This window comes from Aegilops tauschii, chromosome 4 (genome assembly GCF_002575655.3).
Source record: "Aegilops tauschii subsp. strangulata cultivar AL8/78 chromosome 4, Aet v6.0, whole genome shotgun sequence".
In the NCBI taxonomy this organism is placed as follows: domain Eukaryota; kingdom Viridiplantae; phylum Streptophyta; class Magnoliopsida; order Poales; family Poaceae; genus Aegilops; species Aegilops tauschii.
The window spans coordinates 367501848-367573936 of NC_053038.3; the positions used below are offsets into that span (position 1 = coordinate 367501848).

Sequence of the window (72089 nt, forward strand, 5' to 3'; positions counted from 1 at the left end):
GGGCACCATGATCATCTTCGTCACCGGCATGACACCATGATCTCCATCATTGTATCTTCATGAAGTTGTCACGCCAACGATTACTTCTACTTCTATGGCTAATGCGCTTAGCAATAAAGTAAAGTAATTTACATGGCGTTATTCAATGACACGCAGGTCATACAAAAAATAAAGACAACTCCTATGGCTCCTGCCGGTTGTCATACTCATCGACATGCAAGTCGTGATTCCTATTACAAGAATATGATCAATCTCATACATCACATATATCATTCATCACATCTTCTGCCATATCACATCACATAGCACATGCTGCAAAAACAAGTTAGACGTCCTCTAATTGTTGTTGCAAGTTTTTACGTGGCTTGTATAGGTTTCTAGCAAGAACGTTTCTTACCTACGTAAAACCACAACGTGATATGCCAATTTCTATTTACCCTTCATAAGGACCCTTTTCATCGAATCCGTTCCGACTAAAGTGGGAGAGACAGACACCCGCTAGCCACCTTATGCATCTAGTGCATGTCAGTCGGTGGAACCTGTCTCACGTAAGCGAACGTGTAAGGTCGGTCCGGGCCGCTTCATCCCACAATGCCGCCGAAACAAGATAAGACTAGTAGCGGCAAGAAGAATTGGCAACATCTACGCCCACAACTGCTTTGTGTTCTACTCGTGCATAGAAACTACGCATAGACCTAGCTCATGATGCCACTGTTGGGGAACGTAGCAGAAATTCAAAATTTTCTACGCATCACCAAGATCAATCTATGGAGTAATCTAGCAGCGAGGGGAAGGGGAGTGCATCTACATACCCTTGTAGATCGCGATGCGGAAGCGTTGCAAGAACACGGATGAGGGAGTCGTACTCGTAGCGATTCAGATCGCGGCTGATTCCGATCTGAGCACCGAAGAACGGTGCCTCCGCGTTCAACACACGTGCAGCCCGGTGACGTCTCCCACGCCTTGATCCAGCAAGGAGAGAGGGAGAGGTTGGGGAAGACTCCATCCAGCAGCAGCACGACGGCGTGGTGGTGATGGAGGAGCGTGGCAATCCCGCAGGACTTCGCCAAGCACCGCGGGAGAGGATGAGGAAGAGAGGTAGGGCTGCGCCAAGAGAGACAGGAAAACTCATGTGTTGGGCAGCCCTAGACCTCAACTATATATAGGGGGGGGAGGGGGCTGCGCCCCCTCTAGGGTTCCCACCCCAAGGGGTGGCGGCCAGCCCTAGATACCATCTAGGGGGCGGCCAAGGGGAGGAGAGGGGGGGCGCCACTAGGGTGGGCCTTAAGGCCCATTTGGACCTAGGGTTTGCCCCCTCCCACTCTCCCATGCGCCTTGGGCCTTGGTGGGGGGCGCACCAGCCCACCTGGGGCTGGTCCCCTCCCACACTTGGCCCACGCAGCCTTCTGGGGCTGGTGGCCCCACTTGGTGGACCCCCGGGACCCTCCCGGTGGTCCCGGTACATTACCGATAGCACCCGAAACTTTTCCGGTGACCAAAACAGGACTTCCCATATATAAATCTTTACCTCCGGACCATTCCGGAACTCCTCGTGACGTCCGGGATCTCATCCGGGACTCCGAACAACATTCGGTAACCACGTATATCTATTCCCTATAACCCTAGCGTCATCGAACCTTAAGTGTGTAGACCCTACGGGTTCGGGAACCATGCAGACATGACCAAGACGTTCTCCGGTCAATAACCAACAGCGGGATCTGGATACCCATGTTGGCTCCCACATGTTCCACGATGATCTCATCGGATGAACCACGATGTCGGGGATTCAATCAATCCCGTATGCAATTCCCTTTGTCTAGCGGTATGTTACTTGCCCGAGATTCGATCATCGGTATCCCTATACCTTGTTCAATCTCGTTACCGGCAAGTCTCTTTACTCGTTCCGTAACTCACATCATCACGTGATCAACTCCTTGGTCACATTGTGCACATTATGATGATGTCCTACCGAGTGGGCCCAGAGATACCTCTCCGTTTACACGGAGTGACAAATCCCAGTCTCGATTCGTGCCAACCCAACAAACACTTTCGGAGATACCTGTAGTGCACCTTTATAGCCACCCAGTTACGTTGTGATGTTTGGTACACCCAAAGCATTCCTACAGTATCCGGGAGTTGCACAATCTCATGGTCTAAGGAAATGATACTTGACATTAGAAAAGCTCTGAGCAAACGAACTACACGATCTTGTGCTAGGCTTAGGATTGGGTCTTGTCCATCACATCATTCTCCTAATGATGTGATCCCGTTATCAACGACATCCAATGTCCATGGTCAGGAAATCGTAACCATCTATTGATCAACGAGCTAGTCAACTAGAGGCTTACTAGGGACATGGTGTTGTCTATGTATCCACACATGTATCTGAGTTTCCTATCAATACAATTGTAGCATGGATAATAAACGATTATCATGAACAAGGAAATATAATAATAACCAATTTATTATTGCCTCTAGGGCATATTTCCAGCACCCCGGTGCTAAGGGTAACTGTACATCCGGTGTATCGTTGCCCTGGCTCTCAGAGCACTGGAAGACATGCCCCAAAGACGCCGATGAGGCGACTGTGGAGTGGTACGCGAGGGCCTACCTGTGGTATCTTCTCACGGAGGTCGTGTTTCCAGACAGCTCCGGAAACTCTGCCAACTGGTCGTATCTGTTCTTCCTAGCCGACTGGGATGAAGGGTACAGTTGGGGGACCGCATCTCTCGCCTACCTATACCGTTCGGTAAGAGAGTATCTAATTGCCTACCTACGAAAGTATGTCCATGACATTTTGTTATATCTGATCCTCATTTGATGTTTTGCAGCTTGACGACGCAACCCAGAGGACGGGAGACAAGTCCAATATGGGTGGCTTTGTCTGGGCCCTCTCCATTTGGATGTGGGAGCGGCTGCCGGTGGGGTGTCCGGAGAAGATGCCAAGATGTCCATGGGGTGCCTATAGAGAAGACGGCGACGAAACTCAACACCCCACCGTAGCTTACGAGTGGACGTTGTCAAACTCTACACGGGCCTAAACAAGACTTCGTACAAGACCTACACCAATGAGTTGGACGCTTTGACGCATACGCAGGTATATGAACTCGCTCACCACCTTTCTCTTTGATTCAACTTTTGACCGAGAGTGGGAACTTACCAATGTATATGTAATAGGTAAACTGGTGGACGTATCATGACCGAGAGTGGGACTTCAATCTGAACATGATCTGCAATGCGGACAGTGGTCTTTGGCGGTGCATCGTGCCCATGATTGTGTGTACGACGTCGAGTGGCACTTGCCACACCGCGTGGCCACGCAGTTTGGGATGTATCAGCATACCCCATCGGGCCCGCCGACCGATACAGGCGGCCACGCGCTCCATATGTGAGTGCGCTTGTTCTTCGTGCCCACGATTTCATTGCGTTCGACTTTATTATGATGTTTCTTGTGGCCTATGCCTTGCAGGATGAGCCGGCAGAAGAATCAGTCGATCACAGACTGGGGAGAGGAGCATAAAACTCATGTGACGGAGTGGAACCGACAGAGGTACCATAAAGATGGGGAGAGGAAAGTGACTGACTCGGATGCTTACCTGGGCCGACACATGAGATGGTACAATGATGGCCAGAAGCACCGTCTTAGTCTCAGGCCTCGGTGGACGGCGGAAGACATCGCGAAGCTGGAGAGGGATGACCCCGAGGAAGAGGCCTACCAGACCGGCATCAGAGACATGCATAGTGGATTTAGGGAGTTTGCACCCCTCATCAACAGAGTGGTAAGTTTGAACCGACGGTTGTATTTAAATTATTTTATTCGTCATCGTGACTGACTTATGCCGTTATAGTCCGGTGAGCTGAACAGATGCATCTTTGAAGCCTCAGATGCACTAGGTGATGCCCCCGGGAGCGTACAATCTGAGAACAAAATGAGGGGAACGATGAAGGTACAATTTTAGCCTCCTCGGAACATATGCATCTTGTTCACTTGCAATCATAAATCTGATACTTATTATGCCCTTGTTTCATTGTGAGTGCAGAAGTTCGTGAAGCGTTGTCGCAAGCTGGTAGGGCTGCTTGGGTGTGCTGGAGTTGGGTCGGCTGAAGCTTATCAGCCTGTAGCCACACAGGGACACATCGGCTCATCGAGCAATGTTCCCTCGTCGTCTAGGTTGGTTGAGGAGGAGGAGGAGGAGGAGGCCACACATGAAGAAGGGGAGGAGGAGGAGGATGAGAGCAATGGGGAGGAGGAGTACGATGAAGATTATGGACCTCCACCAACTCAATCATCTCAACCATCTCAGCTGCCGAAGAGGAATCCGCAGAAGAAGGATTTGTTGAGTCCGGACCCTTTCTAGAGACCGGTTACTCGACGGCCCAAGAAGAAGACTGAAGAGACTCGTTCAAAGAGTAACGAGGACCGTACCTCCAAGAGGGGAAGGAGCAAGTAATTCTGCTCTTGGATACATGGCTCTTGTAGTTGGGTTGTCTAGTGGTTGTGAAACTACGTGGAACTTTGTGTTTGCTATTTGTGGAACTTTGTCTTAGCTATTTGTGAAACTATGTGGAAATCCGTTTACTAATTAGTTGGACTTCGTTTGACATGTCTATTTACTTGGTGTTTTATTAATGTGTATGTGATGCCCAAGTTTAATTGTTTGAGATCTGTGATATTGTTGTGATACTGCTGTGATATTATTGTGATACTGTGATAATCCCCAAGTGCAGGGAATCATCGTAGCAATTCCCAAAGGTGGAAGTGATAAGTATGGAGTGTCGAACCTACAAGGAGCTAAAGGTAAGATCAATATTCTCTCAAGTCCTATCTGCCACTGATACGACTCTACGTACACCGAACGTTTGCTTCCAACTAGAAACGAGAAATAAAACTACATTGTGGGTATGAAGAGGGTAACTTTGTATGATATCGAAGAGCTAAATATAAAAGTAGGTGCTGTTATCATAAAGTTAGAATATATTACTAAATATTATAAATAGCGAGTGTGGAATAATGATGGGTCAGTGTGCGGAATTGTCCTAGGCAATTGTTAACAAGATCGGTAATCACTATTGCAATTTCATATGAGGGAGAGGCATAAGCTAACATACTTTCTCATCTTGGATCATATGCACTTATGATTGGAACTCTAGCAAGAATCCGCAACTACTAAAGATCATTAAGTAAAACCCAACCATAGCATTAAAGCATCAAGTCCCCTTTATCCCATACGTCGTGACCCACTTATCCGTGTTTATGCTTCTGTCACTCAAGCAACGCAGACAATAAGTAAACCATGGACATATTGCAACACCCTACAGCGGGAATCCCTCACGCTTGCGCGACACGGAGGGCACCATAGGACAACACCAAAATAAAACATACAACTCATACCAATCTAGATCATCAATCAACCCAAGAGACAAAGGATATCTCCTCAAAACATCATAGGATGGCAACACATCATTGGATCATAATATGTGGCATAAAGCACCATGTTCAAGTAGGGATTATAGCGGGGTGCGGGAGAGTGGACCGCATAAAAGAGATGAGGATGGTGATGATGATGCTGATGTTGATGAAGACGATCACCGCGGCGATGATTCCACTCTCGATGGCACTCCGGCGCCACCAAGAGAGAGGAGGAGAGGTTCTCCCCCTTGTGCTTCCTCCTCCATGGCCTCCCCCTGGATGGGGAGAGGTTCTCCCTCTGGTCCTTGGCCTTCATGGCGATGATGGCCCATCCGGGATCCTCCTCCATGGCCTCCGGTGATGATGGCCCCCTCCGGCAGGGTGCCGGAGAGGGCCTAGATTGATTTCTCGTGGCTACAGAGGCTTGCGGCAGCGGAACTTCCGATCTAGGTTAATTTCTAGACGTTTGGGTATTTATAGGAGAGGTTGGCGTCGAGAACAAGTCAGGGGGCCCCACGGGTAGTCCACGAGGCACAGGGGCGCGCCCAGGGGGTGGGCGCGCCCACACCCTCGTGGGGCCCACGGGACTCCCCTCCGGTAGATTTTTGTTCCGGTATTTTTTATATTTTCCAGAAAGATTCTCCGTTGATTTTCAGCTCATTCCGAGAACTTTTATTTTTTCACAAAAACAACACCACGGTAGTTCTGCTGAAAACAGCGTCAGTCCGGGTTAGTTCTAATCAAATCATACCAAAATCATATAAAACAATAGTAAACATGGCATGAATACTTCACAAATTATCGATACGTTGGAGACGTATCAGCATCCCCAAGCTTAATTCCTGCTCGTCCTCGAGTAGGTAAATGATAAAAGAAATAATTTATGAAGTGTGAATTCTAGCAAGTTATTAAGTTTGATCAATGATAGTTTCAAACACTTTTTATAGCATCATTATATATCATAACAGTAGCTCAACTCATAAAACTTTTCATGATCAAGTAACAAGCTATTCACATGTTAAAGTATAGATCATAAACTTTCTTGAAACTAACAAACTATATTCTCAGTCATCAAACAATTGCAATTCATCTTATTTTCAGGAAGGGTCTATGTCAGAGCTTTGATTTAGCAAACTCCACATACTCAACTATCATTTAATCTTTCACAATTGCTAACACTCACGTGATATTTATGGGTTCAAAGTTTTAATCGGACACAGAGAAAGATAGGGGCTTATAGAGTCGCCTCCCAACCTTTTACCTCAAGGGTAAAGTCAACAATAATAGTTCATGATAACTTACATCCAATTGGATATATATATATCAGGATCTTTCCAACACAATGCGCTTGCCAAAGGATAAAATGTAAAAAAAGGAAAGGTGAAGATCACCATGACTCTTGTATAAGGTATAAGACAAGAATAAAAGATAGGCCCTTCGCAGAGGGAAGCAGAGGTTGTCATGTACTTTTAAGGTTGGATGCACAAAATATTAATGCAAAAGAACGTCACTTTATATTGCCTCTTGTGATAGAGACCTTTATTATGCAGTCCGTTCCTTTTATTTCTTCCCTATCACAAGTTCGTATAAAGCTTATTTTCTTCGCACTAATAGATCATACATATTTAGAGAGCAATTTTTATTGCATGCACCGATGACAACTTACTTGAAGGATCTTACTCAATCCATAGGTTGGTAGGGTGGACTCTCATGGCAAAACTAGTTTTAAGGGATGTTTGGAAGCACAAGTAGTATTTCTACTTGGTGCAAAGAATTTGGCTAGCATGAGAGGGAAAGGCAAGCTCAACATGTTGGATGATCCAAGACAATATAACGTTTCAGATATAGGAAAACATAACCCATTAAGTTGTCTTCCTTGTCCAACATCAACTTTTTAGCATGTCATATTTTAATGAGTGCTCACAATTACAAAACATGTCCAAGATAGTATATTTATATGTTAAATCTCCTTTCCTTCAATATTCTTTCATGAATTGTTCAAGTGACCAATTCTACGTTTGCTAACTTTCAATAAGTTTACTACCTATACTTATTCTGTGTGAAGTCATTACTCCCCATGTTATAAGCATATGAAACATATATAAATTCAGATTTATGATATTCAATTCATTCAACCATTTACTCATAGGATATGCGTGAAGCACGTGAGTAAATGACAAACTACTCAAAAAAGATATAAGTTAAGAACACTGAGTAGGCAAATAATTAGCTAGCCATGGGAGGATTCTATTTCATTAAAGATTTCAGATCTAATGATTTTATTCAAATAGCAAGTAAAATTGAAAATATGCTCCAAGCAAAACACATATCATGTGATGAATAAAAATATAGCTTCGAGTAAGGTATACCGATAGTTTTGAAGACGGAAGATGGGATGCCAACCGGGGCATCCCCAAGCTTAGATGCTTGAGTATCCTTTGAAATATTTAATTGGGTTGCCTTGGGCATCCCCAAGCTTGAACTCTTGCTTCTCTTTATTCTTCTCATATTTATAGCTCCTCGATCTTCGAACACTTCATCCACACAAAACTTTAACAAAAACTTTATGAGATCCGTTAGTGTAATAAAGCAAACTACCACTTTAAGGTACTGTAATTAACTCATTCTTTATTTATATATGTGTTAAACCTACTGTATTACAACTTCTCAATGGTTCATACCCCCCCCCCCCCCGATACTAGCCATAGATTCATCGAAATAAGTAAACAACACGCGAAAAACAGAATCTGTCAAAAACAGGACAGTCTGTAGTAATCTGGAAGTTTAGTAAACTTCTGTAACTCCCAAAATTGTGAAATAAATTTGAAAATTTGAACAATTCGTACAGAAGTAATGTGCAAAAAGTTTCAGACTCATTTGACCTTCCAGTAAAAAAATGTAAAATCACGCGCTATAGCCAAAGTTTTTGTTTTTGTTCTGCACATAGTAAACAAGCAATCTAATCATCCTAAAACCAAAGCTTGGCACATTATTTTTATAATATAATGGATACACAAGGGGATAATTATTTACAGAGAAACTTCCATGAAAAATTCTACATTGTTTCCATGAGCATGAACACAAGTGCTCAAGGTCGACCCTCACTTCTTCAATGCATAACTTTCCAATCACTTCTCTTATTGAAAAACTTTTTAGGCATGAGAGGCAAGTAATTTTTTTTGCATTTTCATTCTTTAAAAAAATTGTATGCTTCACCCACAACTAAACGGAAACAAAAAGGAAAAGCAAAATCTACTTAGTGAAGAAAGCAAACAAGCACACACGAGAATATCAACCCCACGCTATTGCTCCCCGGCAACGGCGCCAGAAAAGAGCTTGATAATCCCCAAGTGCGGGAATCATCGTAGCAATTCCCAAAGGTGGAAGTGATAAGTATGGAGTGTCGAACCCACAAGGAGCTAAAGGTAAGATCAATATTCTCTCAAGTCCTATCTGCCACTGATACGACTCTACGTACACCAAATGTTTGCTTCCAACTAGAAACGAGAAATAAAACTACGTTGTGGGTATAAAGAGGATAACTTTGTATGATATCGGACAGCTAAAATATAAAAGTAGGTGCTGTTATCATAAAGTTAGAATATATTACTAAATATTATAAATAGCGAGTGTGGAATAATGATGGGTCGGTGTGCGGAATTCTCCTAGGCAATTGTTAACAAGATCGGTAATCACTATTGCAATTTCATATGAGGGAGAGGCATAAGCTAACATACTTTCTCATCTTGGATCATATGCACTTATGATTGGAACTCTAGCAAGCATCTGCAACTACTAAAGATCATTAAGGTAAAACTCAACCATAGCATTAAAGCATCAAGTCCCCTTTATCCCATACGTCGTGACCCACTTATCCATGTTTATGCTTCTGTCACTCAAGCAACGCAGACAATAAGTAAACCATGGACATATTGCAACACCCTACAGCGGGAATCCCTCGCGCTTGCGCGACACGGAGGGCACCATAGGACAGCACCAAAATAAAACATACAACTCATACCAATCTAGATCATCAATCAACCCAAAGACAAAGGATATCTACTCAAAACATCATAGGATGACAACACATCATTGGATCATAATATGTGGCTTAAAGCACCATGCTCAAGTAGGGATTACAGTGGAGTGTGGGAGAGTGGACCGCGTAAAAGAGATGAGGATGTTGATGAAGACGATCACCGCGGCGATGATTCCCCTCCCGATGGCACTCCGGCGCCACCAAGAGAGAGGAGGAGAGGTTCGCCCCCTTGTGCTTCCTCCTCCATGGCCTCCCCCCTGGATGGGGAGAGGTTCTCCCTCTGGTCCTTGGCCTTCATGGCGATGATGGCCCCTCCGAGATCCTCCTCCATGGCCTCTGGTGATGATGGCCCCCTCCGGCAGGGTGCCGGAGAGGGCCTAAATTGATTTCTCGTGGCTACAGAGGCTTGCGGCGACGGAACTGCTGATCTAGGTTAATTTCTGGAGGTTTGGGTATTTATAGGAGAGGTTGGCGTCGAGAACAAGTTAGGGGGCCCCACGGGTAGTCCACGAGGCACAGGGGCATGCCCAGGGGGGTGGGTGCGCCCCCACCCTCGTGGGGCCCACGGGACTCCCCTCCGGTAGATTTTTGTTCCAGTATTTTTTATATTTTCCAGAAAAATTCTCTGTTGATTTTCAACGCATTCCGAGAACTTCCATTTCTGCACAAAAACAACACCACGGTAGTTCTGCTGAAAACGGCGTCAGTCCGGGTTAGTTCTAATCAAATCATACCAAAATCATATAAAACAATAGTAAACATGGCATGAATACTTCATAAATTATCGATACGTTGGAGACGTATCATACTGCTGTGATATTGATTTTGAAAAGAAGCAAGCAATTAAGCTTGAAACCATAAAACATAGGACCCTACCGCCACGGACCCTGGCGGTAGGGTCACACAGCCTCCCGTCACCCCCCTGGCGGTAGGGTGAACCTACCGCCATGACACTTTGATATTTCATTACAGAAACTTTCCGAGGCAAAAACCCAGCCACGTAGGGTCAGACGGCCTACCGCCAGGGTCCCTGGCGGTAGGGTACTTATCCACGTCAGCTCGGGCAAACGGCCGCCGTCCCCCTCCGTCGCACCCTACCGCCAGGGCCCCTGGCAGTAGCCTGTCTAACCCTACCGCTAGAACCCCTAGCGGTAGCAAAAAGGTCAAATCCCAGAATTCTTTCCAACCGGGGTCTGATCCTGAATTTGTATGCGAAAAGGGTCAAAACACAAAATTTTGCCCCAAATGCATCGTGCGAAGAGAACCGTGCTACCGAGCAACGTGTTGTTTTTTAGGTGTGAGGACGGGGGCAACTCTAGCAGATCTTTGTGATCTAAAATATGTACCATGGGCTACCAATGCACTAGAAAACTGCTTTGTACAATGGTAGTGATAGATCCAATGGAGGTTTTGATTCATACATGAGCATGATGGGTAAGACCATGGGTGTCTTTTTTCTTCTTCGAAAAGGCCATAGGCCATATATGAAATAAAATCAGACCTTATAAGAACTTTCTTATGAGAATAAATTTTTTTACAGACAAGTCCTTGCAAAAATCAGTACCATCTTCTTTCTGCACCACTGGTGACGCGCCATAAGTAAAGCTCGTTGTCACCTCTGGGCCTCCATCTCACCAGGGCAAACCTTGTTGAAACCCATGAGCATGTAGTTGATGTAGATCAGAAGACATCGGTGACCGCAAACTGGATAGATCGTTGTCCCAAAGGAGCCGGCACCAAGGAGGGACATAAGATAATTCTAACTCCAGCAAGACAACTGAGGAGGACACAAACCTCACAAGTTCCACAATGAAGTTGTTCTCAAGTGTAACAAGTCAGAAGCTTGGCATGGCCTGTTCTTTGGTGATCGTTAATCACAACCATTTTAGATTTTGTGTGTGAAAGAATCGATATAGTCGATTAGAGAGGGGTGAATAGACGACTAACAGTTTTTAGTCTCTTTTCCAATTTTAAGGGATACAACAAGAATATAGGCTATCTAGATACGCAACTAGGTCGACAACCTATTTGGCAAGCTTACAAAAAACAACAAGCTAGATAAGACACACAATAATGATAGCTTGCAATAAGTAAGTGAAGAGAAAAATAAACCACAAATGGAGATGATGATGTTATTCCCGAAGTTTCCTCCTTTGAGGGAGGTACGTCTCCGTCGCAGAGGTGTGGCTAACAGTTTTTAGTCTCTTTTCCAATTTTAAGGGATACAACAAGAATATAGGTTATCTAGATATATGCAACTAGGTCAACAACCTATTTGGCAAACTTACGAATAACAACAAGCTAGATAAGACACACAATAAAGGGGCAGTTTGGTTCTAGGCCTAACCATGCCACACTTTTCCATACAATATTGCCACACTTGCCTAAGGTTAGTTCTTCAAAATGAGAGCCACAAGTTGGCAAGCCTAAGGGAATCTTGCCACACTTTTTGAGTGTATGTGATGTGGGACCCTAGTGTGGCTTGCCTAAGGTGTGGCTTGAACCAAACGCCCATCCAAATTGGTCAAACTTGCCTAACCTTAGGTGTGGCAACCTTAGGCAAACTTAGTCTCAAACAAAATAGTCCTAAAGATAGCTTGTAATAAGTAAGTGAAGAAGAAAATAAACCACAAATGGAGACGATGATGTTATTCCCGGAGTTTCCTCCTTTGAGGGAGGTACGTCTCCGTCGGAGAGGTGTGACAACACAATGCTCAGCAAGCGCCATAATGGCTCACCTTATTCTCTGCATGTCCTCGCACAATCTAAGGTGTCAGGATCCACTACACGGTGCCCTTGGAGGCGATGACCGTACCTTCACAAACAAGGTTCGAGCAATCTGCACAACTTAATTCGAGGCTCCCAACACTACCATGAAGCCTTACACCACAATGACTGAGCTTTGAGGTGACCTCTTCTGTCTAGGCTGCCCAAACACAAAAAAAAACAAAAACAAGATCTAGTAGGAAAAACAAGGGGATGTCAAATTTTCTACGGTGGAGCGATTGATCTAGGTCTTCTCTCCCAAGTCGTAGAAGATCAAGAAGTTTTGGTGGCTAGGGAGAGAGGTTTAGGAGTTTAAGCTTTGGGCGACAATGGAGGAGCGAGAGGAAAGAGCTAGGTCATCTTGGGGACGAAGGCCCCCTTTTTATATGCCCCCTCCAAATCCAACCATTGCCCTAGTTTTCACTAAGCGGTACTACCGGTGCGGACAACAGTACTACCACAGTCCCATACGGGTTGCACTGCAAGTTCCCAAGCGGTACTACCACACAAGACACCGGTGGTACTAGCTATTATGAAATAACGGTACTGTTGTAACAGTGTCGCCTTAGTACCGTGGGCCAAGACGGAGGGGAATGAGCCCCCTGCGATAGTAGGTCCAACACTTAATTTGGCAGTTCTACTCCAACAGGGGAGTACAGTACTACCGGTCTGAAGGCATGTAGCAGTAGTACTGCTCCTCTGAAGGAGCGATACTACCGGGTAGGAAAATTCAGGGACACCAAAAAGGATGGGGAACTACTTGAGTGTTGGGAAGGCTAAGGGGGTGAAGTTTGTTTTTGTGTTTGTGATTGATTCCACCCATACCTTCTGAAGCGGACCCCCTCTTAGTAGTGTGGTTTTCCTATGACTCAAACAAAATGAAAATGTCGAAAACCATCTTGGATCTTTTCCTTTTAGAGGGGTATCTAACCGTCTTGTGGCATTTTCGAATATACATGTATAACTCAAGCACACGATTATACCGCAAATTGCGTTGTCATCTAGACCAAAATCACTTACAGGGGAAATGCCCTTTCAGGGTGGTTTTCCTCACTTAGGATTTCTTGACTGAAATGATGTGAGGAGGATGCTCAAGACAACACTTGTTTGAAATTCAACTCGAGCAGCCAACCACAAATGGTTAGAGGTAGGGGCTATTTATAGTTGGTGCACGACCGTTGGAAGGGGCGCATGTTGGGAAATCACCATGAAGATGAAAATATGTTTGATCAGATCTTTACCAACGACCACAACAAAGAGAAGAGGTTGGTCAAGATTGTTGCACATTCCCACGGGTAGGTTATACCTCCCAGTCATGGGAATTTTTTCGATTGAGCATCGAAGCTACGATCCCCTGCGTGTACCCACGCGTACGGAGTCACCGATCCATCAGAGCTTAGTTGTCCAGAACCAAGAACTACCGGAGACTAGAGGTGGGGTGTAGCAGCCTTGTGACGGAGATAATTATTTCGAGAGAAAGAGAGTGAGAGGGGGCGCAACCTTCAAGCACAGAGTTGTGTTCGTTTCCATTGCGGTTGGACGCAGCCAACTCCCTGTGGGCCTTCTCATTGTGTTTCTCTTCATCGCCCATAGTCCATGTAGGGGTCACCTACGTGACAGGATCTCTCCGAGTGTTCACCGCACTCATTTGCTATACACCGCTTATAATGGACCATAACAATAAATCGCCCATGCCGTGCAGTTAGTGGGTCGAGTAGTATGGGAGTGGCAACGCAATAATTGTCTCCACGTTCCTTTCCTACCTTCCGCTTTTTTCGGGTTTTGCTTACATCTTTTATAGTGCATGTGGTTTTATGTGGCATTCCGGTTCCACTCTCTGGTTTTACATTTTTTTTTTCATTTTTCTTTCCTTTTATTTTCTCTATTTATATTTTCTTTATTGTTGGTTTAATTTCGGGCTTATTAATTTTAATTCGATATTTTCAATAAAATATATATCAAACATTTATAAAATTACATGAAAATTAATTTTGAATCTGTGAACCCTTTTAAAATTACATGAGCATCTTTATTAAATATCCTAACACTCTTAAAAATGGTGTACATTTACAAAAATTAGATGAATATTTTTAAAATTGCACGAACATATTTTAAATGGGAGAATACTTACACAAGCAATTTTTATGCCAGAACACTTTTTGAAGTTACATGGAGATTGTTTGAAAATGCGTGAATATTTCTTTGAAATTACATAAGCACTAGGCATGAATAATTTCTAAAGCTACACAAATATTTTTTAAACGAGTGAATTGTTTTTGAGATTATAATTTTTTTATAAAATGTGCTCACTTTCTCCAAGTACACCAACATTAACCGAAGTCATCTTGCTAAACTCGTTCATTCCTTTTGTGCAAAAAGGCGAATACTTTTAAAATTAAATGAACATTTTATAAAATTAGATCAATATGTTTCAAAATACACTAACACCCTGAGAAACATAAAAAGAAACCTTATCGTTAACCAAATTATATAAACAAATGAAATAAATATTAGTATTCCGGGACTTAGAGAAAAAGGAAACCGGAAAATGCCTCAGATATTACGGGACGGAGGAAGTACCTACGTAGTTTTTTTTAAGGGGAAAGTACCTGCGTAGCTGTGCATGTCGCCGAGAAAAACAAAAGTTCTGCACATCGCCAAGGCAATAGTTGGGCCGCGCCGTGCTGTTGGCGGCAACAGTGATCGGAGGCGAACAAGGATGAACGAAGATGGGGATGCTGCTGCAAAGATGATGGTCGGCACATCGGGAAGAGAGAAAACCAGGCGAACAAAGTGAGGTGGCACTTTCAGAAAACATGGAGCCTCCCCAAAGCAGCAGTACAAAGACACCACTACACACGGACAACCGCTCCTGAGTCCTGAAGCAAAAAAACCATTAGAATATCGAAAAGTTCGTACTGCTCTTTATTACCATCCGCCGATTCCCGTACGACAGCACAAATCGCACTGCACAACAGTATGCGTTGCAATTAGCACCCCTATTCCGAACAAGTCCCTTTCGCCCAGCAACCCGCAATTATGTCCCCAGCATAGCTCCAGGTCCAGCAACGCATTCCCAAACCTGGAGCCATCGTGTCTGTTAGAAAGGAGAGAAAGGGACATAACGGCGGTTCGCGAGTCGGTGCAACTGCGGGAACGGCCTCGGGGCGGCGGCGGGGACCGCGTATCGCGACACTACGGTCCGAAGGTGCGACGCAGCGGCGACGCATGAGTCGATGCAGCCGCGAGAAGAACCACGGGGCGGCGGCGCTGCGGCCCGACGGGACGACGCAGCGGCAGCCCGATGCTCGATCGGTGGAGAGGCGCGCTGAACTCGGGGACGATCTTCACGGGACCTGCGGAGGCGTGCGTAACCGACGGGCCAGGTCGGTCGCGCGGCGTAGATGAGGCGGATCGCAGCGGCGAGCGGGTGATCAAGCCGATCGCGCGCGAGGTCGGGGACACCGCTCGGTGGAGGCGTGGTGGCGGCGGAGTCCGAGATGAAGCCGGCGACGATGGACGGCATGGGACGTTGTGCGGACGAGCATGTCAGCACCGGCACCCGGGCTGCCAAAGCAACGCCGGCGCCCGGGCAGCGAGGCCCGAGCGACCAACGGAGCAGCGACGCCCAAGTTGAGGCAGCCGACGAGCCTGACGCAGCCAGCCGTCCCGACGCAGCTGAGGACGAGGCCGGCGAGGTAGACCGCCGGGCCGCCGTGCAGACGCGGCGGAGTCGGGTGATGTGGATCGATGGGCGGGCCGGCGCGCGAGCGACAGCTATGATTGGCCGTCGCATGGCGCGAGGCCGCCGGGTCGGGGCGATGCAGGTGTCCCGGTCGAAGCAGGGCGGTGACGGCCGGCGCAGGGCGACGGACGGACCGACGCGCGGACGGTGGCTAGCCCTGACGGGCCGTCTCGGCGTGCGTGGCCGCCGGGTCGGAGGAGAGGCCGGCTGGTCGCGCCAGGGTCGGAGTAGAGGCGCTCGGGGTCGACGGCGGCGGTGGGGGACGCAAACCGATCAAGAATAGATCGGAAAACCAAAAAAAGACACCGATCAAAGCGACCGGCGAGAGAGAGAAAACCCGGATCAAAGGATCAGGAAAAAGACTCTCTAGGGCAGTCGGCCAACACGGCCGGCGGACGAACCCTAGTTACGGGCGGCGCGGCCCCGGCGGCGATCATGGAGACCGACTGCCCCGGGGGCGGCTAGGGTTTGGATCGGTTACGCTGATACCATGTTAGAAGGGAGAGAGAGGGATTGTTGCGGAATATGATGGATGTATTATTGAGCCTCGAGGGCAGGTATATATTGAGTACAAGACTTGAAGGGCAAGACGCCTCTCCTGGAGATAAGGTAGGAGACGGATTACAAATCCTAGACTATCAAATACAAGTATCCCAAATATATTTTTAACAGTGCCAAACATTTCCCCGATTAGCATCAAGGCCAGACTTTACCTCCTCATCTGCCACCTAACGGAGAAGATGCCCACCTCAATCGAAGATGATCACTCACGAGTCACAAGGCCGAGAGAGAGCGAGGGAGCGAAAGCGATTTGCTCGCTACAAATGGCCTAGAATGGGTCCAGTCCCGCTTGACCTGACAACTGTTTCCCAGTGTTGGCCAGAGGCTCTCATGTTGCGATCCTCAGGCGGACCCCCAGTTTTTGTCATCGACAGGAGAAATGCAGCACATAGCGGCATGGATGCTCCAAGAAGCTGTCCAGCCAACCGACATTGGTTGATGCTGAGAGTTCAGCGAACCATAGAGCGCGTTTCGTCTAGATGCAGTGCAGGCAATAGGTCGGCTGCAGCTGTAACTGAATCTGGCAATAAAAATCCAATATGTTATAGAAGCATACTACTCCCTCCGTCCCATAATGTAAGACGTTTTTTTAGTGTCAAAAAACGTCTTACATTTTGAGACAGAGTAGTATGTTTTAATATAACCATATCCCTTCCGAGGATGTACTGTCAGAACCTTATGAAACAAATGGACACCACCTTGAACATGTTCCCCACTCCTTCGGAGAACCGTGTCAAAATCAAACATGGCATCATACTACCAACGGAACATCATACAAACAAGTCTTCCCGGAAGGAGGCGAACGAGAAATCACATCAAAATGGTATCAGTTTCATCTGGGAGTCACTCCAAAAAAAAGGAGACAGTATTATTAGTAATAGAACATAGACATGCATGCCCGGAATAATTTAACAAGAAGAAAACACCAAGATAAAAGAGGTATGGTGTAAAGGGTAAAGAAAACAACTGAAGAGGAAGAACATGTCGGTCACTAAATGACAACTCAGAGGCAGCAACTGAAAGAGGAGACGTAAACGTGTAGATACACTCATTTCAGCGACAAATAATTCCGGACGAAGGAAGTGACTTATAGTCACATGTCCTCGGTTACTAGCCAACTGGATAGAGATTAGGAGCAAACAGTAGATGACCATGAGAAGCTATGAAGCACAGCTATATCATGATGGAGCCAAAGTAGCAGATAGCAAAACTAGAAAGATATTTTACCAACTGGGGACTGCCATCCAAGTTTTAGCTTCTAATAATTGAACCCTTCTTTTCTATCATCGGTACGAAGCGTGAAGACATGCAATTGATATTTAGCTCTAGGCTGCAGGCAACACAAATGAGCATAGGATATTTCAGTATTCATAAGACATTTAGAAACAAATCCAAGAACAGATATGTCACTGTATGGCTACTTGAATGGGCAAGGAAATGCAAGCAAAATAAGTTAGTGAGCAAAGCAGAGACCATATGTGGTTTGTCAGACAGCCTTCTGCTCTAAGCAACCTAGAAATTACCAGTAAGTCCAAACAATAACAACTTGAGTACATGGTCGGTTTAGAAGTAATGCAATTTACAAACACATGATGATACAATATAAGGCAAATAAGAGAATGGTCACAAGCAAATCCAAACCATGGGCAAAAATGGATTACAGCTATGTAAAACAGAATGGACAAGGCCCTTTTTCTTGAATAGCATTAAAACATGGACTATTGAACATACAGACTTGATAGCTTTAGCAAATCATTCATGTGCAATGCCACAACTAACTAGAGAATTACTGTAGATATATTCCTACATGAGCAACGGAACTCACTATGGGTGAGTTTCAAAAGAGAAATAGATAGCAATTCCATTGGTTCTGCTGAAGATCATCCTGCCACTATTTTATACAGAATAAATGTACAGAAGAAATGAGAAGTAGAACATCAAAATTAGGCCAACCACTATGCGCTAACTTGTATGACTATCAAACAAGAGAAACGAACTACAATGATGAACATACAGACAACGAGTGTCATGCCTACTGCAAGATGACTAACATTGTTCGGAATCCAGCCCAACATGAACTTGGAAAACAATAACATGGTATTCCCAGCAACTTTATACATATACGAAGAAAGGAACAGAGAACTCCATTTGGATTTGCACTCCAAAAAACTCCACTTCAACATCTCTTATACATACCACAAACTGCTAATTGCTGTGATAGAAATATAAGGACAGAATATCATCTTACTAATACGGTAGACATTTCTTCATTGATCACTACACTCATATGACTCCTCACACTAGTTCAATTCACGGAAGAAATCAATCTAGATCGGTATCCCAATGTTACAGACATAATACTTGAATCGGTTGAGCTTCAAAACCCTGTAATGGACTTCTTTTGTTTGTCTATTTAGCAGTGCAAATGAAAACATTATAGAGTCCAGCATGTAGAAGCACATCCAAAAAAAAAAAAATCAAAACATCACTTAGCAGCCCTAGATTCAACCAACTACAAGTAAATCGACGGCGGTTGTTACAACTTATGACAGCTTATGACAGAACTAAGGATATCTTATGTTGAAACAAGAAAGAGGTTTAGCCAGAGGAATAATACAATAAAAATAGAAGTACCCAAGTATATTGAAATTTCATGTATGGGACCAACATAATGCAAAATCGAAATTTATCTTAACGAATCCAGTATATGCACAAACAATACAGAAGTGAGAACACCAATTGTTCTCTTTGCCTAGAATATTGCCAGTGACTGATTTCCCCCATAATTCACTGCTCTCCCATTCTTAAAGGCTTGGGCTTGTTCTTCCTGATTTGCTATCAAATTTCATTTCTGAGTAGTTTGCTCATGGCCAACTCTGAATTCTTAAAACGAGACAAAAGGTGGGGAATGCAAGCCCTTCATTTACATCAAACTAACCAATAACTCACCACCTGGGGTTTCCTCCTTATACTAACTCCTACTTATTCACCACTATCATCAATTGAAAGTGAGTTACCAGGAAGAACATTGCTCAGCCACTACGGGACTGCGAGGAACTCTCAGGCCGGCCGCCCCGGCCAAAGCACCCAAACAGGTTCCTAAATACACGGCGAATCCGACCTTCGCCGCCGTCCACCTGCCCTTCTCCTTCTGGCCATGTCACCCGCCTCGGCCCGACGCCGTTGCTGAAACCACCATCCAGCTCCGTGTAGACAACCGGCAGTTGCTCTCTGGGCCCGCCGGCGAACCTTCCAACGGCGAATCCGCCGCGGGGGAGTCGCCAGATGGTGAGCCCGGCATCCGCCTCCGCCTCAGGCACGGCTGCCGCCGGAAGCTCGCTGCGGCAGATGGGGCAGGAGTTGCGGAGGGAGAGCCAGGGGAGGATGCAGTCCTGGTGGTAGACGTGCTTGCACGGCATCTCCCGAGCCGCGGCGCCGGGCTCGAAGGCCTCCTGGCACACCGCGCAGTGGGCCCCGCCTCCCCCGGCGACCGTCACGGACGGCATCGACTCCACCGCGGCCTTGGACGCCGGCGGGCGCGGCGCGGCAGCCTCCAGCCTCGAGAACTGGTCGAGCAGGCGGTGGAACCCCGACCCCATGAGGAGGTGCGAGACGTCGCCGGGCAGCGGCCGCAGCCCGTCGCCGGAGCCGTCCTCGTAGTAGAGCTCGAAGCCGGAGAGCGAGCCGCCCCGCAGCACGATCACCGGGTTCATGGCCCCGCGCCGGCCGCTGCCGCCGCCGCCGCGCGGCGGCGGAGGCTGCGGGAACTGCTCGAGGAAGCCGCCGTCGCAGTCGGGGCAGACGACGGTGGCCGGGGAGACCCGCACGAAGCGGCTGCAGTGGTAGCACCAGTAGGAGACCGGGGACGACGCCATCGGGAGCAAGCGAGAGCCCCCGCAACAAATCCCCCGGACGAATCGAGCCGCGGGCCGGTCAGCAGCTCCGACGGCGGCCGCGGACGCGGATCGGACGTGCGGCCGAGCGAACCGGCCGGAGGAGCGGATCTGGGACGCCGAAATCCCCAAATCGATTTTCGAATTGGGGGTTTCGGGAGGAGACCTGGAGAGGGGAGGGGAATTGCGTGGTGGGTGAGTGGGTGGTTTCGTTTTTATGTGGAACGGGACGGGACGGCGCACTCGCTCGCGGTGGTGACGTCGCTGGTGACGGCGACGCCACGCGGGCTGCCGCGACACGCCAGTGCGTGGTGTCACGGCGTTAGTTAAGCGGCTGCGTTACGTTGACCGGTCAGCCTCGACCAAGGGAGATGCGGGATCGATGGTTCGGCGCTGCCCGCCGCCCGGATCGGCTCCGCCGCTGGAGAGGCAATTCTATTCTGTATTTTCTTTTCTTTTCTGCGGGATCCCTTCTGATTTTTCATTTTATTTTTTGCGGTTGGGGATCCCTTCTGATTATTCGAAGTGAAAAGCAGCAAGGTCCTCGAATATCCATTTATGGACGCGAACTTATCTGATCTTGGTGAACAGTAAAAATAATAGAAACACTAAAAAGACTTGAATGGAAGATGTTTGGGTGCGTGAGGTCCGTATCAATTTTCAGCGTGCTCGGACATCTGGATAGCTCTGAGCAAAAGAAGTAAAATAGATCCGATTAGTGCATGAACTAGTAAACTTTTTCACATACCCTATTTCTTAGAGCTACTCGGATGTGCAAACACGCTAAAAATTGACACAGTCATTACACACTCAAACATCTCTCGTGTAAAGAAAGAAACCTAGTTTTTTTAATTATCGGGAGCCATTTAGCCGCTCTTCAAGGCCTTTTTCTTTTCCTTCTATAAATACCGCTACACGATGACGTACTACTCCATCGTTTGTTTTTTTGGAATTGCTTGACAGGCTTGCCGCCCGGTGTATACTACTCTACCGTTGACGTGCCCACACGTTATTTTTGTCCGATCATCGAGCAATCCAGCCACATCTTCGTAGGTTTGGCAGCACAAAAGTACGTACGCACGCACTAGTGGCGCCATTCAAAGAATCACACCGAATTCAGTTTTAAGACGTGGAGAAATAAGACTTTGTCCTGTATGTAAAATTCAAGGAAGGAACGAGCACAGCACAGGCTCCCTTTATCGATTCCCCTTTCCGATGCGCTCTTCCAGTCTTTCGGTAAACTAGAATGCCCACCGTTGCTCGTCTCGTCGTATGGCCTGTGTTAGCTCTGTCGCCCGGGCCAGAGACGATTCACGGCCGGCCCCGGTGCTTTTTTTCGCGAGTGGTCACCATTACAGTAACAACTCTTCCGCTCACTTTTGTTTCACTTTCACAGGAGAAAAAAGATGACACGGCTCATCGGTTGCGGTAGATAGATGCTCCCGGCTCAGTGCTCAGGTCAAAGGCCTCCTGCTGCTGTGATAACCGCCTCAGTTTCTCAACCACTCACTGGAAAAATGGTGGCCATACTTAACCGCAGCTGCTTCTAGTGGCTGTAATCAGCATGGCACACCTAGTCCAGGTGTCAACAAAAGAGGGAGGTTTGACATGTGCTCAAGTCCATGTCAGGAAAGGGGGTGAGATCTGTACAAGTAGAACCAACAAAGAAACTTCAGATGATGTACGTCATGATCAACACAAGACACGCTACACTACTCCATGCCTGCCGTTGGAGGAGAGAGGGCTGACAAGAAGCTTCATCCCCATACCTTACGGTCATGCATAGGGCCATGATCGCTGTTGATGTACTACTACTTTATCACAAACAAAAGAAGAATTCCAATTTTCAACTCCCACTACCAGTATATGAGCCTATCCGAGGATGATGTGTAAGCTTAGAAGATTGCTCGCAATTCACCATCATATTACATCAAAATTACCTATCAAGATGCCTTGTCTAGGAGAACAAAAAAAATTGGTTCAATCCAGCATCCAACGTGCACGCATATGATATGCTCCATGATGCATCCATCATTGTACAGCTGCTTTCTTTTCCAAGGTCCCGCTGAGGCTACACATGTCCATGCACCATCCTCCACGAACATCCAGCGGACCAGCAGTATCCAGCTGCGGGGGCTTCATCGGGACCTTTTGCCCACATGGGCCCTCGGCATCGTACGGCGCATCTCAGAATGGACGGACCAAGTTTCTTCCCGATGGTCCGCGCTTCCAGAAGGGAAAGCAACTCCCAACGAACATGGATGGATGCGCTGGCTGTCGTTCTCAGGGTTCGCGCGTACGAGAGAAAGGGCGCTGCCAAACCTGCCCGAATCCAGCGTCGCCACACAAGCCACGGGACATCTGAAATAATCATCATTCAACCAACAGAAAGGCTGCTTTGATGCCTAATGCTTCGGCCTTTGATTTCAATGCAAGTATTTTGGGATTATGCAAACTTCTCAGCAAACTGTTGGTTGGGCTCCACAGCAATAAGGCAGGGTGCCTCATTTCAGGACGGAAGACCGCACGCATCAGGTTTATAGGGTCGGCGTCGGTTTTCAGGTCCCCATTTCGACTAACGAAAGTGTGTTATATATTCCTTTTTGAAATGAGGAAGAAAATGTGATCTATATCATCAAAAGCATATCATCTGATTCGTATCCAAATAAAAATGACGTGTGTAACGTGTTGACGAGTCAACTCACCGAGAGATATAATTTACCATGCATTTGCAGTACATACACTCTTACTCACGACTCACAGCCTCAATAACTGATAGGACACGGAGCTCATTTGAACCGAACTAACACGAGAAAGGAGCCGCCGCAACATCAGAATGACGCGAAACCAGCACAAAAATCACATGCCGGAGAATGATCTGCATTGATACCGAATGGAACACCGTGAGTGAATGCATAACTCAAAGTATAGCTGAATGGAATTTTGAACATCAGGAATTACTAAAGGACACAGTGGATTCTAGCCACAGATACAATACGGACGACTAAATACATGCTCCGAGTTCAAGAGGCAAACACGACGACCAGTTTGAAAGGTCAAGTAACATTATTTTTCTGTTTTTGTGGAGAACATATCCATTGCCATCACATTATGGTGCTACCAGCCTACCATGCTACTGCCCCTCCGAAAGCGATGTGAGTGGTCATTCAAAAATTTCGAGAAAAAACTTTAGATAAATCATTTATATAATCAAGTCTCCTGCATAAATTATAAAGAGAAAACTATAAATATTGGCAGAAACAAAAAGGAAAAACCATAGGTAATAGTAGCTTTATGTTTATCCTTTCACCCTTTTTACTTTTTTTTGCAGGGGACCCCTTTTTACTTTTGTATATACATCTTAAAAAAAATCTATTTTGGCTCACCGATTTCTATATCAGATTTCTATAAAATATTATATGACATGTTAGATTGATTTTATATCCATGTTATTTGAATTCTCAAAGAACAATTGTATCATTTTCCAAGAGGTGGCAGGACCTGACATGTTCTGATGATTCTACCTTCCAGTTACCAATTTGTCCGAAAGAAAAGACAGAAGCCCACATGTGTTTTTGATGCAAATTTAGCTGCTCTATTAACATCTGCCAGCTGGTATGACCACGATCCTTCCATTTCGAAGGATGCTAAGAATGTAAGCAGACTCTGGTGAATTTGTCTTTTTTGTCCGGAAATCTATATCAGATTCATCTAATGGTAGGAGCTAGGACCCTACCGGGTCTAGGACGTAGGTTATAGGGGAAGGAGGGGGCTGGGCGTGGAGCTGTTCGCGATCGCCGGCGGCGACGCAAGAGGCGGCTAGGGTTAAGTCTCCCGGCTCCCTATAGAGGAAGGAGCGGTCGCGGCGAGGGGTGCCACGGAAGCCTGAGCAGGCCGAACCTGCGCGGAAACATCCGGCCAAGGTAGCGGCCCAGCGGCCCGGGACGGTGATGCCTGCTGGATGGCCACCGCGCGGCGCTCGAACGCGCGGGCATAGTACATGGCCGTCTGGAGATCCTGGGGTCCCCGAAGCTCCACGTCCACGCGGATGTGATCCGGAAGTCCACCGACGAAGAGGTCGGCCCGCTGCTGCGCCGTCACGCCCGACGCGTGGCATGCCAGGGCCTGGAAACGGTCGGCGAAGTCTTGAACCGTGGAGGTGAAGGGAAGGCGGCCTAGCTCTGCCAAGCGGCTGCCGCGGATCGATGGCCCAAAACGAAGGAGGCAGAGCTCGCGGAAGCGCTCCCAAGGGGGCATGCTGCCCTCGTCCTGCTCGAGGGCGTAGTACCAGGTCTGTGCCGCGCCGCGGCGGTGGTAAGAGGCGAGCCAGGTACGCTCCGAGGCGAGGGTGCGCTGCCCGCGAAAGAACTGCTCGCACTGGTTGAGCCAGTTGAGGGGGTCCTCCGTGCCGTCATAGGTGGCGAAGTCCAGTTTGGCAAACCGCGGCGGTGTCTGAGTCGGAGCGCCGTGGCCGACTGGCTCGGAGGTGCGAAGCAGCGAGGATTGGGGCGCCTGGTCAGTATGGCCGCGGCCCGTGGAGTGCCCCGCCGAGCCGGAGGGATCGCCGAACTGCAGAGTGGGTGCCGGTGGGTCTCCAGCTGACGTGTAGACGGGTGGCGGCGATGATCCGGTCAGCCAGGCCGGTATTGGGGACGGCGACGGCGGGAAGCGCACTTGCTGGATCGGTACGCCTCCCTGCAAGGGTGACCCAGGCCCCGTGCTGGGCGGTGGCGGGGCCGGCAGCTGGGGCTGCGGCGGCATGGACCCGGGTGGCGTGGGGGGCGCAGCGAGGGTCGGGGCCGGCCACTGTGGCCATTGAGGCGCGGCAGCGGGCGGCGGTGGGGCCGGTAGCTGGGGCTGCGGCTGCCCGGACCCGGGAGGCGTCGGGGGCGCGGCGATTGCCGGAGCCGGCCACTGCGCCCAGTGGGGGGCGACGGCGGGCGGCGGTTGACCGGGCCAGTGGTGGTGTAGAGGCCCGATCGGCTCTGTGGTGGCCGCGTACCAGGGCAGGGCGACTGGCCCGGTCGCGACGGCGGGCGGCGGCTGATGCGGCCAGTGGTGATGTAGAGGCCCGATCGGCGCCGTGGTTGCCGAGTACCAGGGCAGGGCGGCTGGCCCGGTCGCGGCGGCCGGCGGCTGCCCGTAGGGCCCGGCCAGGTAGAGGCGTATGCCCTGGACGGTGGTGACGAGGTCGTTGAGGACCCCGGTCATCTCCGCCGGCGAGTAGATGGCGACGGGCGGCGCGGTGGAGGGCGGCGGCGTCTGGCCGATGGAGGCGACGGCGGTGGAGTCCAGCGGCGCGGTGGGGAGAGCCAGCGGCGCGGTGGTGACGGGCAGCGGCGGGTTGGGTGGTGGTGCAGACATGATCGGAACCGAGCTACCTGATACCAAATTGGTAGGAGCTAGGACCCTACCGGGTCTAGGACGTAGGTTATAGGGGAAGGAGGGGGCTGGGCGTGGAGCTGTTCGCGATCGTCGGCGGCAGGGCGGCGGCGACGCAAGAGGCGGCTAGGGTTAAGTCTCCCGGCTCCCTAAGGGAAGCCGAGCAAATAATGATTGCTTCTTACTTGATTAGATTGATACATCTCATCTCCTTATATAGAGAGGTTTACTTGACTCCTAAGAAAACGATCCTAATAACGATAAGATAATTGGGCTAAGCCCCTAATAACGATAAGATCACTTGGGCCACAACCCACTGGGCTAAGCCCCTAATATCCCGGTCATAACATCTAACAAATTATATGACATGATAGATCCATTCCATGTCAATGTTGTCGGAATTTCCAATGAATTTTTTCGAGGGGTGACAGGACCTGATATGTTCTCATGTTTCTACCTTCCTGTTATGCACAAAATAGTCACAAAGAAAAAGACAGAGGCCCACATGCGCTCGATGCAAATTTAGCTGCTCTGTTAACATCTGCCAGCTGGCATCACCTCCATCCTTCCATTTCTGAATGATCAAGAACGTAAGAAGATTGGGTGGTGAATTTGTCTTTTATGTTTGGAAATCTATGTCAGATTCAAATAACAAATATATGACATGATAGATTGATTCTATGTCAATGTTGTTGGAATTTTCAACAAAGAATTGTATAATTTTCCATAGGGTGGCAGGACCTGAAATGTTCTCTCTACCTTCCTGTTATATACCAAAATGTCACAAAGAAAAGATAGAGGCCCACATGTATTCTGTGCATTTTTTTTTCGAGAAACATGTTTTATGCAAAATTAGCTGATGTGTTAACATCAGCCAACTGGTATAGCCATCTGTGAATGATTATGAGAATGTAAGCGGATTAGGTGGTGAAAATGATGTTGTATAGAGCAGTAATCATATATTGTTGACGCTGTCCACATTCCCCTTGTCAACAAAATAATCATCTTAAGAGAAATGCATATGTGACTTTCGACGAGTGTGCATGTAAGCATTAGTCGACGTGGCATGGAAGCACCGTAACAGGAGAAAACACCAGATTAATTCTCTGAGGGTGGAACCCAAGTGTAGCAATAAAAAAGTAATTAACATGCTTATCGGCACTTGAGCAGTATTGTATAGCCATGATGCTCACTTCTAATGCACAATCCAGGGTTTAGCTTTCTTGAATTCAGAAAGATAAGCAGACTAGGCCAATTGAACAAAAAATTAGCTGTATGGCAAAATAAAAGTGTGTTGCATATAAAAATGTGTTATATGGGGTGAGCTTTGGCTAGAGCATCCATCTAATGTCATGTAAATGCCGACGGTGAAGTCTTAGGACAAGAAGCGCTAGTGCATAGCGGACGGTTAAAGCAATTAGATCGCTGCACAACATTGTTTGAGATGGTTTGCGCATACACAATGCAGGCCTCCATAAGTGCGAGTGCATAGCGGACGGTTAAAGCGTGCTTATAATGTCAAGAGAGATCGGGGTAGACCAAACTTGACATGGGAGTAGTCTGTAAAGAGATCTGAAGGACTGGAATATCACCAAAGAACTAGCCATGCACAGGGGTGCGTGGAAGTTAGTTATCCACGTGCCAGAACCATGACTTGGTTTCAAGATCTTATGGGTTTCAACTCTAGCCTACCCCAACCTGGTTGTTGTTGTTGTTGTTGTTGTTTGTTTCTTGTAAAACTAATGGACTCAGTATACCATTTTTTTCCAGTTATTTTTATCCTGTTTTGTGACCTTGATGGCCGAATTGAGGCTTTATATCTGTAAAGTCTTCAGTCTAGAAACATGTAGTTTGTCAGATATTTTCAAAAGAAAAACTTTCATATGTTTGTGTGAGATGTTTCTTCCTTTGATCCAGTATGACAATGCATCTAATGGCAAAACACGTAATAAAGCTTGTTGTGACACCATAAATATTGTTTTTTTAAATAGTTGGTTGAACTATGGCTATCTACCGTTTATTCGTGTGGGGATACACACTTTTCAGCATAGGCTACTGTAGCTTATCATATTTTTACTCCCACCTAGCACGCGAACGGAAAGCACAACACATGGTAAAATCGTTAAAAATACATTAAAAGAAAATCTGTATTTTTTTTTGACATTGTATGTGTTCATGTCTTCTGTATGGGTGCAAAATTTTATGAAGAAATGATCCGTTTTGTGCTCTGGGAGATAAAAAAGCACAAAACTGGTGCTCTAAAAATGTAAATATTGGATACTACGCACTTTAATTAGACTTTGGATATTGTGCACTATACACATTGAGTTAATAATGCTGTATGGATCTCGAGATACCAAAATCTGCATCCTACGGTTTAGAGATATGGACCAGCTGAACCATGGGTTAGCAAATCCTCTCTCCATTTTTCTGCTCTCTGGCTGAAGTACAAATTTCTGATAGTAGCATATACGGTGGTTGAATACTATTTTTTAAGGTGTGCATGAATACTTCCATATGCGAGTGTCTTGGTTCTTTTGTATCCATAGTACAAAATTCGATGTGTTGGTTCTTTTGTATTTGTCTTCTGTCTAGAGTTTTCTTGTAAAAATGATGTATGGACCAGCTGAACCATGGGTCAGCAAATCCTCTCTCCATTTTTCTGCTCTCTGGCTGAAGTACAAATTTCTGATAGTAGCATATACGGTGGTTGAATACTATTTTTTAAGGTGTGCATGAATACTTCCATATGCGAGTGTCTTGGTTCTTTTGTATCCATAGTACAAAATTCGATGTGTTGGTTCTTTTGTATTTGTCTTCTGTCTAGAGTTTTCTTGTAAAAATGATGAACTCATAGAACATTGGTACTATTAGTTTATCCTGTTTTGCTATCTTGATGGCCGGTTTGGGGCTTTATATCTGTAAAGCTGGGCGCGTCTTCCGTCTAAAAACATGTTTTTGTGAGATATTTTCAAAAGAAAAACTTCCAAATGTGAGTGTGAGATGTTTCTTTGGTCCAGTATGACAATGCATCTGATGGTAAAACATGTAATAGAGTTTTGCTGTCACACCGTAAGCATTGTACCCGCGCTAAAGTACAAAATTCTGCTTGTAGCATATACGGTGGCTGAATATGTTTTTTTGGGAGGTCTGGTCGAATAATTTTGCTAGTCATATTCTAGTGCTTGGTAGAAAATGAGACAAACTCACCAATACTAAATTTGTAATATTGGATCTAATATTACTGCCATTCCAAAGAAGCAAAGGCAGAAAAGCTAAGAATTGCTCACCGAGGTTACAGAAGAAGCAGCCATGAGTTCTCACAGCGAGGTCACTGAAGAAGCAGTCATCGTCGATTTCTTTTCTTTCCCCTGGCCTTGGCCCTCTTCTGCCTCGCCTCCTCTTTCTGTCTCTCAGCCTCCTCCCTCTCAAACTTCTCGCTCTCCCTCTTCTGCAAGAAGTCCTGCACCGCCAGATAGATCACCTGCATTTCCAGCAAAAGCAAGAACCAGAAAAGACCTTCGAAATCAGCTCCGAAATCCAAAAATAATACTGTCCATCAACGCAATTCGCTACTATTCAAGGAGGAGCGAATTGATTCGACAGACAACAAAGAACAAAGGCGTCACGCACCCCGATTGTGAGGAGGGAGAGCCCGACGAACGAGACCGTGAGCAGCACCGACACCACGGTGGCGGTGACGCTGTCGTCGTCGGCAGCCACCCTCATCATGGCCTCGGTCTGCTCCACCTCTTCGATGGCGGCGGCAGGCGGGCGCAGCCTCCTGGCGAGGCGCAAGCGCCCGGTGCCTCCCCCGGCATTCCTACCACGGCGCGGAGCAGCGACGCACCTCGAGAAGAGCGCTGGCCTGGGTATCGTGGGTGGCGCGAGAGGGAGGAGGGGGAGAGAGCACGCTGCCGCCATTATCCCGTCCCTCGCGCCAGCGGAAGGAAAGGGGATGCAAATGAACGGTCGGAACGAACGGGGAAATGGATGGGCCAATCCGGCGCGCAATGGGCCCGTACCGGGCAGCGTGGATGGGCCGAGGCCTGCCGCGTCGCCGTGCGCGCGGGCCCGCGCCGGGCGGCCGAGAGAATTCCAGAGAAATCGATCCCCATCGAGACGAAGGAAACCGATGAGGACGCCACCGCTGTGTCCGCGCGGCCGGACCTGTCTGCATTCGCCAGTTTGTTTGTGACACGCACTCGAAGAAGAGAAAGCCAACGAACGAGCGCTCACCGCACCGCACTCGACTAACCGCGACACCGCGACCCGGTGGTGGTTCCGCCTCGCTTCGCCGGCGGCGTCGTGGGATTGGGATTCGGGAGCGGGAGAGGTCCGGGATGGCCGGGGATCGGATGAGCTGGGCGAGGCTGCTCAAATGGAGCCTCTCCTACATGGACGGCGCGCGGCCTTCTCGCGACATCAGGTGGGGCGAAGGGAAATGGAGGCTTGTTATCTCTTCTGCTGTTTTCATTTGGGTTGCGGCTGAGGCAAGCTTGTGGTGTGCTGTGTTGTGCAGTGAGGAGGAGCGGAGGTGGCTGGCGGAGGCGGTGGAGCGGCACATGGCGGAGGACGTGGTGGGCCGCCTGAGGGAGATCGCGCTGCTGATGAGAACCCCGCTCTCCGTCCTGGAGGCGCAGGGCATCACGCCCGAGGACATCGAAGGTACGGATCAGTTGCCCACAGTTACCGGTTGGCATGCAAATGGCGATCATGGTGGTCGATTGGTAGTATTACCGTGGATTTGAGAGTTTTGATGATTGAGTAAGGATGTAGATGTCTGGAATCTTGGTAGCAATTTGCCCGCCCTTGAAAAGATTGGAATATGGATGGTTCTGAATAATTTAGGTGAAACATAATGCGGCAGTTAGGAATGTTCCCAGCCTTCTGAATATTCGTAATTCACCCAAGCTTTTCAGGTCAACGGGAATAAAACCCTTTGTCTCGTCCTTCCAGATGTTATGCATTGTTTTGAGGATTGTCATTTATTATAGGCCTGAGTATTTTGTTTGCTCAACTCACAGTTGGTACTGATTAATTACTTGTGATCATTGCAGATTTGCTCGCGGAGCTGCAAGTACATGTCGAGTCTATCGACATAGCAAATGGTATGTCTGATCATTGTTATATGAGCACTGCTATGCAGACGACGAATTCACACACGACCCACACATGACATGTAACCTACACCATTGGATTGCCTCCTTTTTTAATCTGTGTGGCTTCGAAATGATGTTGTGTGCAAATCGTGCATGAAAGATTGCGTGCACAACAATTTCATTGTTATATTTTTGTATTCCTTGCTACTCCTGGATTACCATGGTCCAACTATGGTGTATGGGTTGTGTTAGCATGGTAGGCATAATCCATATCATTTTGACGTCCTTTCGGGATACTTAAGCAGTCCGCAGATATCTCAGTCAAGCAATGTCCTTGCACAACATTTTACTATTCGAAACCATTGAAGCCCCAAATGTCGACTGAATTTCTGGTTTCTGCAACTCTTCATTAGAACTCCACTCCTATGGGTTAGTAATCGATGAAAGCACTAAAGTTCTGCAGATGTATTGTTATTATTATTATTGCATTTCTGTGACGTGGACTCGGATTTATTACCTTGAGTTAAACCTACAGTTCCATCTGTAGGAAACAAAGGTAGCACTTGGAAGACATACTTTACTGGTGTCAAACTGAAAACATTCACGCTACTGGATGATTCAAAGGCATATGTAGTTTCTCTTGAGGTGGCTAACAAATGGATGGAGACAACTGTAGTGGTTTTTGCCAATAAAACACTGCTCTTCAGGTGAATTCTCAGCTTCCCCTTCCACTATGCTAGTATTACAACTTCCAAGGGGAGCTGATCTGTTAGGGTCCAAAAGATTGTTGCGTGCCCAGAATTGTTTGACGAATGAATAGATCGATAACAAACTTGAAATGCAGAAACAAGGGTCATGCAATCACCAAAGCACTGTGAATATATTGTCTGTGTGAGCTTTTCAGTTATGATCACAGGTCGTTGTGTATTGATTTCCCCATTTGTTCCTCTGGTATGCTAGATCTGCATTCTGTTGGTGGCTTGGTTCCAGTTATTAGGTACCTCAGAAATACTAATGCACGCATTCGAGCCAAAGCAGCTGATGTGGTAACAACGGTTGTTCAAAACAATCCGACTAGCCAGCAGCTGGTCATGGAAGCTAGTGGTTTTGAGCCACTTGTATCCAATTTTACATCAGATCCTGATCTCACTGCACGCATAAAGGCTCTTGGTGCACTATCCTGTAAGTACTTTCCTCTTTCTGTTTAGATGCTGTAACTAGTATGTGTTTGTTAGGTTTCCGGTTTGACAATTCCCTTTCATCATGTTCAGCCTTGATTCGGAACAACAAACCAGGAGTTGCTGCATTTCGTCTAGCCAATGGATACGCAGGACTGAGAGACGCTTTAAATTCAGAGAGCGCAAGGTTTCAGAGGTAACATAATTGACTTAGCTTGAGTATATTCGCCAAATGTCTCGCTAGCATGCTTGTGGCTGACGTGTCTTCTCTGACAGGAAAGCACTAAGCCTGACTCATTATCTACTCAGTGAAAGCCATTCCGATTGCTCGGTATTTGCACAGCTTGGGTTTCCTCGTCTTATGATGCGTTTGGTATCCAGTGATGACTCTGGTGTTCGAGAAGCGGCATTAGGAGGCCTGCTTGAGCTTGCAAAGGACACAACACTGGGAAATAGGAGCTTACTAGCAGACCAGGACAGGCTACGACGGCTTCTCTGGGGGCGTATACAGAGCATAAGGATGATGGCTCCTGAAGATCTTGATGCTGCACGAGAGGAAAGGCAACTCGTTGACTCATTGTGGATTGCATGTTACCATGAGCCATCCACACTCAACCGGGAAGGACTTGTCGTTCTGCCTGGAGAGGAATCTTTTGAACAACCTCCTGATGTGGCTGGTAGATTCTTCGAGCCACTGCGCCGAGCTCCATTGCAGAGGGCAGCTCCTAGTCCTGATGAGAGATCAGATCCAGGAAATGGAACTCTGGGAGGAATTATGCTGCTTCTAGGTCCAGCACCAGGTAACTCGGAGTAATTTATCATCCTGAACTGGGCACCTACGCGTGAAGAGGAGAGACTAGGAGTTTGATGTCCTTTATGTATAGCTAGAAATATCAGGGCTAGTTCTATCAAGTGTGTAATTCGAGTCAATAATCCGAGTCTGAAGTGGTATGTTGTTGTTGAGTGTTGTGTATAATTTGCAGTCTGCAATAATATCACCCTATGCTCGAGTATGTGTATGTAATTGTAATGTGTTGTCTAAATATTGACAGTCGTATGTTCTATATGAACCATAATTACCAATAAATCTTGCAGAAGTCATTATGTAGGTTTTGTGGAAAGGAGGTGACGGGGCAAATGAACTAACCAGAGCTCGACAGTGCACATGCTGCTGCTATTCTTCCCACGCCACGATCACACAATTGTGCTACTGCTCGACAGTGCACATGATGTTAGCCTGCTTATCGTCACCATAGCTAGGACGTCTCTAGCCAGCTGCAACCGTCAAGCCTCTTCAGCCGCCGTCTCTTCACCAACCTTTTGATCTTGAAAACGTCGTTCTGCTTGCCGGCATCTGCCAGCGCTCCCGAGAGCAGCACGTAGCTCGCGGCGTTTTCTGGCTCGACGGTGCGCACGCGGGACGCCGCCAGCTCCGCGAGCTTGACGTTCCCGTGGCTCCGGCAGGCACCGAGCAGCGCCCCCCACACGAAGCAGTCGGGCTCCATGGGCATCGCCCTGATGAAATCGTGAGCCTCGACGAGCCTCCCGGCTCGGCCCAGCAAATGCACCATGCAGGCGTAGTGCTCCAGCCTCGGCACGATGCCGTGCTCCTCCCGCATGCGCTGGTACAATGCCTTCCCGGTCTCGACCATGCCACCGTAGCCGCAAGCTGTCAGAACGGCGGTGAACGTCAGGTGGTCCGGCGTCGCTTCTTCGCCCAGCATCCGGTCGAAGAGGCTGACTGCTTCCCGGCAATGGCCGGAATTCGCCAGCCCGAAGATCATGGAATTCCATGTCACCGTGCTCCTTGCTGACATTTTGTCGAACAAGCGGCATGCTTCCTGCACAAGCCCGGACTTCGCGTACATGTCGACGAGTGCGCTGCTCACCGTGAGCTCCTGTTCGACACCGGTCACGACAGCGTAGCCGTGGACCTCCTTGCCATGCTTTGTGTCACCGACTCCGGCGAATGCTGGCAAGATGCTACTAATCGTGGCCGAGCTTGGCAGGACACGGGCGTCACCGGCTACCATTTCCCGGAACAGCGTGCGCGCTCTGTCGTACTGGAAGTTCAGCACCGAGCCAGAGACGAGCGATGTCCATGTCACCACATCTGGCCCGAACCCGTCCTCTTGCATGGCGCCGACCAGATCGCTGGCCATTCTGCCATCGCCGGCCATGGCAAAGCCCGACACGGCAGCATTCCAGGTGACCAAATCGGGGCTCAGGCCGACGCCCCGCATCTTGACAGCCAGCGCCAGCGCGTGCTCTGGAAGCCCGTGACGCGCGTAGCCCGCGAGCAGCGCATTCCAGACGACGAGGTCCCACGCCGGCATTTCGTCGAACACCTTGCGGGCGCCTGCGATCAGGCCGCACTTGGCGTACATGTCGAGCAGCGCGGTCGCGACGACTTTGTCCGAGGCGAGGGCGGGGCGCGTGAGCACGAGCGCGTGGATGAGGCGGCCGGAGGTAGCGTCGGCGAGGTGCGCGCAGGCGCGGAGAGCGGTGGGCACGGAAGCAGGGTAGGGGTCCACCGTGCCGCCGATGCTGGCCTGGAGGCTCAGGCCGGTGAAAAAGAGGTGGAGCGCGTGGCCGTGGCGACCTTGCCGGGAAGAGCTCGTGAGCTGCTTCATCCATGAGCTAGTTTCGGCTCCGCGCATTTGCTGCCGACTCGAAGTACACACGCGTACTTCCAGACCGTAGTATACCTTTGGGAGATGGTAACGTTAATTAGGTGCTCTTGGGTGCTCCCACCCCCTATATGAAAATTAATCATAAGAAATACCAAAAAAATCTGAATTTTGAGAATACCAAACCTGGGTCCCCGATCTACTCCCATGTGAAATTTTGTGAATAAATACAAAAAAACATATCCGTGGCAAAGAAAATACTGTCCGAACAAAAATCCATCCAAACAGTGTTTTTTATACATAGGAAATTTTTGTCTTTTTTGCCACGAATACGTTTTCTGGTATTTGTTCACGAAATTTCACACGGGGATAGATCGGGAACCCAGGTTTGATATCCCAAAATTCCAGATTTTTTTTTAAAATTCTCGGTATTTTTTTTGAACGAAATGTTCGTATGGGGGTGCGGAGCACATGAGAGCTTCAAATCCTCGTCCATCTCAACCAGCAGCTTTATTTTCGCTAAAAGGCGATCTCACCGCCGCCATGAGTCAACCCCGCCGCCGTCCTCCGGCGGCTCCCTTCCTCGTCGTGTGTGTGTGGGGGGGGGGGGGGGGCACCAGATCCACGCTAGTGGATCGTCTTTTACTATCGTAGTTTAGGTTTTTCGTTAATCGGCTTGGCTTCGGTGGCGGCACTGAATAAAGTTTCTTCGGAAGGATGGTGTGGTGGCGACTGGGATCCTCGTGGTGGACCTCTGTCATCGGGCTCTGCCGTTGCGACGACAATTGCTCCAACGTCGGCGCGAAGCTTGGGAGTTAGTTCAGGAGCCGATGCAGATTGTGGTCTGCATCGGCGACATTTGAAAGATGGTGGACCATGTGATGGGTTCATGGTTCGTGGATGACAGGTATGGTTTTCTCCTCCGAAGTCTTAGTCGTGTGAGGGTGTCAGATCTGGAGTTTGATGGCGTGTCCGGGGTGTTGCCCCGGTCTGAATCGTTCAACGGTAATGGTTTTGCCTTTGGTGAGCCACCTTGAATGTCCGCAAATATGCATATCAGCGATGGAGCCATATCGAGCTTGGTGCCAAGGTGATTCGTCATTTTTCCTTTGGTTGTTGTTGTGGTGGTGCCAGAGGCAGATGACGGCGTTGGTGTCAAGCTCAGGGGATTCTTTGGTCTTGGTTGTAATTTTACTTCTTGGCTGGTATTCTTTTGTGCAAATGCTAGTGTTCTGTTGTCTTTTCGGTTTTACTAGGTCGGTGTATACATGACTTATACTATGATCCATGATATAGTGAGACACGTATTACCATGAAAAAAACAACTTTATTGTAGGGCATAACCGTTTTATTGGGGTTTTGGACCTTGGTAAATACCTCCAACAACTACCCTTGTCGATTGGCAATATGCCAATGACTGACATCATGCTGTCTTCCTCCTCCGGATCTCCCCTCCAATGATCTCCTCCCTAATTCCCCTCTTCCTGATCTCTTCCCCAGTTCTCCTTCTCCCACTCTCTCCCTTCCGATCCCTCCCCCATATCTTTGCTTCTGTACTCTCCTAGAGTGGCCTTCCTTCCCTATATTTTCTGAAGGGCCTTCCTTCCCTATTTGGGTTGTTGGTTGCCGATTCCTCTTATCCCAACGGCAGCGGCTGATCTCCACATTCGCCCACCTCACATATGCTCTTCTCTCATGTTTGCCTCCCCGCCTACTCTGCCCCCTATTCCCATCCCGTTCCTCGTCTCTGGATCCTCTCCCTTCCCGATCGGGTCATTCCATCCTCCCCTACCCTCTCCACACCATATCAATCACTCCCGACAGTCTCTTCTAGCACTGGTTGGCGGCTTGCCCCTCTTTATGAAGGAAATATGCCCTAGAGGCAATAATAAAGTTGTTATTTTATATTTCCTTATATCATGATAAATGTTTATGCTGGGGAACGTAGTATTTCAAAAAAATCCTACGATCACGCAAGATCTATCTAGGAGAAGCATAGCAACGAGCGGGGAGAGTGTGTCCACGTGCCCTTGTAGACCGAAAGCGGAAGCGTTTAGTAACGCGGTTGATGTAGTCGAACGTCTTCGCGATCCAACCGATCCAAGTACCGAACGTACGGCACCTCCGTGTTCAGCACACGTTCAGCGTGATGACGTCCCTCGAGCTCTTGATCCAGTTGAGGACAAGGGAGAGTTCCGCCAGCACGACGGCGTGGCGACGGTGATGATGAAGTTACCGGCGCAGGGCTTCGCCTAAGCACTACGACGATATGACCGAGGTGTTAACTATGGAGGGGGGCACTGCACACGGCTAGGAACAACTGATGTGTGTTATAGGGGTGCCCTCCCCACGTATATAAAGGAGGGAGAGGGAGGGAGGCAGCCTAGGGCGCACCCAAGTAGGAGGAATGCTACTTGGGCCCTTAGTCCAATTCGCCCCCCTACCATATTTGGACAAGGGGGAAAGGAAGGAGGGGGGAGGGGAAGGAAGTAGGAGTCCTACTTCATACTATCCTTTTCCTCCTCTCCTTTCCCTTTCTCCCCACGTGGCTGGCCCTATAGGGGGCGCACCAGCCCCTTGTGGGCTGGTGTGTTCCCTTACTTGGCCCATTAAGCCCATATCTTTGCCGGGGGTTGCCCGGAACCCCTTCCGGTGACCCGGTATCACCCGAAACACTTCTGGTGCCAAATACCATCGTCCTATATATGAATCTTTACCTCTCGACCATTTCGAGACTCCTCGTCATGTCCGTGATCTCATCCGGGACTCCGAACAAACTTCGGTCATCAAATCACATAACTCATAATACAAATCGTCATCGAACGTTAAGCATGCGGACCCTACGAGTTCGAGAACTATGTAGACATGACCGAGACACATCTCCGGTCAATAACCAATAGCGGAACCTGGATGCTCATATTGGCTCCTACATATTCTACGAAGATCTTTATCGGTCAAACCGCATAACAACATACGTTGTTCCCTTTGTCATCGGTATGTTACTTGCCCGAGATTCGATCGTCGGTATCATCATACCTAGTTCAATCTTGTTACCGGCAAGTCTCTTTACTCGCTCCGTAATGCATCATCCCGTGATTAACTCATTAGTCACATTGCTTGCAATATGCATTACCAAGAGGGCCCAGAGATACCTCTCCGATACACGAAGTGACAAATCCTAATCTCGATCTATGCCAACCCAACAAACACCTTCGAAGACATCTGTAGAGCATCTTTATAATCACCCAGTTACGTTGTGACGTTTGATAGCACACAAGGTGTTCCTCCGGTATTCGGGAGTTGCATAATCTCATAGTCAAAGGAACATGTATAAGTCATGATGAAAGCAATAGCAATAAAACTAAACGATCATTATGCTAAGCTAACGGATGGGTCTTGTCCATCACATCATTCTCTAATGATGTGATCCCGTTCATCAAAATGACAACACATGTCTATGGTCAGGAAACATAACCATCTTTGATTAACGAGCTAGTCAAGTAGAGGCATACTACGGACACTCTGTTTTGTCTATGTATTCACACATGTACTAATCTTCCGGTTAATACGATTCTAGCATGAATAATAAACATTTATCATGATATAAGGAAATATAAATAACAACTTTTTTATTGCCTCTAGGGCATATTTCCTTCAGTCTCCCACTTGCACTAGAGTCAATAATCTAGTTCACATCGCCATGTGATTTAACACCAATAGTTCACATCACCATGTGATTAGTTCACATCGCCATGTGACTAATACCCAAAGGGTTTTACTAAAGTCAATAATCTAGTTCACATCGCTATGTGATTAACACCCAAAGAGTACTAAGGTGTGATCATGTTTTGCTTGTGAGAGAAGCTTAGTCAATGGGTCTGTCACATTCAAAGTCGTATGTATTTTGCAAATTTTCTATGTCTACAATGCTCTGCATGGAGCTACTCTAGCTAATTGCTCCCACTTTCAATATGTATCCAGATTGAGACTCAGAATCATCCGGATCTTTGTAAAAGCTTGCATCAGCGTAACTCTTTACGACGAACTCTTTATCACCTCCATAACCGAGAAATATCTCTTTAGTCTTCTAAGGATAATTTTGACCGTTGTCAAATGATCCACTCCTGGATCAATATCGTACCCCCTTGCCAAACTCATGGCAAGGTACACAATAGGGTTGGTACACAGCATATCATACTTTATAGAACCTATGGCTGAGGCATAGGGAATGACTTTCATTCTCTTTCTATTTTCTACCGTGGTCGTGTTTTGAGTCTTACTCAACTGTACACCTTGCAATACAGGCAAGAACTCCTTCTTTGACTGTTCCATTTTGAACTACTTCAAAAATCTTGTCAAGGTATGTACTCATTGAAAAATCTTATCAAGCGTCTTGATCTATCTCTATAGATTTTGATGCCCAATATGTAAGCAGCTTCACCGAGGTCTTTCTTTGAAAAACTCCTTTCAAACACTCCTTTATGCTTTCCAGAAAATTCTACATCATTTTCGATCAAAAATATGTCATTCACATATACTTATCAGAAAGGTTGTAGTGCTCCCACTCACTTTCTTGTAAATACAGGCTTCACCGCAAGTATGTATAAAACTATATGCTTTGATCAACTTATCAAAGCATATATTCCAACTCCGAGATGCTTGCACCAGTCCATAGATGGATCGCTAGAGCTTGCACATTTTGTTAGCACCGAGGATTGACAAAACCTTCTGGTTGTATCATATACAACTCTTATTTAATAAATCCTTTAAGGAATGCAGTTTTGATGTCCATTTGTCAGATTTCATAAAATGTGGAAATTGCTAACATAATTCGTACAGACTTTAAGCATCAATACAAGTGAGAAAATCTCATTGTAGTCAACATCTTGAATTTTTCAAAAACCCTTTTCGACAAGCCGAGCTTTGTATATAGTAACACTACTATCAGCGTCCGTCTTCCTCTTGAAGATCCATTTATTCTCAATGGCTTGCCGATCACCGGGCAAGTCCACCAAAGTCCACACTTTGTTCTCATACATGGATTCTATCTCAGATTTCATGGCCTCAAGCTATCTGTTGGAATCTGGGCTCATCATCGCTTCCTCATAGTTTGTAGGTTCATCATGGTCTAGCAACATGACTTCCAGAATAGGATTACCGTACCACTCTGGTGCGGATCGTACTCTGGTTGACCTACGAGGTTCGGTAGTGACTTGATCTGAACTTTCATGATCATCATCATTAACTTCCTCACTAATTGGTGTAGGCATCACTGGAACTGATTTCAGTGATGAGCTACTTTCCAATTCGAGAGAAGGTTGATGACCCACAAGTATGGGGGATCTATCGTAGTCCTTTCGATAAGTAAGAGTGTCGAACCCAACGAGGAGCAGAGGGAAATGATAAGCGGTTTTCAGCAAGGTATTCTCTGCAAGCACTGAAATTATAGGTAACAGATAGTTTTGTGATAGGGTAATTTGTAACGAGCAACAAGTAACAAAAGTAAATAAAGTGCAGCAAGACGGCCCAATCCTTTTTGTAGCAAAGGACAAGCCTGGACAAACTCTTATATAGAGAAAAGCGCTCCCGAGGACACATGGGAATTATCCTCAAGCTAGTTTTCATCACATTCATATGATTCGTGTTCGGTACTTTGATAATTTGATATGTGGGTGGACCGGTGCTTGGGTGCTGTCCTTACTTGGACAAGCATCCCACTTATGATTAACTCCTATTGCAAGCATCCGCAACTACAAAAGAAGTATTAAGGTAAACCTAACCATAGCATGAAACATATGGATCCAAATCAGCCCCTTACGAAGCAACGCATAAACTAGGGTTTAAGCTTCTATCACTCTAGCAACCCATCATCTACTTATTACTTCCCAATGCCTTCCTCTAGGCCCAAACAATGGTGAAGTGTCATGTAGTCGACATTCACATAACACCACTAGAGGAGAAACAACATACATCTCATCAAAATATCGAACGAATACCAAATTCACATGACTACTAATAGCAAGACTTCTCCCATGTCCTCAGGAACAAACGTAACTACTCACAAAGCATATTCATGTTCATAATCAGAGGGGTATTAATATGCATAATGGATCTGAACATATGATCTTCCACCAAATAAACCAACTAGCATCAACTACAAGGAGTAATCAACACTACTAGCAACCTACAGGTACCAATCTCAGACTTAGAGACAAGAATTGGATACAAGAGATGAACTAGGGTTTGAGAGGAGATGGTGCTGGTGAAGATGTTGATGGAGATTGGCCCCCTCCCTATGAGAGGAGCGTTGGTGATGACGATGGCGATGATTTCCCCCTCTCGGAGGGAAGTGTCCCTGGCAGAACAGCTCCGCCAGAGCCCTAGATTGGTTCCGCCTCGTGGCGGCGGAGTCTCGTCCCGAAAGCTTGCTTATGATTTTTCCTCGGACGAAAGACTTCATATAGCAGAAGATGGGCACCGGAGGGCCACCAGGGGGCCCATGAGGCAGAGGGCGCGCCCCCACCCTCGTGGCCAGGGTGTGGGCCCCCTCTGGTATTTCTTCCGCTCAATATTTTTTATTAATTCCCAAAATGACTTTCGTGGAGTTTCAGGACTTTTGGAGTTGCGCAGAATAGGTCTCTAATATTTGCTCCTTTTCCAGCCCAGAATTCCAGCTGCCGGCATTCTACCTCTTTATGCAAATCTTGTAAAATAAGAGAGAATAGGCATAAGTATTGTGACATAATGTGTAATAACAGCCCATAATGCAATAAATATCGATATAAAAGCATGATGCAAAATGGACGTATCAACTCCCCCAAGCTTAGACCTCCCTTGTCCTCAAGCGGAAGCCGATAACGCTAAATATGTCCACATGTTTAGAGGTAGAGGTGTCGATAAAATAAAATACGGACATGAGGGGATCATGATCATTCTTATAACAGCAACATATATGGATATTGTCATATGATTTATTATGCTCAAGTAATAATCTATTCACAATGTCAAGTATGAATCAGAAACTTGATTGAGAACTAACAAACTATAATCTCAGTCATTGAAGCAATTGCAATTTATCATAACATCGAAAAGAGTCAATATAAGAGCTTTTCAGCAAGTCCACATACTCAACTATCATTTAGTCTTTCACAATTGCTAACACTCGCGCAATACTTGTGGTTACAGAGTTTTAATCGGACACAGAGCAAGATAGGGGCTTATAGTTTCGCCTCCCAACCTTTTACCTCAAGGGTAATGTCAACAATAATAGTTCATGCTAACTTACATCCAATTAGATATATATATATATCAGGATCTTTCCAACACAATGTGCTTGCCAAAGGATAAAATGTAAAAAGGAAAGGTGAAGATCACCATGACTCTTGCATAAGGTAGAAGATAAAAGTAAAAGATAGGCCCTTCGCAGAGGGAAGCAGAGGTTGTCATGCGCTTTCAGGGTTGGATGCACAAAATCTTAATGCGAAAGAACGTCACTTTATATTGCCACTTGTGATATGGACCTTTATTATGCAGTCCGTCGCTTTTATTTCTTCCACATCACAAGATCGTATAAAGCTTATTTCCTCCACACTAATTAATCATTCATATTTAGAGAGCAATTTTTATTGCTTGCACCGATGACAACTTACTTGAAGGATCTTACTCAATCCATAGGTAGATATGGTGGACTCTCATGGCAAAACTGGGTTTGAGGATATTTGGAAGCACAAGTAGTATCTCTACTTGGTGCAAGGAATTTGGCTAGCATGAGGGAGAAAGGCAAGCTCAACATGTTGGATGATCCATGACAATATACTTTATCTCAGATATAAGAAAACATAACCCATTACGTTGTCTTCCCTGTCCAACATCAACTCTTTAGCATGTCATATTTTAATGAGTGCTCACAATCATAAAAGATGTCCAAGATAGTACATTTATATGTGAAACCTCTCTTTCTTTATTACTTCCTATTAATTGCAACGATGACCAAAACTATGTTTGTCAACTCTCAACAACTTTTAATCATCATACTCTTTCTATGTGAAGTCATTACTCTCCATAAGATCAATATGATCCCTTTATTTCTTTTTATTCTTTCTTTCTTTTATCCCGTAAGATCATAGCAAGATAATCAAGCCCTTGACTCAACACTAATCTTTATTATATAGCTCACGGACTCGATTACATAGAGGGATCATAAAGCAAAACTCAAAACTAGATCATACCATAATTTTATTCTACTAGATCAAGATATTACTAAAAGGATCGAACTAAGAAAAAGTTAAAGATAGGAGTGTGGTGGTGATACGATACCGGGGCACCTCCCCCAAGCTTGGCAGTTGCCAAGGGGAGTGCCCATACCCATATGATTATATCTCCTTTGCTGGTGAAGAAGATGGTGGAGTTGTTGGGTAGTCGCACATCGAGCGTAAGAGATCCTCCAACTTGCGGATAATGCCCTTGAGTGCGGCGATATGCTCCTTCAACAAAATATTTTCACGTGTGAGATACTTGTTTTGTATACGAGCTAACTCAATCATCTTGAAAGCTTCGATCTCAGTTGGGGTAAGAAGATTGTGATCAAGTTGAAGGATGTCTTCTGTTGCCGGAACTTGGTCCTCCGTGGCCTTCTTGATCCCTTCATCCTTGTTGATCTCCATGGGTTCTTCCCTCTTCAGCTCTATCTTCATTAGCCAAGCATCGTTGTCACCATTGTTGGAGGAGGGGGACGACATGATGCCTGGCCTTGACAACCCTGACAGAAAACAGCTCGAAACAAGAACAGAGGATAATTGCATGATACGGTGGTCAAAACCTTCGGGAGATTATATAATGAATTTTTACCGACCAAAATACGTATCGTGCAAGAAAACGGAGTCCGGAGAGCGCACGAGGTGCCCACGAGGCAGGGGCGCGCCCAGGGGGTAGGGCGCGCCTCCCACCCTCGTGGAAGCCTCGTGTCCTTCCCGGACTACTTCTTATTTTCCTATTTTTCTAAATATTCCAAAACGGAGAAAAATTGCCATTAGAACTGTTTTGGAGTCGGTTTACTTACCGTACCACATACCTATTCCCTTTCGGAGCCTGAAACATTCTGGAAAGTGTCTCTTATGTATTCCTCCGGGGTTACGGTTTCAGTAATATTAGTTTCAACATTTATAGGATTACCTGAGATATAATGTTTGATTCTTTGACCATTCACCACCTTCGGATTTGTGCCTTCAAAGTTGTTGATTTTTATGGCACCGGAACGATAGACCTCCTCGATAACGTAAGGACCTTCCCATTTAGAGAGAAGTTTTCCTGCAAAAAATCTTAAGCGAGAGTTGTATAGCAATACATAATCACCTACATTAAACTCACGCTTTTGTATCCTTTTGTCATGCCATCATTTAACTTTTTCTTTAAACAGTTTGGCATTCTCATAGGCTTGGGTTCTCCATTCATCAAGTGAGCTTATGTCAAATAACCTCTTATCACCGGCAAGTTTGAAATCATAGTTGAGCTCTTTAATGGCCCAATATGCCTTATGTTCTAGTTCGAGAGGTAAGTGACATGCTTTTCCATAAACCATTTTATACGGAGACATACCCATAGGATTTTTCTATGCAGTTCTATAGGACCATAATGCATCATCAAGTTTCTTGGACCAATTCTTTCTAGATCTATTTACAGTCTTTTGCAAAATTAATTTGAGCTCTCTGTTACTCAATTCTACTTGACCACTAGACTGTGGGTGATAAGGAGATGCAATCCTATGATTAACATCATACTTAGCAAGCATTTTACGGAAGGCACCATGAATAAAATGTGAACCACCACCAGTCATTAAATATCTAGGGACTCCAAACCTCGTAAAAATAACTTCTTTAAGCATCTTAATAGAGGTGTTATGATCAGCACTACTAGTTGGAATAGCTTCTACCCACTTAGTAACGTAATCAACAACAACTAAAATATGTGTATATCCATTAGAGGCAGGAAACGGTCCCATATAATCAAAGCCCCAAATATCAAATGGTTCAATAACAAGTGAATAATTCATAGGCATTTCTTGACGTCTACTAATGTTACCAATTCTTTGACATTCATCACAAGATAGGACAAACTTACGAGCATCCTTGAAGAGAGTAGGCCAATAAAAACCGGATTGCAAGACCTTATGTGCAGTTCTATCTCCAGCGTGGTGCCCTCCATAAGCTTCGGAGTGACACTTGCGTAGGATATGTTCCTGTTCATGCTCAGGTACACAACGTCTAATAACACCATCTACTCCTTCTTTATAAAGATGTGGGTCATCCCAAAAGTAATGTCTCAAATCATAGAAAAACTTTTTCTTTTGCTGGTATGTGAAACTAGGTGGTATAAATTTAGCAACAATGTAATTAGCATAATCAGCATACCATGGAGCAGTACCAGAAGCATTTATGACATTCAGTTGTCCATCAGGAAAGCTATCATCAATAGGTAGTGGGTCATCAAGAACATTTTCTAACCTAGACAAGTTGTCTGCAACGGGGTTCTCATCTCCCTTTCTATCAATAATATGCAAATCAAATTCTTGTAACAAGAGAGCCCATCTAATAAGTCTAGGTTTAGCATCTTTCTTTTCCATAAGATATTTAATAGCAGCATGATCAGTGTGAATAGTTACTTTAGAATCAACAATATAAGGTCTGAACTTATCACAAGCAAATACAACTGCTAAGAATTCTTTTTCAGTAGTAGCATAATTTCTCTGAGCACTGTCTAGAGTTTTACTAGCATATTGAATAACATTGAATTTCTTATCAACTCTTTGTCCTAGAACAACACCTACAACATAATCACTGGCATCTCACATAATTTCGAAGGGTAAATTCCAGTCAGGTGGCTGAACAATAGGTGTAGAGATCAATGCTTTCTTAAGTATTTCAAATGCTTCTACACAATCATCATCAAAGACAAATGGTATATCCTTTTGTAATAGATTAGTCAGAGGCCGAGAAATTTTTGAGAAGTCCTTAATGAACCTCCTATAAAAACTGGCATGACCAAGGAAACTTCTTATACCTTTGATGTCCTTGGGACATGGCATCTTTTCGATAGCATCAACTTTAGCTTTATCAACTTCAATGCCTCTTTCAGAAATTTTATGCCCCAAGACAATGCCTTCATTAACCATAAAGTGGCACTTTTCCCAATTCAAGACAAGGTTAGTGTCTTCACATCTCTACAAAACTCGATCAAGGTTGCTCAACCAATCATCAAAAGGGGATCCATAAACGGAGAAATCGTCCATGAAAACCTCACAAATCTTTTCACAAAAATAAGAGAATATAGCCATCATGTATCTTTGAAAGGTAGCAGGTGCATTACATAAACCAAAAGGCATACGTCTATAAGCAAAAGTACTGAAAGGGCAAGTAAAAGTGGTCTTTGCTTGATCATCAGCTGACGCAGGTATTTGAGAGAAACCAGAATAACCATCTAGAAAGCAAAAATGTGTATGTTTGGATAATCTTTCTATCATTTGATCAATAAATGGCAAGGGGTAATGATCTTTTTTAGTAGCTTTATTTAATTTGCGGAAATCAATTACCATCCTATAACCTGTAATAATTCTTTACGGAATCAATTCATCTTTATCATTAGGAACGATAGTAATACCTCCCTTCTTAGGGACACAATGGACAGGACTTACCCACTGACTATCAGCAACGGGATAAATTATACCTGCCTCAAGGAGCTTTAGTATTTCCTTTCTTACCACTTCTTTCATCTTAGGATTCAGCCGTCGTTGATGATCAATAACTCGTTTGGCTTCTTTCTCCAAATTTATTTTGTGTTGACATAGAGTGGGACTAATGCCCTTAAGATCATCAAGAGTATATCCAATAGCAGCACGGTGCTTCTTCAGAGTTTTCAATAATTTCTCTTCTTCATGCTCTGAAAGGTTAGCACTAATAATAACAAGATATCTTCTTTTCATCCAGATAAGCATATTTAAGAGTATCAGGCAAAGGTTTAAGCTCAAACACGGGATCACCCTTGGGTGGAGGAGGATCCCCTAGGATTTCAACAGGCACGTTGTGTTTCAGAATAGGTCCCTGTTTAAAGAATACTTCATCTATTTCCCTTCTTTCATGCATAAACATATCATTTTCATGGTCTAGCAAATATTGTTCTAAAGGATCACTAGGAGGCATGGCAATAGAAGCAAGACCAATAATTTCATCCTTACTAGGAAATTCCTCTTCACGGTGTTGTCTACGAAATTTAGAAAAATTAAACTCATGAGACATATCACCCAAACCAATAGTAACAACATCCTTTTTGCAGTCTATCTTAGCATTAACAGTGTTCAAGAAGGGTCTACCAAATATAATGGGACAAAAGCTATCTTGTGGGGAACCAAGGACAAGAAAATCAGTAGGATATTTAGCTTTCCCACACAAGACCTCAACATCTCTAACAATCCCAATTGGTGAAATAGTATCTCTATTAGCAAGCTTAATGGTGACATCAATATCTTCTAACTCAGCGGGTGCAATATCAAGCATAATTTCTTTGTATAAGGAAATAGGTATTGCACTAGAACTAGCACCCATATCACATAAGCCATGATAACAATGATCTCCTATTTTAACAGAAATAACATGCATGCCTACCACAGGTCTATGTTTATCTTTAGCACCAGGTTTAGCAATTCTAGCAGTTTCATCACAGAAGTAAATAACATGCCCAGCGATATTATCAGCCAAGATATCTTTAACAATAGAAATATTAGGTTCAACTTTAACTTGCTCAGGAGGTGTATAAGTTCTAATATTAGTTTTACGAACCACAGTTGAAGCTTTAGCATGATCCTTTATTCTAACAGGGAAATGTGGTTTCTCAACATAAGCAGTAGGAACAATAGGATCATTGTAAGTGATAGTCTTTTCTTCAACTTTAATAGGTGCAACTACTTTTACTTCTATGGGAGGATTATATTTAAACCAGTTCTCCATAGGAAGATCAACATGAGCAGCAAAAGATTCACAAAAAGAAGCTACTATCTCAGAGTCAAGTCCATATTTAGTGCTAAATTTACGGAAGACATCGGTATCCATAAAAGATTTAACACAATCAAACTTAGGTGTTATACCTGACTCCTTACCTTCGTCGAGATCCCAATCTTCAGAGTTGCGTTTAATATTCTTTCCAATAAATCCCATTTGAATTCAATAGTCTTCATCATAAAGGAACCAGTACAAGAAGTATCGAGCATGGAGCGATTATTGTCAGAAAGTCGAGCATAAAATTTTTGAATAATCATTTCTCTTGAGAGCTCATGATTGGGGCATGAATATAACATTGACTTAAGCCTCCCCCAAGCTTGAGCGATGCTTTCTCCTTCGCGAGGCCAAAAATTATATATATAATTACGATCACGATGAACAAGATGCATAGGATAAAACTTCTGATGAAATTCCAATTTCAATCGCTTATAGTCCCATGATCCCATACCATCACATAGCCTATACCATGTCAATGCATCTCCCTTCAAAGATAAAGGGAAGACCTTCTTCTTGATAACATCATCAGGCATACCTGCAAGCTTAAATAATCCACAAACTTCATCCACATAGATTAGGTGTAAATCGGGATGCAATGTTCCATCTCCTGCAAAAGGATTAGCTAGCAGTTTCTCTATCATACCCGAAGGAATTTCAAAGTAGATATTTTCATTTTTAGTAAGTTCAGTAGGTTGAGGAGCAACTCTTTGCTCTACTAGTCGAGGTGAAGATACCCCGACAAGCCCCTCAAAGGATTACTTTCCATAGTAACAAGTGACAATAAATTTCAGACCACTATATAAATTTTTTCTTACCAAATTCCACCTACCAAAGGCGCTTCACTCCCCGGCAACGGCGCCAGAAAAGAGTCTTGATGACCCACAAGTATAGGGGATCTATCGTAGTCCTTTCGATAAGTAAGAGTGTTGAACCCAACGAGGAGCAGAAGGAAATGATAAGCGGTTTTCAGCAAGGTATTCTCTGCAAGCACTGAAATTATAGGTAACAGATAGTTTTGTGATAGGGTAATTTGTGACGAGCAACAAGTAACAAAAGTAAATAAAGTGCAGCAAGATGGCCCAATCCTTTTTGTAGCAAAGGACAAGCCTGGAAAAACTCTTATATAGAGAAAAGCGCTCCCGAGGACACATGGGAATTATCGTCAAGCTAGTTTTCATCACGTTCATATGATTCGCGTTCGGTACTTTGATAATTTGATATGTGGGTGGACCGGTGCTTGGGTGCTGTCCTTACTTGGAAAAGCATCCCACTTACGATTAACTCCTATTGCAAGCATCCGCAACTACAAAAGAAGTATTAAGGTAAACCTAACCATAGCATGAAACATATGGATCCAAATCAGCCCCTTACGAAGCAACGCATAAACTAGGGTTTAAGCTTCTGTCACTCTAGCAACCCATCATCTACTTATTACTTCCCAATGCCTTCCTCTAGGCCCAAACAATGGTGAAGTGTCATGTAGTCAACGTTCACATAACACCACTAGAGGAGAGACAACATACATCTCATCAAAATATCGAACGAATACCAAATTCACATGACTACTACTAGCAAGACATCTCCCATGTCCTCAGGAACAAACGTAACTACTCACAAAGCATATTCATGTTCATAATCAGAGGGGTATTAATATGCATAATGGATCTGAACATATGATCTTCCACCAAATAAACCAACTAGCATCAACTACAAGGAGTAATCAACACTACTAGCAACCTACAGGTACCAATCTCAGACTTAGAGACAAGAATTGGATACAAGAGATGAACTAGGGTTTGAGAGGAGATGGTGCTGGTGAATATGTTGATGGAGATTGGCCCCCTCCCGATGAGAGGAGCGTTGGTGATGACGATGGCGATGATTTCCCCCTCCCGAAGGGAAGTGTCCCGTGCAGAACAGCTCCGCCAGAGCCCTAGATTGGTTCCGCCAAGGTTTCGCCTCGTGGCGGCGGAGTCTCGTCCCGAAAGCTTGCTTATGATTTTTCCTCGGACGAAAGACTTTATATAGCAGAAGATGGGCACCAGAGGGCCACCAGGGGGCCCACAAGGCAGGGGCGCGCCCCCCACCCTTGTGGCCAGGGTGTGGGCCCCCTCTGGTATTTCTTCCGCTCAATATTTTTTATTAATTCCCAAAATGACTTTCGTGGAGTTTCAGGACTTTTGGAGTTGCGCAGAATAGGTCTCTAATATTTGCTCCTTTTCCAGCCAAGAATTCGAGCTGCCGGCATTCTCCCTATTTATGTAAACCTTGTAAAATAAGAGAGAATAGGCATAAGTATTGTGACATAATGTGTAATAACAGCCCATAATGCAATAAATATCGATATAAAAGCATGATGCAAAATGGACGTATCAAAGGTAAAATTACCTCATCAAGTTCTACTTTCCTCCCACTCACTTCTTTCGAGAGAAACTCCTTCTCTAGAAGGATCCACTCTTAGAAACAAAGATCTTGCCTTCAGATCTGTGATAGAAGGTGTACCCAACAGTTTCTTTTGGGTATCCTATGAAGACGCACTTCTCCAATTTGGGTTTGAGCTTATCAGGCTGAAACTTTTTCACATAAGCATCGCAACCCCAAACTTTAAGAAACGACAGCTTAGGTTTCTTGCTAAACCACAGTTCATATGGTGTCGTCTGAACGGATTTTTAGACGGTGCCCTATTTAACGTGAATGCAGCTGTCTCTAATGCATAACCCCAAAATGATAGTGGTAAATCGGTAAGAGACATCATAGATCTCACCATATCTAATAAAGTACGGTTACGACGTTCGGACACACCATTACGCTGTGGTGTTCAGGTGGCGTGAGTTGCGAAACTATTCCACATTGTTTCAAATGAAGGCCAAACTCATAACTTGAATATTCGCCTATGCAATCAGATCATAGAAACTTTATTTTCCTGTTACGATGATTCTCAACTTCACTCTGAAATTCTTTGAACTTTTCAAATGTTTGAGACTTGTGTTTCATTAAGTAGATATACCCATATCTGCTCAAATCATCTGTGAAGGTCATAAAATAACGATACCCGCCGCGAGCCTCAAAACTCATCGGACTGCATACATCGGTATGTATTATTTCCAATAAGTCAGTGGCTCGCTCCATTGTTCCGGAGAACGGAGTCTTAGTCATCTTGCCCATGAGGCATGGTTCGCAAGCATCAAGTGATTCATAATCAAGTGATTCAAAAAGCCCACCAGCATGGAGTTTCTTCATGCGCTTTACACCAATATGACCTAAACGACAGTGCCACAAATAAGTTGCACTATCATTATTAACCTTGCATCTTTTGGCTTCAATATTATGAATATGTGTATCACTACAATCGAGATTCAATAAACCAGTCACCTTGGGTGTATGACCACAAAAGGTTTTATTCATGTAAACAGAATAACAATTATTCTTTGACTTAAATGAATAACCGCATTGCAATAAACATGATCCAATCATATTATGCTCAACGCAAACACCAAATAACATTTATTCTAGGTTCAACACTAATCCCAAAGGTAAAGGGAGTGTGCGATGGTGATCTTATCAACCTTGGAATCACTTCCAACACACATCGTCACCTTGCCCTCAACTAGTCTCTGTTCATTTTATAACTCCTGTTTCAAGTTACTAATCATAGCAACTGAACTAGTATCAAATACCCAGGGGCTTCTATGAATACTAGTAAAGTACACGTCAATAACATGTATATCATATATACTTTTGTTCACTTTGCCATGCTTCTTATCCGCCAAGTATTTGGGGCAGTTTCGCTTCCAGTGACCATTTCCTTTGCAGTAGAAGCACTCAGTTTCAGGCTTGGGTCTAGCTTTGGGCTTCTTCATGGGAGTGGCAACTTGCTTGTCATTCTTCTTGAAGTTCCCTTTCTTTCCCTTGCCCTTTTACTTGAAACTAGCGGTCTTGTCAACCATCAACACTTGATGCTTTTCTTGATTTCTACCTTCGCCGATTTCAGCATCGCGAAGAGATTGGGGAATCGTTTTCGTCATCCCTTGCATATTATAGTTCCTCACGAAGTTCTAGTAACTTGGTGATAGTGACTAGAGAACTCTGTCAATCACTAACTTATCTGGAATATTAACTCCCACTTGATTCAAGTCATTGTAGTACTCAGACATTCTGAGCACATGCTCACCGGTTGAGCTATTCTCCTCCATCTTGTAGGCAAAAATACTTGTGAGAGGTCTCATACCTCTTGACTCGGGCATGAGTCTGAAATACCAATTTCAACTCTTGGAACATCTCATATGCTCCATGGAGTTTCAAAACATTTTTTAAGTCCCGGTTCTAAGCCGTAAAGCATGGTGCACTAAACTATCAAGTAGTCATCATACCGAGCTTGTCAAACGTTCATAACATCTGCATTTGCTCCTGCAATAGTTCTGTCACCTAGCGGTGCATCAAGGACATAATTCTTCTATGCAGCAATGAGGATAATCCTCAGCTCACGTACCTAATCCGCATCATTGCTACTATCAACTTTCAACTTACTTTTCTCTAGGAACATATCATAAATAAAACGGGGAAGCTATACGCGAGCAATGAAGGAAATATGCCCTAGAGGCAATAATAAAGTTGTTATTTTATATTTCCTTATATCATGATAAATGTTTATTATTCATGCTAGAATTGTATTGACCGGAAACTTGATACATGTGTGAATACATAGACAAAACAAAGTGTCCCTAGTATGCCTCTACTTGACTAGCTCGTTAATCAAAGATGGTTAAGTTTCCTAACCATAGATATGTGTTGTCATTTGATGAACGGGATCACATCATTAGGAGAATGATGTGATGGCGAAGACCCATCCGTTAGCTTAGCACTATGATCGTTTAGTTTATTGCTATTGCTTTCTTCATGACTTATACATGTTCCTATGACTATGAGATTATGCAACTCCCGAATACCGGAGGAACACTTAGTGTGCTATCAAACGTCACAACATAACTGGGTGATTATAAAGATGCTCTACAGGTGTCTCCGATGGTGTTTTTTGAGTTGGCATAGATCAAGATTAGGATTTGTCACTCCGATTGTCGGAGAGGTATCTCTGGGCCCTCTCGGTAATGCACATCACTATAAGCCTTGCAAGCATTGTGACTACTGAGTTAGTTGCGGGATGATGCATTACGGAACGAGTAAAGAGACTTGCCAGTAACGAGATTGAACTAGGCATGGTGATACCGACGATCGAATCTCGGGCAAGTAACATACCGATGACAAAGGGAACAACGTATGTTGTTATGCGGTTTGACCGATAAAGATCTTCGTAGAATATGTAGGAGCCAATATGAGCATCCAGGTTCCGCTATTAGTTATTGACCGGAGATGTGTATCAATCATGTCAACATAGTTCTCGAACCCATAGGGTCCGCACGCTTAATGTTCGATGACGATCGGTATTATGAGTTTACGTGTTTTGATGTACCGAAGGTAGTTCGGAGTCCCGGATGTGATCACAGACATGAAGTGGAGTCTCGAAATGGTCGATACATGAAGATTGATATATTGGAAGGTTATGTTTGGACACCAGAAAGGTTTCGAATGAGTTCGGGCATATACCGGAGTACCGGGGGGTTACCGGAACCCCCTGGGGGCTAAATGGGCCTACATGGGCTTTAGTGGGAGAGAGAGGAGGCGGCCAAGAGGTGGGGGGCGCCCCCCAAGCCCAATCCGAATTGGGAAGGGGGCCGGGCCCCCTTTCCTTCCTCTCCTCTTCCCCTTCCTCCCCCCTCCTATTAGGACTAGGAAAGGGGGGAAACCTAGTCCTAGTAGGAGTAGGAATCCCCCCCTTGGGGTGCAGCATGAGGGCCGGCCGGCCCCCTATGAGGGAGTCCTGGATTAGGGGGTCCTCGGACTGCCGGACTATATACTGTGGCCGGACTATTGGACTATGAAGATACAAGATTGAAGACTTCGTCCCGTGTCCGGATGGGACTCTCCTTTGCGTGGAAGGCAAGCTTGGCAATTCGGATCTGTAGATCTCCTCCCTTGTAACCGACTCTGTGTAACCCTAGCCCCCTCCGGTGTCTATATAAACCGGAGGGTTTAGTCCGTAGGACAACAACAATCATAACCATAGGCTAGCTTCTAGGGTTTAGCCTCTACGATCTCGTGGTAGATCAACTCTTGTAATACTCATATCATCAAGATCAATCAAGCAGGAAGTAGGGTATTACCTCCATCGAGAGGGCCCAAACCTGGGTAAACATTGTGTCCCCCGTCTCCTGTTACCATCCGCCTTAGACGCACAGTTCGGGACCCCCTACCCAACATCCGCCGATTTTGACACCGACATTGGTGCTTTCATTGAGAGTTCCACTGTGCCGTCGCGATAAAGGCTTGATGGCTCCTTCGATCATCGACAACGATGCGATCCAGGGCGAGGCTTTCCCCCCGGACAGATCTTCGTATTCGGCGGCTTCGTACCGCGGGCCAACTCACTTGGCCATCTGGAGCAGATCGAGAGCTACGCCCCTGGCCATCAGGTCAGGTTTGGAAACTTGAACTATACTGCCGACATCCGCGAAGACTTGATCTTCGACGGATTCGAGCCCATGTCAGGTGCGCTGCACAGTCACGACGAGCAGGACTTAGCTCTGCCGTCGGACAGTGTTCGGGAGATCGCACCTGCAGCTACTCCGGCCCTCAATCCGGAGCAGATCATGCCGTCCAAGGACGGGTGGATAGACCCCGCCACGGAGGCCGCGCACGCAGCGGCGATAGAGCCGAACACTGACTTCACCTCCTATGAGACCCGTGTTGCCGGACACTTGGATTCATCCCCGGTCACGGGCTCCAAACCGCCTGCATCCGTGCCTATCGAATCTGATTGGGCACCGATCATGGAGTTTTCCTCCGCGGATATCTTTCAGCACTCACCATTGGGCGACGTGCTAAACTCATTAAGGTCTCTCTCCTTGTCAGGAGACCCTTGGCCGAACTATGTCCGGCTAGAGTGGGATGCGGACGACGAAGAAATTCGCTCCCCACCCACCACCCACTTAGTAGCCACTGTCGACGATTTAACCGACATGCTCGATTTCGGCTCCGAAGACATCGACGGTATGGACGACGATGCAGGAGACGAACAGGAACCACCACCCACAGGGCGCTGGACCGCCACCTCATCATATGATATATACATGGTGGACACCCCCAAAGAAGGCGATGGCGATAAGACAACGGAGGATAATCCCTCCAAGAAGCAATCCAAGCACCGGCGTCAGCGGCGCCGCTCTAAGTCCCGCCATAGCAAAAGCAGCGATACCGACACAAGTGACAATAACGCTCCGGATAGTGCCGAAGACGAAGAAAATCCCCTCCAGCCACACCTCGAGCGGGAGGATGGACAAGCTAGCCCTCAGGAACAGGCAGCAGACGGAGAATCAGAGGATGGCAGTTACATGCCTCTCTCCGAAGACAAGGTGAGCCTCAGCGACGAAGAATTTATCGTGCCTGAGGATCCCGTCGAGCAGGAGCGCTTCAACAACTTCGAGCTGATCAAGATCTGCTAGCGGATAGATGGACTGAGGTCCTGGCGGCCGAGGAATATGAACTTGAGCGCCCAACCAAGAGTTACCCAAAGCGCAGGTTGCTACCCCAACTCGAGGAGGAAGCATTAAACCCTACACTACCAGCGTATGATGCGGCTGATTGGCCACCCCGTGGCCGAGACCGAATGGCATATCAACCCGAAGTCCAGCCCACACCCCGTCGCCAGTCAAACAAAAACACCAAGGCCCGGGGCAACACGCAGGACCTGCGACACGTATTGGAAAACAAAGCAGGACATACAAGATCGATCTACGGATCACGGGGGCGTGCCCTAACGCGTGACGATGATCGTCACGCTGGATATACTAAAAGCAAATCCGGCCGTGTTGAATACAGCAAACAAGACTCGTATGAGCTGCGTCGCGACATAGCTCGACACAGAGGTGCCGCACACCCCCCATGCTTCACAGATGAAGTAATGGATCACGAATTCCCAGAAGGGTTTAAACCCGTAAACATTGAATATGATGGTACTACAGACCCCGCGGTATGGATAGAGGACTTCTTCCTCCACATTCACATGGCCCGCGGGGATGATCTACACGCCATCAAGTATCTCCCGCTAAAACTCAAAGGGATGGCTTGGCATTGGCTGAATAGCTTGCCGGCAAACTCCATCGGAAGTTGGGAGAACCTGGCAGACGCATTCCTGGACAATTTCCAGGGCACTTATGTGCGACCACCGGATGCTGACGATTTAAGTCACATAACACAACAGCCCGGAGAGTCAGCCAGGAAATTCTGGACTCGTTTCCTAACTAAAAAGAACCAAATTGTCGACTGTCCGCATGCCGAAGCCCTAGCAGCCTTTAAACATAACATCCGTGACGAGTGGCTCGCCCGACATCTCGGCCAAGAGAAGCCAAAATCCATGGCAGCCCTCACGACACTTATGACCCGCTTTTGTGCGGGCGGAGATAGCTGGTTGGCTCGTAGAAACAACACAACAAGCAAACCTGGCACATTAGAGGCCAGGGATAGCAACGACAAACCACGACGCAACAAACACAAGCGCCGCAAATATGGTGAAAACGCCGAAGATACGACAGTTAATGCCGGGTTTAGTGGCTCAAAGTCCGGTCAGCGGAAAGGGCCACTCAAAAATAACAATTCGGGTCCATCCAGTCTGGACCGCATACTCGATCGCCAATGCCAAATTCATGGCACCCCAGGAACGCCAGCCACCCATACCAACAGAGAATGCTGGGTCTTCAAACAAGCCGGCAGGGCAGGCGCCAAAAACAGAGAAGGGGGGTCTCAAAGCGATGATGGCGACGAAGAGCCCAGATCACCGAACACAGGAGGGCAAAAGAAATTTCCCCCGCAAATCCAAACGGTGAACGTGGTAAACAACACCCAAATTCCCAACCCGGACCGGATACGCACCCTTAGGGATGCCGACTTAACGGAACTAGTCGTCCCACAATATAAACTAGGGCCGGTCACCTTCAACCGCACGGATCGTCCGGTTAACGCTAATCAGGGCAATCCAGCCGCACTAGTCCTCGACTCAATAATTGACGGGTTCCACCTCACACGAGTCCTTATGGACGGAGGCAGCAGTCTAAACCTGCTTTACCAGGACACAGTGCGCAAGATGGGCATCGATCATTCGGTGATCAAACCCACTAAAGCCACTTTCAGAGGCATTATACCAGGTGTGGAAGCCAGCTGTACAGGCTCCATCGCCCTTGAGGTAGTCTTCCTATCACCAGACAATTACCGTACCGAAGAGTTAATCTTCGAAATCGTCCCTTTCTGCAGTGATTATCAGGCACTGCTCGGACGAACTGCGTTCGCTTGATTCAATGCGGTACCACATTATGCCTACCGTAAGTTCAAGATGCCCGGTCCACGCGACGTCATCACGGTTAATGGCAAGGCCGAACTTTCCTTCAGCACCACCGAGTACACCGCTGCCTTAACAGCAGAAGCAACGAACAGTACCTTGCAGCCGAACCTCGAGTTGACGGCCAGGCTCCCGGACACCGCCAAAGGACTCCGAACTACTTCGCGGCAGGATAGCCCGTCTCGTCCGGAGCTCAATTAAACACTCCGGCGAAAGCCAGGACATGCCGCACACAGCGGCTCAACCGCTCTCCGGCACACAAACATTTCTTACATTTCCTTTGCAGGTTCACCTCTGCGCTGACCAGGATGGGCGATATGGAGGCAGCTCGAACGCGCAAGGGAATCCTTAGATATTCCCCGCGATGACCATCCGACTATACTCCGGATCCGCACACAGCTTCTCCCCCCTAGTATCAGCAGGCTCCACAGTCATATTTCCTTTTTATCACATTACCTGTACTCATACGCATCGACGTACTATTCAAATACAACATGTGGATTCATATGACGCTTATCTGTTGTTATTTCTTATTAAAATTCTTTTGTCAAGTGGCATCCGTACGCCGCGATATACCTTCAAATATGCCAGGGGCTTCGTTTTACCCATAATACGGCAATAAAGTCCGAACACCTTCACGGAAGTTCGGCACCCCGAACCTATAGCATTATATGCATCAGCTCCGAATCATGTCTTGGGTCAATAGTTGGGTTTGCCCGGCTCCCACGTTTTGGTACCTTACGTTCCGCTATATCGGCTAAGGTAGCACTGGGAGAACTACTGCGATTGTGTCCCGGTTCTTCCGGACGAGCACCTCAGTAGAGAAAGCCGAAAACTGACTATCATGATACGGCGGGAGCTGGTCAGTTGTTCGAGAGGTTGTAAAATCTTTAAGGATTTCTCCCGCATAATGCCATAACCAATTCAGCGTGCGATGGATTGGTTTTTCTTCCGATCAGGTGCTTATAGAGCCCCTCGTGCGGTCTTCCGAACAGCAGGGGCTGCGCCTACCTTCCTAAAGCTCCTATGGCTAAGTGAGAGCGATAAAGCCCTATAGTCCGATTGCCTGGTTCGTTGTGCTGAACACCTCCTTCGAAGGACCCAAAACTGGGATAAAGAGTGATCAGGTTTATCCCGAACACCCCCGTACTTCTTACGTGGGGGCAGAAGCCGACGACTGGCCAACTCTCAGGATTAATATATAAAACAGCCGCGCAGGAGGATAAACTTTTATATAACAGGCAATAAATAATATAAATGACCTTGTTCAAACATTACAAAGGACAACATGATTTGCATTCATGGAAATATAATGTCCTTGGTACATAGCTCCGCTGCAAGGTAGGATCCTTTCAGGACACTCTCATAATATAATTCGGGCTTGCGGTGCTCCTTCCCCTCTGGCGGTCCTTCGGTCATCAGCTTTTTAGCATCCATCTTCCCCCAGTGCACCTTCGCGCACCCTCTATACAGACCGACCGCTTGATGACATCAAGTCGAGGGCATGCACTCACAAGCCGCTTCACGAGCCCGAAGTAGCTGCTTGGAATCGGCTTGGCGGGCCATAACCGGATAATCAGATCCTTCATGGCTAGTTCCGCCGCCTTATGCAGTTCGATCAGCTGTTTCAGTTGATCGAAAAAAGGCACCGGATAATTCGGTGCCAAATACTGCGACCAAAAGAGCTTATCCGCAATGTTCCTTTCTTCGGCTCGGTAGAATTAGGCGGCATCTGATATGCTGCGGGGCAGCTCGGCAAATACCCCTGAGAAATCCGAATTCAAAATTAGAAACATAATTTTCTCCTCAAATATGTTTTACATGAAAAAAGCCTTACCCGCCGCGATCTTCCTCGCCTCTTGGATCCCCTGCAGGGCGCTTTGGGTTTCCCCCCGGGCATCGCTTGTGGCCTGATGAGCCTTGGTGAGTTCGGATTCTTTCTCCGTCAAACTCTGCTCCAAAGTCTCGCATTTCTTCACGGCCTCTTGAAGCTCCTGCTCAGCTTCAATAACCTTGGCCTCGTGCTTCTCACGAAGAGCGTGCTCTACGGCTGCCTTTTTCTCGGCCTCGGCCACAACCTTCTTAAGAGCCTCGACTTCGGTCATCATCCCTAGCGCAAATCATGAAACATATTTTATCATACTGATAATTCATTCGCAATAAACGCGAACAAGACTTGCGCATACCTTGTTTATCTCCCAACTGCATTTTCAACTGGTCAAGTTCTTCTTTGGCCCGCTCCAGACTTTGATTCAGTCCGGAGACCTCCGCAGTATGAGAGGCAGCAACCGCTACAGACGCCTGCTTATAACAGAAGAGAGATAGATGTCATCAAATGAGTCTTCCTGCGAACATAAATTTGATCCTCTGTCCGGTTCTTTCTTTCACCGAACAGTGTATCAGGGGCTACTATCCATACCATGACACTCTTCGAAACCTCATAAAACATACCTCAAAACCTTTTATAAGGCTGATACAGGCTTCATTCAGTCCACTCTCAGCAGACTGAATCTTCTCAATCACCGCACCCATAAGGGCACAGTGTTTATCGACGATGGAGGCGCTCTTCAGCGCCACCAACAAAGCATCCAACACCTCTGGTTGGACAGAGGTTGCCGGTGAAACAAGCACGCCCCCCAGCTGAGAGAGGCTGCCTGCTTGATTCTGGAGCCGTATTGGTCTCCGGAATTGCATCCGGCTGGGAGCCGAATTCAAGATGGCCCCCGCCGTCAGCTCCCATGGGAATTTTCTCCCCCATGTGTCCGGCCCTGAAGTTTGACCTCCAGGCACCGCCTTCACGGTCTTTTCCTCTCCTCCCTGGCCGGGGTCCTTCTGGGATGAAGCCTCAGTGTTATTCACCTGTTGGAGGAAGGGGCCTTCGGGGGCGTCCCGCTCTCCATAGCATCCGAGCTCAGCGAATCCTCTCATGAGGATTGTTTGGTACGGGACCTCGCCGGACTACAAAAAATATGGATCAGGTTAAAATACTATGCCATGATGAGTCTGGACGCGTAAACGTACTCGGATTCGATATACTCATGAATTCACCAGGGGCTGGGCCCTGGGATCCCACGCCGAGCCGCTGTCGGCGGCGGCAGTGGACTCCTCCGGAAGAGGAGCTTTTCCCCTTTTAGGCGACTCGGCCTCCAAGTGTGCGGAGGCCGTCCTCTTCTTTCTTCCCCCCACAGGGGATTCATCTTCCTCCTCCTCCTCGTCCTCTTTGGAGGTGGAACGGGCATTAGAGCCTTCGGATATTGTGTCCGAAGTGCCGCGGCGATGAAGGCTGCCCCGGGTCTTTTTGGCCTCATTCTCGGCCGTCTTCTTCGGCACCTTGTAAGGCGCCGGCACCAGCATCTTCGTCAGAAGTGGGACGGCCGGTTCTTCGGGCAGCGGGGCCGGACAATGGATCCACTCCGCCTTCTTCGTCCAGCCCTAGGAGAGTTGTAGAAAACACATTAAGCGCTTCCTTTGGGTTATGCGGATAAAAAGTATGATGACTTACCGAACTTGCAGGGCGGGACAATTGGTACCCACGGTCTTCGGCGGAGTCCGGCCATGATTTGCTAGACTTGAAAAGCACCTTCCAGATGTCTTTGTGCGAGGAGCCAAAAAGCTCTCGCAGGGTTTGGTGCTTGGCCGGATCGAATTCCCATAGATTGCAAGTCCGGTGTTGACAAGGCAGGATCCGGCGAACTAACATCACCTGGACTACATTGACTAGTTCAATGTTCTTGTCTTCCATATCTTTAACGCGCATCTGGAGCACCGACAATTCGTCGGACAAAGACCAGTTCAGGCCCTTCTTGACCCAGGATGTAAGCCGCAGAGGGGCTCCGGATCGAAACTCGGGAGTAGCGGCCCATTCCGTGCCGCGCGGCTCGGTGATGTAAAACCACTGCTGTTGCCACTCCTTGACGGAATCGTTAAAGGTGCCTGTTGGGCATGTGACGTTGGGCATCTTGCTCACCATAGCACCCCCGCACTCGGCATGCTCGCCGCCCACTACCTTGGGCTTCGCATTAAAAATCTTCAGCCATAAGCCGAAGTGTGGCGAGATGCGGAGAAAAGCCTCGCACACGACAATGAATGTCGAGATGTTGAGGAAGGAATTAGGGAACAGATCGTGAAGATCGATCCCATAATAATACATGATGCCGCGAACGAACGGGTGGAGGGGAAACCCTAGCCCGTGGACAAAGTGAGGGAGGAATACAACCCTCTCGTGGGGTTCCGGAGTAGGGGCGATCTGTCCCGCCATCGGGAGACGGTGGCTGATTTTCTTGGCCAGATACCCGGCCTCCCGAAGCTTTTTGATATCCTTCTCCCAGACGGTAGAGGCCATCCACTTGCCTCCTGCTCCGGACATTTTCGGAAGGCCTTTGTGGGCAGAGAAGATGAACGCTTGGGCGCTGTAGCTCGAGCGAAGGGGAATGGATCGGGAAGAAGAAAGCGTGGGTGCGAAAGGGAGTCCTTATCCCCTTATAAAGGCAGCAGGGATTCTGCGCCTCCCCACTTGCCTGGTAAACTCGCTTATTCCCCAAGCGCCGTGATTGATGGCGCGGTTGGGTTACCCACACCTGTATTGATGAGAATCCTGTGATAAGGGGACACGATCTCTGCTTTGACAAGACGTGCCAAGAAAACCGCCTCGCAATATGTGCAGTAGCTGGTTGAGAAAAACGGTTTGAATAATGACCGGGCCGTGGCGTGATGTCATGCTATGAAGCTTGTCAACAGATTAGATTTGTGGAAATATTATACTCTCTACGGTGGTATGTGGAATTTGTTTTGCAGAGCCGGACACGATCCTTGTGTTCAAAATCTTCTATGGAGAATTCGGAGGAGGAACCCGCCTTGCAATGCCGAAGACAATCTGCGCGCCAGACTCATCGTCATTGAAGCCTGGTTTAGGGGCTACTGAGGGAGTCCTGGATTAGGGAGTCCTCAGACTGCCGGACTATATACTGTGGCCGGACTGTTGGACTATGAAGATACAAGATTGAAGACTTCGTCCCGTGTCCGGATGGGACTCTCCTTTGCGTGGAAGGCAAGCTTGGCAATTCGGATCTGTAGATCTCCTCCCTTGTAGCCGACTCTGTGTAACCCTAGCCCCCTCCGGTGTCTATATAAACCGGAGGGTTTAGTCCGTAGGACAACAACAATCATAACAATAGGCTAGTTTCTAGGGTTTAGCCTCTACGATCTCGTGGTAGATCAACTCTTGTAATACTCATATCATCAAGATCAATCAAGCAGGAAGTAGGGTATTACCTCCATCGAGAGGGCCCGAACCTAGGTAAACATTGTGTCCCCCGCCTCCTGTTACCATCCGCCTTAGACGCACAGTTCGGGACCCCCTACCCGAGATCCGCCGGTTTTGACACCGACACCCTCCTCCCCTCCTTTATATACGGGGGAGGGGGGCACCCCATAGACACACAATTTGATCTTTAGCCCTGTGCGGTACCCTCCTCCACAGTTTTCCACCTCGGTCGTATTGTCGTAGTGCTTAGGAGAAGCCCTGCGTCGGTAACTTCATCATCACCGTCACCACGCCGTCGTGCTGACGAAACTCTTCCTCGGCCTCAACTGGATCAAGAGTTCGAGGGACGTCACCGAGCTGAGCGTGTGCAGATCACGGAGGTGCCGTGCGTTCGGTACTTGGATCGGTTGGATCGCGAAGACGTTCGACTACATCAATCGCGTTACTAAACGCTTCCGCTTTCGGTCTACGAGGGTACGTGGACACACTCTCCCTCTCGTTGCTATGCATCACCATGATAGATCTTGCGTGTGCATAGGATTTTTTTGTTTGAAATTACTGCATTTCCCAACAGTGGCATCCGAGGCAGGTCTATGCGTAGATGTTATATGCACGAGTAGAACACAAAGAGTTGTGGGCGATAATAGTCATACTGCTTACCAGCATGTCATACTTTGATTCGACGGTATTGTTGGATGAAGCAGCTCAGACCGACATTACGTGTACGCTTACGCGAGACTGGTTCTACCGACGTGCTTCGCACACAGGTGGCTAGTGGTTGTCAGTTTCTCCAACTTTAGTTGAATCGAGTGTGACTATGCCCGGTCCTTGTTGAAGGTTAAAACAACACACTTGACGAAAAATCATTGTGGTCTTGATGCCTACATGGCGCCGCACGCATCGCTGGCCAGGGCACGTGTGGAAGCAAGGAGGAGCGGCGACGGACGGGACGGGCCTCGCCCCCGTCCCCGATAAAGCTAGGGGACACCTCAGCGGCGTATTAAATGCGACTTGTCCTGTAATACGAGCGATAAGCTCGCAATACTGTACGCCTTTCCACCTCCTGTATGCCACTGTGGCAGCCCCTTTTGCCTATAAAAGGAGGCCCATGGCATACTGGAGAAGGATTTGGCTCTTTCGAACCACGCACTCACCATAGCTAGTTCGAGAGCTCAAGAACTCTTTGAAATACACCCACCAAAGCAGGACTAGGGTTTTACGCATCCTTGCGGCCCGAACCTGGGTAAACGATCCTTGTGCTGACTACTGATCCTGCTCTTCTTGCAACCCTGCGCCCCGGCAACCGTAGTAGGGATTCTTGTGATCCCATAGGTGTCGTTCCACACCGACATCTTTGGCGCGCCAGGTAGAGGGCGCAATTGTGAGAATCTGGTCTAGTAGTTGACCTAGCAGTTCCTCATCGCCATGACTCCCAAGAAGGAGATGGCCAGGAGAAAAAGGGCGCCGCCTGCGAACGCGAAGGATGCCAGTGCGGCAGCAGAAAAGCTAAGTCATTCGGAACTTTGAGTTACTTCCTTTTATATATAAGGTTATCGTCCTCGAAGATCTTGACTATGTATGAGAAACCTGCAAACAAAGGGGCCCTCCCGCAATTGGCAACGCCCTTGTTCTATTTCGAGTCCGCTCAACAGCTCAAAGCGGCCGTGTCGAGAGTGGCGGGGTAGCCTTCCGCACTTGGCAACACTCCCGACTCTGACTCGAGTCAAACTCGACAGTTCGGTCGGCCGGGCTAAGGGTGGTAAGGTGGTTCGCCTGGCAGCAAGCACACCCGGCAGGCCAATGGGGATCCGTCCCCAAGACGCCGCCCTGGGTTTACGCGCCGGCAAACCTACCCGGTTAACGTAGGGTGGACACACAAAGGAAAATCGAACGGGAAAATAACATGCATGATACTAAAAGTGCTGCAGAGTCATATTACATCAAATTGTTGCTGCGGTTCTAACTAGAGATAGCAATTGTCTTGGTTGTGAACCTGCAGCGGCGATAAGAAACGGGGTGCCTAATCCCGGCGCTGGCCCTCCACCCTCAGAATTCCACCGACACAGCTGATGATGGGCTTGATGCGCTCCCTGAGTAGCGTGAGGTCGGTCCCTTCCGGCAAGCTCTCCAGCGCGGCGTCGAAGTCGAGGTCGGGGTACCATTGTGCCACCTTGGTGAGAACCTTGGTCATGGCACCCTGGCAAAGCCTCTGGGCCTCGTTGGCCAGCAAGGTCGCCCGGTTGGCGTGAAGCTGCTCCAGGGCCCCGAGAACACACTCGAAGAACAAGGTCAGCTTGGCGTTGGTGGTCCCACTGCGCTCCGGGGCGTACCTCACGCTTGGCATCCCCATGGTAGCCAACTGCGCGGTGATCCTGCCGGCGACGTCCTCGAGGCGGCCGATCCAGCGGTTCACGCCCTCCTTGAGATCCTTGTGCTCGGCGGCCTCGTTCTTCTGCAGTTGCTTCTCAGTCTCCAGCTCCTTGGCCAGGATCCCCTCCCGGGTTTTGGCCTCCGCGAGCATCCCCTCGAGGCCCTCCAGCTTCAGCGTGAGGTCCTTGACGGACTTGTTAGCCTCGGAGAGCTCCCCAGCCCTGCTAATGGCCGCGCCCTGCGCCTCCGTCAGGGCGCTGTTGAGCGTGTCCTTCTCCTGGGACAGCTTCAGGGCCTGCTCCTTCAGCCCGTCCCGCTCCGCCTCCAGCTCCTTCACCTTGTCTGCGTGAACTTGGGCCTAGGCATCGAGCGCCTCTTTGTGCCTCTGCTCCAGCTCACTGGTCCGCTGCAAGACAAGCTTCTCCACCTCTTCATCCTTGCCGCGAAGCGTGGCGGCAAGCTTCTCCTTGCGCGCGGCGAGGTCCTGTTCCTGGGAGTTCAGCGCGGCCTGGTGCTGGGTTTGGGCGGCCTCGGCTGCCGCGGCCAAGCCCACCGCCGTCTCCTGGGCCTTCTCGATGTCGGCCAGCTTCATGGTGAGCTCCACATCACGCTTGGCCAGCTCGCCCTGGGCGGCCTTCAGCTCGTCGCGAGCCTGGTGGAACCAGTCCTGCGTCTCGGCGACACGCTTCTAGAGGTCCGCCTCCGCCTTATCCACCATCGCCGTCCTGGACTTAGCCTTGTCCAGGCGGGCACGGTGGAGCGCCTGGAGCTTCCGGAAACTGGCGCCCATGGCGTGGAGGAGCCGCTCTTCCTACGAGCCGTCGCCACCAATGCTCGGCTCGTCGACAACCTCAAGCCCGGCGGCGGCAAGCACTTCGTCGTCGAACACCTCTCCCTCGATGGGTGCCCTGGTGCTCGACGCGCCTGGAAGGTGGACGAACAAGTCGTCACTCACCCTCAGGTACTTGCCGGAGCCGGAAGCAGCAGAGGAGGAAGGCTGGTCATCAGCCACCTCCTCCTCCTCCTCGGCAGCGGCCCTACCGGCCTCCCCGGCAGGCCCCTTGCCGGTCTCCTCAGCGGCGGCCTTGCCGGCCTCCCCGGCAGGCCCCTTGCCGGTGTCCTCAGCAGCGCCCTCGAAGGCCTCCTCGGCGGCAATCCTCTCGGCGTCCGCCTCGGCGGCCTTGGCAACGTCCTCGATGACGGTGTCCACGTCCTCTGGGTTCACCGAGGAGGAATCTGGACACCAAAGAAGGGGGTGAGGCAAGGCCAAGACCAAGGGTCAGCAAGAAAGAAAAAGGAACAGGGACGAGAGGCGAGCGACTTACCATCGCCGGTGCCAGGCTGGGAAAAAGAAGTCCCCTCCCCGCCAACATTTGGCGTCGAGGCAAAGCCGCCAGCGCCCAAGTTCTCCTCCACCTCCTCCATGTGCGTGGGCTCGGTGCTTGGCGCCCTTACTGGGGACGCCCCTCGGGGCGGCGTGGCTGATGGGGGCGGCGTGTTGGGAGTAGCCCTCTGCGGCTCCTCCTCCTGCCGCTCTCCTCCTACATACCCGACAAGGTCAGCACCAAAGTATCGTACCCCTGACACGTGTCGACAAGGGGAGGGTGGTGAGCTTACGCCGGGGGCTGGGCCGGGGGCTGCTGTCCGGGCTACTCAGCACCACCAGTGGCGCCCTTGAAGTACCAGCCGGGGGCTGGCCGCCTGCCGAGGTCTTGGCCCTCTTCACCCTTTGGGAGAGCGTCTCCACATCCCTGCCAGGATAAAAACAAGTCAAGACAAGCGACACAGATTGAGGAGGCAGAGATGACGGGAAGGAGCCAGATACTTACTCGCCGTCCGCCTCCTCCTCTGTTGTTTTCCTCTTCCTCCTCGGGCTGAGGGACCCATAGTCAAAAGTGACCCTCGCGTCGGCATCCGCCAGAGGAGGGGAGGAGGGCGGAGTCTGCGGGCGCGTGGACGAAGAAGAAGCAGATGCCTTCTTCCTCGCTGCCGCAACCTTCACCACCTTCTTCGCCGCCGCGGCCCTCGTCTGGCGCGCGGACTCCTTCGGGGACTTTGGCCGCCGCGCGGCCCTGGCGGACCGCACCGGCTCGCCGGAAGTGGCTCACCGCAGGACTCGCCCTCTCCCCGTGGTCGGAGGGTCAACAGCCCCGGCCTACTTCTCCGACGACTCGTCGGCCGCTCCCTCAACCAGAGGAGCCTCGGTGCCGGCACTGCTGGCCTCCCCGGCGGCCGCCACCCACCGGGCGAGCTCCTCCTCCTCCGCGGCCGTCGCGGCCTTGTCCTCCATGCGACCAACGCTGCCGGCCTCCTCGGCAAGCTGTGCCTCCCTCGCCCTGGTGGCGATATAGTCCAGTTCCGCCTGGGTGGTGTCCTAGACAAGCAGCCGCTCAGCGTCAGCGTTGATTTACCCCTCGTGCAGAGTGTCAAAGAACTGCTGCACCTCGACGTCCTCCGGCTCCTTCCAGCTCAGGTCAGGGCCATGCACGTTGCAGTCCGGCATCATGGCGATGATCTCGGTCCGGCGTGAATTATTGCACAGCGGGACCACTCCCGCTGGCAGCTTGAACAAGGGCCCCTTGAAGACCTTGCCGGCCTTCGCGGCGGCCCTCGCGACCTTGCCGGTCCGCTCGACCTCGCCGTCGCGGCCCACATCGAGCTGGAAGAGCCACTGGCAGAAATGGGCATGCCCCATCACTGTGAAGTTGTGGTCGAGGCCGGGGCAAAGCCGCATGATGTCGGCGGGGTTCGTGAAGAGCCAGGCCGGCCTCCCCTTGTTATGCAGTGGAGCGATCTGGCGGCGGATGAAGTCCGCCCTGATCATCTCAAGGGTGAGCCCGGCCTCGGTGAACCGAAGGATCCTGGTGGTGGTGACCGTGAGCTTCTCGTCGTCGGCGTCGACATCACTCCAATCACTTCTGCGGGCCGGCGGCGCCCGGCGAACTTCGCAGAATGCCGGCGAGTCCTTCTCTTCGATCCAGCACCACCGGCCCCGCCATTCTTCCCACCTCTCCTTCATGGCACCCTCCCGATATGGCCCCCTGGACCTTGGGATCCAGGTGATGCAACCGGAGATGGCGCCCCCTGGTTGGATCCGAGGGGAGAAGTAATGGCGAAAGAGCACCGTGTTGGGGTGCACCCCGGCGAAGCCTTCGCAGAGGTGCGCGAAAAGGGCCATGCACGACACCGCATTTGGCGGGGATGACGCGTGTGGATGGATGCCCCGACTTCTCTCCCCCCGTCTTCACCCCCCACAAGGGCCTGAAGGCTTCTCGAAGCTCGAACACGTCGACTGTCGAGGGGAAGAAGGCGGATTGCGTCCGCTGCCCCGCCAACGCACTCTCCGGCGGCTCCGCCGCTCCGGCGTTCTTAGCCACACCCTTGCCCTTGACGGATTTCGGCGCCATGGCGGCTGGGAGAGAAGGGCAGAGCAGAGGGCGGCGGGAACACAATGGCGGCGAGCGAGAGAGAAGCTTGGGGAAGAAGAGGAAGACGAGCGGAGGCTTCCGAGATTGGGATTGCGCGAAGGGTAAAAGGAACAGTGCGCTCGCGGTTACCCCCCTTTTTTATGGGGAAGGTGCGGGTCGCGCTGCCCATTTACTGCGATGTGACGCATGCGTGCGGGAACCGCCCCACGCATGCCGCCCACGTCATGCGCACCCCTCCATGCCGCGCCACGCCGTGCGCGGGTCGTGGAAGCGAAGCGCGCGAAAAGTTCTACCGCGGTAAAAACCGCCCCGCCTGCCCGCGCACCGTTTTGGGCCTGGCCCAACAACGTGTCGCGCTTGTGTGTGGCCCAGGCCCGGGGGCTCCTGTCGGTGTACAAAAGACGGGGCGCACCTTTGTACCCCTTTACCTATGCACGGGTAGTCGGAGTCGCGCCCACGGCCACATCAAGCAGAGCAGGGGAGGTAAATTGAGGTAAAACTGAAGCCCAAGACAGCCAGAGCAACGCCGAGACCAAGCCTACAAAGAACAGAGAGACGAAGCAGGTTCCCCCTGGCAAGACCCTTGCCAGGGCAGCCTCAGCAACCCCGGCAAGCCCCTTGCCGGGGCGGCTCGTCAAACACCAATAGGGCGAGCCACCCTTGAGCCCACGTCCCCAACACCATCGGCCACGTGGGGCCAGGGCTCGGGAGGCACCCCTGTGGTGGCATGCAGATCTTTGTGAAGACATATTCAAGATCAGATGAGGATTAGAAGACAATGATCCTCGGCAAGATCCTTGCCGAGGAGAGCCACGAGACCCCCGGCAAGATTCTTGCCGGGGACGACAGCGCGCCACGGCAAGACCCTTGTCGGGCCCCCCGGCAAGGCTCTCACCGAAGACGCCAGCAGGGCCACTGCCAGGCCCGCACCAGCCAAGTCTGCACCGCCGTTTGCATGCAGCTGCCAGCACAAACCAGCTAAGCAGGCACCTGCGTGGCAACATGCAGCTTCTAGGCAAACTCAGCAGGCGCCTGCGTGGCGGCATGCAGATCTTCGTGAAGACCCTACCACCGCGCCACCTCACCTGCCTGCCTGCCTACATGGCGCTGCACGCATTGCTGGCCAGGGCGCGTGTCGAAGCGAGGAGGAGCGGCGACGGACGGGACGGGCCTCGCCCCCGTCCCCGATAAAGCTAGGGGACACCTCAGTGGCGCATTAAATGCGACTTGTCCTGTAATACGAGCGATAAGCTCGCAATACTGTACGCCTTTCCACCTCCTGTATGCCACTGTGGCAGCCCCTTTTGCCTATAAAAGGAGGCCCATGGCATACTGGAGAAGGATTCGTCTCTTTCGAACCACGCACTCACCATAGCTAGTTCAAGAGCTCAAGAACTCTCTGAAATACACCCACCAAAGCAGGACTAGGGTTTTACGCATCCTTGCGGCCCGAACCTGGGTAAACGATCCTTGTGCTGACTACTGATCCTGCTCTTCTTGCAACCCTGCGCCCCGGCAACCGTAGTAGGGGTTCTTGTGATCCCATAGGTGTCGTTCCACACCGACAACGGTGCTGTATGAAAACCGTTAGAAATGTGTAAAACGTTTGCGATGAAGGATGCATCAAACATGGTTCAGGTTTTAGTTGCGTGTTCGATGAAGGGCATACGGTTCAGTTCAATGAACTATTTGTGATGAGGCAACACAAAAGAAACGGGCAGCCAGATGGAGGCGTGTGCGATACACAGCATACGGTTCACTCGGATGAACTGTTTGTGATTAGGCAACACAAAAGAAACGGACAGCCCGATCAAGGTGTATGCGATGTACAGCATACGATTCACTCGGATGAACTGTTTGTGATTAGGCAAGAGAACAAAAACGGTTCAATATAACAAGATGTGTGTGATACGCGGCAAACAGGTCTATAATCAGAAATGTGTGCGAAGACCAATAATAACGTAGACGATTGCTTCTAATAAGACGTATGTGATATGCTCTGTCTACACAACATCTATTGGCCATTGTGGGACGGGTGGTCATTCGGATACGCCATAAGGATGCGAAGAGGCATTACTATCAGCAAGGACTAGCTGTTCCACCAGTAGCTCATGTAAGAAAACTATCAAGTTAACTGTGCTCAGGCTGGAGCAGCCATCGAATGGGTGACTGGATGGGAAGTTGTGTCGATGTTAAATTAGGTGATGGGATGGGTCATTTTGGTCAAATGACTGAAATGCCCCATTCCCTCAGCTAATTTAACCTCGAGGTCCTTTGATAACCCACAAGTATAGGGGATCAATTGTAGCCTCTTTCGATAAGTAAGAGTGTCAAACCCAACGAGGAGCTAAAGGTAGAACAAATATTCCCTCAAGTTCTATCGACCACCGATACAACTCTACGCACGCTTAACATTCGCTTTACCTAAAACAAGTATGAAACTAGAAGTACTTTATATGTGTTTTTGGATAGGTTTACAAGATAATAAAGAGCACATAAATAAAAAGTAGGGGCTGTTTAGGTAAAGACGCAATAAAGTTAGTATAGCGAGTGTGGAAAAGTGGTGGTAGGAGTTGCGAAATTGTCCCTAAGCAATTGACTACTTTACTAGACCGATAGCAGGTTTTATGTGGGAGAGGCCACTGCTAGCATGTCATCCCTGACTTGGAATTCTATGCACTTATGATTGGAACTATTAGCAAGCGTCCTCAACTACTAACGTTCACTAAGGTAAAACCCAACCATAGCATTAAGATATATTGGTCCCCCTTCAATCCCGTATGCATCAATTTCTATGCTAGGTTGAAGCTTCTGTCACTCTTGCCCTCCAATACATAGTCCTTTCAACATACAACTAACCCTATGGTGTGATCCACGCGCGCGCTCATATGATGGGCACCAAAGGACAGCAACATAACCACAAGCAAATTAAACCAATCATAGCAATTCACCAATCACCGATAGGACAACAAAAATCTACTCATACATCATAGGATGGAAACACATCATTGGATAATAATATGAAGCATAAAGAACCATGTTCAAGTAGAGGGTACAGCGGGTTGCGGGAGAGTGGGCCGCTGTAGATAGAGGGGGGAAGGTGATGGAGATGTTGGTGAAGATGGCGGAGGTGTTGGTGTAGATTGCAGTGATGATGATGATGGCCCCGGTGGCGTTCCGGCGCCACCGGAAGAGAGGGGGAGAGAGCCCCCCTTCTTCTTCTTCTTCTTCTTCTTCTTCCTTGACCTTCTCCCTAGATGGGAGAAGGGTTTCCCCTCTGGTCCTTGGTCTCCATGGCATGGGAGGGGCGAGAGCCCCTCCGAGATTGGATCTGTCTCTCTGTCACTCTCTGTTTCTGTGTTCTGGGATTCTGCCCTTTCACCGTTTCTTATATATCCGGAGATCCGTAACTCCGATTGGATTGAAACCTTCGCCCAGATTTTTCTCCGAAAATTAGCTTTCTTGCGGCCAAAGAAGAGCAGCAACCGCCTTACGGGGGGGGGCACGAGGGTCAGCGGCACGCCCCCTGCCTCGTGGCCCCCTCGGGCACCTCCTCGCGTTCATTCTTCTTCCCATATTTCACAAATATTCCAAAAATATTCTTTGTCCGTTTTTATTCCGCTTGGACTCCGTTTGGTATGGGGCTTCTACGAAACATAAAACATGCAACAAATAGGAACTGGCACTGGGCACTGGATCAATATGTTAGTTCCAAAAATAGTATAAAAAGTTGCCAAAAGTATATGAAAGTTGTATAATATTGGCATGGAACAATAAAAAATTATAGATATGACGGAGACGTATCAGCATCCCCAAGCTTAATTCCTGCTCGTC

The 72089-nt window shown here is 48.1% G+C and overlaps 4 protein-coding genes across 4 annotated transcripts; 1 reads left to right on the top strand and 3 right to left on the bottom strand.

Annotated features, from left to right (window-relative positions):
• Positions 1-19190: 19190 nt before the first annotated feature.
• LOC109743768 (E3 ubiquitin-protein ligase RDUF2) lies at positions 19191-20704 on the bottom strand. The gene has a single exon (XM_020302856.4). It carries the CDS (start codon positions 20394-20396, stop codon positions 19554-19556), a length of 843 nt encoding a protein of 280 aa, XP_020158445.1. The 5' UTR covers positions 20397-20704; the 3' UTR covers positions 19191-19553.
• A 2363-nt stretch (positions 20705-23067) lies between these two features.
• On the bottom strand, positions 23068-29779 carry LOC109743769 (uncharacterized). The gene is made up of 3 exons (XM_020302857.4): positions 29430-29779; positions 29087-29280; positions 23068-23292 (listed from the first exon to the last, which is right to left on the bottom strand). Exons 1-2 carry the CDS (start codon positions 29718-29720, stop codon positions 29143-29145), a joined length of 429 nt encoding a protein of 142 aa, XP_020158446.1. The 5' UTR covers positions 29721-29779; the 3' UTR covers positions 23068-23292; positions 29087-29142.
• A 148-nt stretch (positions 29780-29927) lies between these two features.
• LOC109743763 (uncharacterized) lies at positions 29928-33163 on the top strand. Its single transcript, XM_020302851.3, has 6 exons — positions 29928-30225; positions 30319-30464; positions 30857-30907; positions 31859-32080; positions 32170-32272; positions 32353-33163. Exons 1-6 carry the CDS (start codon positions 30140-30142, stop codon positions 32888-32890), a joined length of 1146 nt encoding a protein of 381 aa, XP_020158440.1. The 5' UTR covers positions 29928-30139; the 3' UTR covers positions 32891-33163.
• LOC109743762 (pentatricopeptide repeat-containing protein At5g59600) lies at positions 33136-34789 on the bottom strand. The gene has a single exon (XM_020302850.4). The coding sequence runs from the start codon at positions 34734-34736 to the stop codon at positions 33333-33335; it is 1404 nt and encodes a 467-aa protein (XP_020158439.1). The 5' UTR covers positions 34737-34789; the 3' UTR covers positions 33136-33332.
• Between the last annotated feature and the right edge of the window lie 37300 nt (positions 34790-72089).

What these genes read in the sequence shown, in the direction of transcription:
- LOC109743768 (XM_020302856.4), bottom strand. Translation starts at nt 20,396, where the DNA reads ATGGCGTCGTCCCCGGTCTCCTACTGGTGCTACCACTGCAGCCGCTTC.
- LOC109743769 (XM_020302857.4), bottom strand. Translation starts at nt 29,720, where the DNA reads ATGGCGGCAGCGTGCTCTCTCCCCCTCCTCCCTCTCGCGCCACCCACG. An exon ending in TCTCCCTCCTCACAATCGGG is followed by an intron (nt 29,281 to 29,429) that starts GTGCGTGACGCC and finishes CTGGAAATGCAG; the next exon opens with GTGATCTATCTGGCGGTGCA.
- LOC109743763 (XM_020302851.3), top strand. Translation starts at nt 30,140, where the DNA reads ATGGCCGGGGATCGGATGAGCTGGGCGAGGCTGCTCAAATGGAGCCTC. An exon ending in CACGCCCGAGGACATCGAAG is followed by an intron (nt 30,465 to 30,856) that starts GTACGGATCAGT and finishes TGATCATTGCAG; the next exon opens with ATTTGCTCGCGGAGCTGCAA. An exon ending in GAGAGCGCAAGGTTTCAGAG is followed by an intron (nt 32,273 to 32,352) that starts GTAACATAATTG and finishes CTTCTCTGACAG; the next exon opens with GAAAGCACTAAGCCTGACTC.
- LOC109743762 (XM_020302850.4), bottom strand. Translation starts at nt 34,736, where the DNA reads ATGCGCGGAGCCGAAACTAGCTCATGGATGAAGCAGCTCACGAGCTCT.